Source organism: Amaranthus tricolor, chromosome 2 (genome assembly GCF_026212465.1).
Source record: "Amaranthus tricolor cultivar Red isolate AtriRed21 chromosome 2, ASM2621246v1, whole genome shotgun sequence".
NCBI lineage: Eukaryota > Viridiplantae > Streptophyta > Magnoliopsida > Caryophyllales > Amaranthaceae > Amaranthus > Amaranthus tricolor.
Window position 1 is genome coordinate 19636526 of NC_080048.1, and position 72089 is coordinate 19708614.

The 72089-nt window shown below is 33.4% G+C and overlaps 1 protein-coding gene across 1 annotated transcript; it reads left to right on the forward strand.

Moving 5' to 3' along the window:
- The first annotated feature begins 8584 nt into the window (after positions 1-8584).
- Positions 8585-10722, forward strand: LOC130805612 (uncharacterized). Its single transcript, XM_057670396.1, has 3 exons — positions 8585-8851; positions 9062-10630; positions 10699-10722. Exons 1-3 carry the CDS (start codon positions 8585-8587, stop codon positions 10720-10722), a joined length of 1860 nt encoding a protein of 619 aa, XP_057526379.1.
- The last annotated feature ends 61367 nt before the right edge of the window (positions 10723-72089 follow it).

The window sequence follows — 72089 nt, forward strand, 5'->3', positions numbered from 1 at the left end:
TCGTTCATTCATTATTGATAGATAATCCTTGTTCATTCTTCATCGTTCATTCTACAATGCTCATTGATCCTTGTTCATTCTTCATCGTTTAATGTTCATTGATGATTGATCCTTTTTATTCTTCATCGTTCATTCATTATTGATCATTGATCCTTGTTCATTCTTCATCGTTCATTTTTCAATGATCATTGATGCTTGTTCATTCTTCATCATTCATTCATTATTGATCATTGATCCTTGTTCATTCTTTATCGTTCATTCTTCATTGATCATTTATCCTTGTTCATTCTTCATCGTTCATTCTTAAATGATCATTGATCCTTGTTCATTCCTCATTGTTCATTCATTATTGATCATGGATCCTTTTTCATTCTTCATCGTTCATTTTTCAATGATCATTGATCCTTGTTCATTCATTATTGATCATTGATCCTTGTTCATTCTTCATCGTTCATTCTACAATGCTCATTGATCCTTGTTCATTCTTCATCGTTCATTGTTCATTGATCATTGATCCTTGTTCATTCTTCAATGATCATTGATCCTTGTTCATTCTTCATCGTTCATTCTTCAATGATCATTGATCCTTATTCATTTTTCATCGTTCATTCTTCAATAATCATTGATCCTTGTTCATTCTTCATCGTTCATTCATTATTGATCATTGATCCTTGTTCATTCTTCATCGTTCATTCTACAATGCTCATTGATCCTTGTTCATTCTTCATCGTTCATTGTTCATTGATCATTGATCCTTGTTCATTCTTCAATGATCATTGATCCTTGTTCATTCTTCATCGTTCATTCTTCAATGATCATTGATCCTTGTTCATTTTGCATCGTACATTCTTCAATAATCATTGATCCTTGTTCATTCTTCATCGTTCATTCATTATTGATCATTGATCCTTGTTCATTCTTCATCGTTCATTCTACAATGATCATTGATCCTTGTTCATTCTTCATCGTTCATTCTACAATGCTCATTGATTCTTGTTCATTTTTCATCGTTCATTGTTCATTGATCATTGATCCTTGTTCATGCTTCAATGATCATTGATCCTTGTTCATTCTTCATCGTTCATTCTTCAATGATCATTGATCCTTGTTCATTCTTCATCGTTCATTCTACAATGCTCATTGATCCTTGTTCATTCTTCATCGTTCATTGTTCATTGATCATTGATCCTTGTTCATTCTTCAATGATCATTGATCCTTGTTCATTCTTCATCGTTCATTCTTCAATGATCATTGATCCTTGTTCATTTTTCATCGTTCATTCTTCAATAATCATTGATCCTTGTTCATTCTTCATCGTTCATTCATTATTGATCATTGATCCTTGTTCATTCTTCATCGTTCATTCTACAATGCTCATTGATCCTTGTTCATTCTTCATCGTTCATTGTTCATTGATCATTGATCCTTGTTCATTCTTCAATGATCATTGATCCTTGTTCATTTTTCATCGTTCATTCTTCAATGATCATTGATCCTTGTTCATTTTTCATCGTGCATTCTTCAATAATCATTGATCCTTGTTCATTCTTCATCGTTCATTCATTATTAATCATTGATCCTTGTTCATTCTTCATCGTTCATTCTACAATGATCATTGATCCTTGTTCATTCTTCATCGTTCATTGTTCATTGATCATTGATCCTTGTTCATTCTTCATCGTTCATTCTACAATGCTCATTGATCCTTGTTCATTTTTCATCGTTCATTGTTCATTGATCATTGATCCTTGTTCATTCTTCAAAGTTCATTCTTCAATAATCATTGATCCTTGTTCATTCTTCATTGTTCATTCATTATTGATCATTGATCCTTGTTCATTCTTCATCGTTCATTCTACAATGCTCATTGATCCTTGTTCATTCTTCATCGTTCATTGTTCATTGATCATTGATCCTTGTTCATTCTTCAATGATCATTGATCCTTGTTCATTTTTCATCGTTCATTCTTCAATGATCATTGATCCTTGTTCATTTTTCATCGTACATTCTTCAATAATCATTGATCCTTGTTCATTCTTCATCGTTCATTCATTATTAATCATTGATCCTTGTTCATTCTTCATCGTTCATTCTACAATGATCATTGATCCTTGTTCATTCTTCATCGTTCATTGTTCATTGATCATTGATCCTTGTTCATTCTTCATCGTTCATTCTACAATGCTCATTGATCCTTGTTCATTCTTCAATGATCATTGATCCATGTTCATTTTTCATCGTTCATTCTTCAATAATCATTGATCCTTGTTCATTCTTCATCGTTCATTCATTATTGATGATTGATCCTTGTTCATTCTTCATCGTTCATTCTTCAATAATCATTGATCCTTGTTCATTCTTCATCGTTCATTCATTATTGATCATTGATCCTTGTTCATTCTTCATCGTTCATTCTACAATGATCATTGATCCTTGTTGATTCTTCATCGTTCGTTGTTCATTGATCATTGATCCTTGTTCATTCTTCATCGTTCATTCTACAATGCTCATTGATTCTTGTTCATTTTTCATCGTTCGTTGTTCATTGATCATTGATCCTTGTTCATTCTTCATCGTTCATTCATTATTGATAGATGATCCTTGTTCATTCTTCATTGTTCATTCTACAATGCTCATTGGTCCTTGTTCATTCTTCATCGTTTATTGTTCATTGATGATTGATCCTTGTTTATTCTTCATCGTTCATTCATTATTGATCATTGATCCTTGTTCATTCTTCATCGTTCATTCTTCAATGATCATTGATCGTTGTTCATTCTTCATCATTCATTCTACAATGCTCATTGATCCTTGTTCATTTTTAATCGTTCATTGTTCATTGATTATTGATCCTTGTTCATTCTTCATCGTTCATTCATTATTGATAGATGATCCTTGTTCATTCTTCATCGTTCATTCTACAATGCTCATTGATCCTTGTTCATTCTTCATCGTTTATTGTTCATTGATGATTGATCCTTATTTATTCTTCATCGTTCATTTATTATTGATCATTGATCCTTGTTCATTCTTCATCGTTCATTCTTAAATGATCATTGATCCTTGTTCATTCCTCATTGTTCATTCATTATTGATCATGGATCCTTTTTCATTCTTCATCGTTCATTTTTCAATGATCATTGATCCTTGTTCATTCATTATTGATCATTGATCCTTGTTCATTCTTCATCGTTCATTCTACAATGCTCATTGATCCTTGTTCATTCTTCATCGTTCATTGTTCATTGATCATTGATCCTTGTTCATTCTTCAATGATCATTGATCCTTGTTCATTCTTCATCGTTCATTCTTCAATGATCATTGATCCTTATTCATTTTTCATCGTTCATTCTTCAATAATCATTGATCCTTGTTCATTCTTCATCGTTCATTCATTATTGATCATTGATCCTTGTTCATTCTTCATCGTTCATTCTACAATGCTCATTGATCCTTGTTCATTCTTCATCGTTCATTGTTCATTGATCATTGATCCTTGTTCATTCTTCAATGATCATTGATCCTTGTTCATTCTTCATCGTTCATTCTTCAATGATCATTGATCCTTGTTCATTTTGCATCGTACATTCTTCAATAATCATTGATCCTTGTTCATTCTTCATCGTTCATTCATTATTGATCATTGATCCTTGTTCATTCTTCATCGTTCATTCTACAATGATCATTGATCCTTGTTCATTCTTCATCGTTCATTCTACAATGCTCATTGATTCTTGTTCATTTTTCATCGTTCATTGTTCATTGATCATTGATCCTTGTTCATGCTTCAATGATCATTGATCCTTGTTCATTCTTCATCGTTCATTCTTCAATGATCATTGATCCTTGTTCATTCTTCATCGTTCATTCTACAATGCTCATTGATCCTTGTTCATTCTTCATCGTTCATTGTTCATTGATCATTGATCCTTGTTCATTCTTCAATGATCATTGATCCTTGTTCATTCTTCATCGTTCATTCTTCAATGATCATTGATCCTTGTTCATTTTTCATCGTTCATTCTTCAATAATCATTGATCCTTGTTCATTCTTCATCGTTCATTCATTATTGATCATTGATCCTTGTTCATTCTTCATCGTTCATTCTACAATGCTCATTGATCCTTGTTCATTCTTCATCGTTCATTGTTCATTGATCATTGATCCTTGTTCATTCTTCAATGATCATTGATCCTTGTTCATTTTTCATCGTTCATTCTTCAATGATCATTGATCCTTGTTCATTTTTCATCGTACATTCTTCAATAATCATTGATCCTTGTTCATTCTTCATCGTTCATTCTACAATGCTCATTGATCCTTGTTCATTTTTCATCGTTCATTGTTCATTGATCATTGATCCTTGTTCATTCTTCAAAGTTCATTCTTCAATAATCATTGATCCTTGTTCATTCTTCATTGTTCATTCATTATTGATCATTGATCCTTGTTCATTCTTCATCGTTCATTCTACAATGCTCATTGATCCTTGTTCATTCTTCATCGTTCATTGTTCATTGATCATTGATCCTTGTTCATTCTTCAATGATCATTGATCCTTGTTCATTTTTCATCGTTTATTCTTCAATGATCATTGATCCTTGTTCATTTTTCATCGTACATTCTTCAATAATCATTGATCCTTGTTCATTCTTCATCGTTCATTCATTATTAATCATTGATCCTTGTTCATTCTTCATCGTTCATTCTACAATGATCATTGATCCTTGTTCATTCTTCATCGTTCATTGTTCATTGATCATTGATCCTTGTTCATTCTTCATCGTTCATTCTACAATGCTCATTGATCCTTGTTCATTCTTCAATGATCATTGATCCATGTTCATTTTTCATCGTTCATTCTTCAATAATCATTGATCCTTGTTCATTCTTCATCGTTCATTCATTATTGATGATTGATCCTTGTTCATTCTTCATCGTTCATTCTTCAATAATCATTGATCCTTGTTCAATCTTCATCGTTCATTCATTATTGATCATTGATCCTTGTTCATTCTTCATCGTTCATTCTACAATGATCATTGATCCTTGTTGATTCTTCATCGTTCGTTGTTCATTGATCATTGATCCTTGTTCATTCTTCATCGTTCATTCTACAATGCTCATTGATTCTTGTTCATTTTTCATCGTTCGTTGTTCATTGATCATTGATCCTTGTTCATTCTTCATCGTTCATTCATTATTGATAGATGATCCTTGTTCATTCTTCATTGTTCATTCTACAATGCTCATTGGTCCTTGTTCATTCTTCATCGTTTATTGTTCATTGATGATTGATCCTTGTTTATTCTTCATCGTTCATTCATTATTGATCATTGATCCTTGTTCATTCTTCATCGTTCATTCTTCAATGATCATTGATCGTTGTTCATTCTTCATCATTCATTCTACAATGCTCATTGATCCATGTTCATTTTTAATCGTTCATTGTTCATTGATTATTGATCCTTGTTCATTCTTCATCGTTCATTCATTATTGATAGATGATCCTTGTTCATTCTTCATCGTTCATTCTACAATGCTCATTGATCCTTGTTCATTCTTCATCGTTTATTGTTCATTGATGATTGATCCTTATTTATTCTTCATCGTTCATTTATTATTGATCATTGATCCTTGTTCATTCTTCATCGTTCATTCTTCAATGATCATTGATCCTTGTTCATTCTTCATCATTCATTCATTATTGATCATTGATCCTTGTTCATTATTCATCGTTCATTCTTCATTGATCATTTATCCTTGTTCATTTTTCATCGTTCATTTTTCAATAATCATTGATCCTTGTTCATTCTTCATCGTTCATTCATTATTGATCATTGATCCTTGTTCATTCTTCATCGTTCATTCTACAATGATCATTGATCCTTGTTCATTCTTCATCGTTCATTGTTCATTGATCATTGATCCTTGTTCATTCTTCATCGTTCATTCTACAATGCTCATTGATCCTTGTTCATTCTTCATCGTTCATTGTTCATTGATCATTGATCCTTGTTCATTCTTCAATGATCATTGATCCTTGTTCATTCTTCATCGTTCATTCTTCAATGATCATTGATCCTTGTTCATTTTTCATCGTACATTCTTCAATAGACATTGATCCTTGTTCATTCTTCATCGTTCATTCATTATTGATCATTGATCCTTGTTCATTCTTCATCGTTCATTCTACAATGATTATTGATCCTTGTTCATTCTTCATCATTCATTGTTCATTGATCATTGATCCTTGTTCATTCTTCATCGTTCATTCTACAATGCTCATTGATCCTTGTTCATTTTTCATCGTTCATTGTTCATTGATCATTGATCCTTGTTCATTCTTCATCGTTCATTCTACAATGCTCATTGGTCCTTTTTCATTCTTCATCGTTTATTGTTCATTGATGATTGATCCTTGTTTATTCTTCATCGTTCATTCATTATTGATCATTGATCCTTGTTCATTCTTCATCGTTCATTCTTCAGTGATCATTGATCCTTGTTCATTCTTCATCGTTCATTCTACAATGCTCATTGATCCTTGTTCATTTTTCATCGTTCATTGTTCATTGATCATTGATCCTTGTTCATTCTTCAAAGTTCATTCTTCAATAATCATTGATCCTTGTTCATTCTTCATTGTTCATTCATTATTGATCATTGATCCTTGTTCATTCTTCATCGTTCATTCTACAATGCTCATTGATCCTTGTTCATTCTTCATCGTTCATTGTTCATTGATCATTGATCCTTGTTCATTCTTCAATGATCATTGATCCTTGTTCATTTTTCATCGTTCATTCTTCAATGATCATTGATCCTTGTTCATTTTTCATCGTACATTCTTCAATAATCATTGATCCTTGTTCATTCTTCATCGTTCATTCATTATTAATCATTGATCCTTGTTCATTCTTCATCGTTCATTCTACAATGATCATTGATCCTTGTTCATTCTTCATCGTTCATTGTTCATTGATCATTGATCCTTGTTCATTCTACAATGCTCATTGATCCTTGTTCATTCTTCAATGATCATTGATCCATGTTCATTTTTCATCGTTCATTCTTCAATAATCATTGATCCTTGTTCATTCTTCATCGTTCATTCATTATTGATGATTGATCCTTGTTCATTCTTCATCGTTCATTCTTCAATAATCATTGATCCTTGTTCATTCTTCATCGTTCATTCATTATTGATCATTGATCCTTGTTCATTCTTCATCGTTCATTCTACAATGATCATTGATCCTTGTTGATTCTTCATCGTTCGTTGTTCATTGATCATTGATCCTTGTTCATTCTTCATCGTTCATTCTACAATGCTCATTGATTCTTGTTCATTTTTCATCGTTCGTTGTTCATTGATCATTGATCCTTGTTCATTCTTCATCGTTCATTCATTATTGATAGATGATCCTTGTTCATTCTTCATTGTTCATTCTACAATGCTCATTGGTCCTTGTTCATTCTTCATCGTTTATTGTTCATTGATGATTGATCCTTGTTTATTCTTCATCGTTCATTCATTATTGATCATTGATCCTTGTTCATTCTTCATCGTTCATTCTTCAATGATCATTGATCGTTGTTCATTCTTCATCATTCATTCTACAATGCTCATTGATCCTTGTTCATTTTTAATCGTTCATTGTTCATTGATCATTTGATGAGAATTCAGTCCACAACGTCCAAGATCATCAAGTTACGGTTCCTACAACACAAGCTACGGTCCATGCGTTACTTAGCCACGCAAATGTCAAGCAAATGGCTGCTAATTTCGTGGGATTCTCTTCAAAGAAATCCTTTATTACTTGCCTTAAATGGGAAGTTGAATAAATGGGAAGTTGAATAGATGAGAAGTTGAATAAATGGGAAGTTGAATACAAGCAGCAACCTGAATTCTAGCTTTAATGCTTAAATGGGAGTTTTTTTTTTATAGGAGAAATGCAAGAGTTTTTAGGAGAATATGGACGGTTCAAAGTAGCTTAATTAGCCTTAATTTGCTGTTTAAATAGCTATTAATAAAGGGTCATTATTAGCCTTAAATGCTTAACATTAAAAAGGCTTAATTCTAGCTTTTGTTTAATGCTTTGTTTTCTGATTTTTGTAAGAGGGAAAGTTAAAAGGTTCCTTGAAGGGAAAGTTAAAAGGTTGCTTGAGGGAAGTTAAAAGGTTCCTTGAAGGCTTGTAACACTTGCATTATTTTTAGTATAAAAGGAACTCATTGCCATGCATTTTAGGCAAGTGAGATTGAAAACAAAATTCTGATTTTCTTTGTGAATTTCTTTGTGCTTACTTTGTGTTGCACGCCCCCTTTTATTCTTATTACTTAGTGTTTGAGAGTAAAAGCTTTGAGAGTTTAAAATACTTAGTGAATTTTTGCTGCTCAAAGAAACCATCCAATCTAGAATAAGTTTCTAAGTTGCGTGGGTGTTCTCTTGTTTCGTTCCTTGTTAAGCTTGTTTTTAAGCTAATTCATACACTCTAAAACGGTCCCATTACACTTCCACATCAGTTGGTATCAGAGCCAAATCGTGTTGAACGAGATTACACTAGTTAAAACGCAGTATGGGTGATAATCAGTCCAATGCCGAAATGTTAAAAGTAATCGTGGATCAACTTCATGTAATGCACGATGGAATGAAGAGGCATGAAACAAGAATGGATGCCATTGGAGAGACGTTGCTTAGAGTGGGTAGAAGGGTAGAGGAATTAGAGAATTCTACTCCCACCCATGGCGAGTCCCATTTTCGTAACAATCAAGAAGATAGAAGTTTCAAACTAGACCTTCCTGAATTTGATGGTTCTAGTGATCCGGAGGTTTTTTATGATTGGGTACGAAGATTAGAGAATATTTTTGAGTATAAAAATTATGATGATGATAAGAGTTGTAAAATGGCGACTCTTAAATTGACAAAACTTGCTGGGCTTTGGTATGATAACCTCAAAGCCAAGAGAAGGAGAGAAGGGAAAGAAAAGATTGCATCTTGGGAAAAACTCAAGAAGAAAATGGAGCAACGTTGGGTCCCACGTGAATATGTGCAGGATCAATATGTCAAATTAACTCGCCTAAATCAAGGTGAGCGTAATATTGATGAATATGTACGTGAGTTTGAGAAGCTTAGCTTGGTGTGTGACATACAAGAGAAGGAACCACTCAAAATTGCGCGTTTCACAAAGGGGCTTTCTAAACCAATCTCTAATAAGGTGGATCTTCTACCTTATTCCACTTATGATGAGGTTGTGAAAGCTGCTAGGAAGGTTGAAGCACAAAACAAAGAGGAGAAGCCGAAGAATGCTCCAAGACCCCCTTTTAGAGCGTTCTCTTCCGCGGGAAAAGTTGATTCTTTTCCTAGCCCTTCTAAATCAACTGTTCCTACTAACCCTTCGAAAACTTATGGAGGAAAACCAGATTTCAAGCAAGATGCATCCAAAAGAACTTGTTACAAGTGTCATGAAAGAGGACATATTGCTAGTGAATGTCCAAAACGGAATACACTTACTATTCAAGAAGGAGAGTGGGTTTCCGAAGAAGAGGAAGAGGAGGAGGAATATGAGGAATATGGTGCTGAAGAAAATGACGCTCCATTATGTGGTGTTGTGAGAAGACTTCTACATTCCGAACCTCTCAAAGATATGCAACAACGAGAGAACCTTTTTCATACTAGATGCAAGGTTCAAGACAAGGTTTTTGATGTGATTGTTGATGGAGGATCATGCACGGATGTGGCCTCAACTGAACTTGTAAGTAAGCTTAAATTACCTACACGAAATCATGCTAAACCTTACAAGTTAAATTGGCTGGATAATGACACCGGTTTAAAGGTTAAGAAACAAGCACTAGTTTCATTCACTATAGGAAATTTTTATGATGAACGTTGGTGTGACGTTTTACCTATGAGTGCGTGTCATATTTTGCTTGGTAGACCATGGCAATTTGATAGAAAAGCTATTCATGATGGTGTTTCTAATGTCTATACGGTCACTACCAAATTAGGAAAGAAGATTAGGTTGTTACCTTTGCCCCCTAAGGTTGAACCTATGGTGGAAAAGAAACCAAACTTCCTTATGTCTAGGAAGGAGTTTGAGGAAGAATGCGTGATAGAAGGAGGAGGGTTTCTGCTTATTGTAAAGCCCATTGTTGATGATGTTTCTCATGTGGCTAACTCTATTCCGTTGAGAAACTTGCTTAAAGAATTTGCAGATGTGTTTCCCGATGATTTGCCTAAAGGGTTGCCTCCATTTCGTGGTATTGAACATGCAATTGATTTGGTACCGGGAGCCTCATTACCAAACAAGGCAGCCTATAGATGCAATCCCGAGCAAGCTAAGGAGTTGCAAAGACAAGTTGAAGAACTCATGGAAAAGGGCTATGTGCGTGAAAGCCTTAGTCCATGTGCGGTGCCTGCCCTTTTGGTGCCAAAGAAAGAAGGAACTTGGAGGATGTGTATTGATAGTCGTGCCATCAACAACATAACTATTAAATATAGATTTCCCATGCCAAGGCTACAAGACATGCTTGATGAATTAAGTGGAGCCACAGTTTTTAGCAAAATTGACTTGCGAAGTGGTTTTCATCAAATGAGAATTCGTGAAGGAGATGAATGGAAGACTGCTTTCAAGACAAAGCAAGGTCTATATGAATGGCTTGTCATGCCATTTGGACTTTGCAATGCTCCTAGTTCGTTCATGAGACTCATGAATGAGGTATTACGTCCCTTTCTAAATAAATTCATTGTTGTATATTTAGATGATATTCTAGTATATAGTAAAACTGAAAATGAGCATTTGATACATTTGAGAGTTTTACTTGAGGCATTGAGAGAGCATAAATTGTATGGAAAAATGGAAAAATGTACTTTCATGTGTAGTAGTATTTCTTTCCTAGGCTACATTGTTTCTAGTGAAGGAGTACAGGTTGATCCCGAGAAGGTGAAAGCTATCTCAACATGGAAGGTACCCAAAGATGTTCATGAGGTTAGAAGTTTTCATGGACTAGCTTCATTTTACCGAGTCTTCATCAAGAACTTTTCCACTCTTATGGCGCCTTTAACGGAGCTCTTGAAGAAAGGTGCATTTCAATGGAATGAAGCAGCCCACAAAGCCTTTGAAGACGTCAAAACCAAGTTATGCAACGCTCCAATACTTGCATTACCTGATTTTGACAAGTTGTTTGAAGTAGAATGTGATGCAAGTGGCGTAGGCATTGGTGCGGTTCTTGTTCAAGAAAGGCGTCCCATTTGTTATTTTAGTGAAAAGTTAAGTGGAGCTAAGTTGAATTATTCAAATTATGATCGTGAATTCTATGCCATTGTTAGAGCTTTGGATTATTGGTCTCATTACTTAAGGCCAAAGCCATTTGTTCTACATTCCGATCATGAAGCTTTGAAGTTCATTCATGGTCAACAAAAGCTCAACCATAGACATGCAAAGTGGGTGGAGTTCCTACAATCCTTCACTTTTAGTTCGAAGTACAAGGAAGGGAAGAAGAATGTGGTGGCGGATGCGTTGTCAAGGAGGAGTTACTTACTTGCTATGGTTCACACTCAAATATTAGGCTTTGAACACCTAAAGGCCTTATATGAAAGTGATGATGATTTTGCTACTGAATTTTCTAAGCCCACTAAAGGATACTTGGTTCATGATGGTTTCTTATTCAAGGGAAACAAGTTATGTATCCCTAAAAGTGGAGTGCGTGAGTTATTGGTGCGTGAAGTCCATGGAGGAGGTATTGCGGGTCATTTTGGAATTCATAAGACTATGGAGATACTTCAAGAACATTTCTATTGGCCACGAATGATCAAGGATGTAACACATGTGGTTGAAAGATGTTCTACTTGTCAAAAGTCCAAGAGTACCTTTCATAAGGGTCTCTACACTCCCTTGCCCGTTCCTAATGCTCCTTGGGAAGAGGTAAGTATGGACTTTATTGTGGGTCTTCCTAGGACTCAAAGAGGAAAAGATAGCATCATGGTGGTTGTTGATCGTTTTTCTAAAATGGCTCATTTCATTGCTTGTCACAAGACGGATGATGCATCTAAAGTTGCTGATTTGTACTTTCGAGAAATATTACGCCTACATGGAGTGCCAAGGACCATTGTTTCGGATAGGGACACTAAGTTCCTAAGTCATTTTTGGAGGACTCTTTGGAAGTTGGTAGGTACTAAACTTCTTTTTAGTACTTCTCATCATCCACAAACGGATGGTCAAACAGAGGTCACAAATCGCACTTTGGGATCCTTATTGCGTGGTCTAGTGAGTAGAACGCAAAAGGATTGGGATGTGAAGTTGGCTCATGCTGAGTTTGCCTACAATAGATCACCGTCATCTACTACTACTCGTGCTCCTTTTGAGGTGGTCTATGGGGTAAATCCTTTACTTCCTCTTGATCTTATTCCTTTGCCCAAGAAAGATCTAGTTCATGTTGATTCAAAGAAAAGATGGGAAGCTTTTAAAGAAACATGCGCTCAAGTCAAGAAAAAGATTGAAGCCATGAATACCGTTTACAAGGAAAGAGCTAATAAAAGAAGGAAACAGCCTACTTTTTCTCAAGGTGATTTGGTGTGGTTACATTTGCGCAAGGAACGTTTTCCTAACCTTAGGAAGAACAAGCTTATGCCTAGATCAGATGGCCCATTTCGTGTGGTTGAAAAGATTGGAGAAAGTGCTTACAAGCTTGAATTGCCAAGTGACTATGGTGGTGTTAGTGCAACTTTCAATGTGGGTGATTTGTCTCCATACCTTGAAGATGAGAGTTTGAGGGCAAACTTCTTTGAAGAGGGGGAGAATGATGAGAATTCAGTCCACAACGTCCAAGATCATCAAGTTACGGTTCCTACAACACAAGCTACGGTCCATGCGTTACTTAGCCACGCAAATGTCAAGCAAATGGCTGCTAATTTCGTGGGATTCTCTTCAAAGAAATCCTTTATTACTTGCCTTAAATGGGAAGTTGAATAAATGGGAAGTTGAATAGATGAGAAGTTGAATAAATGGGAAGTTGAATACAAGCAGCAACCTGAATTCTAGCTTTAATGCTTAAATGGGAGTTTTTTTTTTATAGGAGAAATGCAAGAGTTTTTAGGAGAATATGGACGGTTCAAAGTAGCTTAATTAGCCTTAATTTGCTGTTTAAATAGCTATTAATAAAGGGTCATTATTAGCCTTAAATGCTTAACATTAAAAAGGCTTAATTCTAGCTTTTGTTTAATGCTTTGTTTTCTGATTTTTGTAAGAGGGAAAGTTAAAAGGTTCCTTGAAGGGAAAGTTAAAAGGTTGCTTGAGGGAAGTTAAAAGGTTCCTTGAAGGCTTGTAACACTTGCATTATTTTTAGTATAAAAGGAACTCATTGCCATGCATTTTAGGCAAGTGAGATTGAAAACAAAATTCTGATTTTCTTTGTGAATTTCTTTGTGCTTACTTTGTGTTGCACGCCCCCTTTTATTCTTATTACTTAGTGTTTGAGAGTAAAAGCTTTGAGAGTTTAAAATACTTAGTGAATTTTTGCTGCTCAAAGAAACCATCCAATCTAGAATAAGTTTCTAAGTTGCGTGGGTGTTCTCTTGTTTCGTTCCTTGTTAAGCTTGTTTTTAAGCTAATTCATACACTCTAAAACGGTCCCATTACACTTCCACATCAGTTGGTATCAGAGCCAAATCGTGTTGAACGAGATTACACTAGTTAAAACGCAGTATGGGTGATAATCAGTCCAATGCCGAAATGTTAAAAGTAATCGTGGATCAACTTCATGTAATGCACGATGGAATGAAGAGGCATGAAACAAGAATGGATGCCATTGGAGAGACGTTGCTTAGAGTGGGTAGAAGGGTAGAGGAATTAGAGAATTCTACTCCCACCCATGGCGAGTCCCATTTTCGTAACAATCAAGAAGATAGAAGTTTCAAACTAGACCTTCCTGAATTTGATGGTTCTAGTGATCCGGAGGTTTTTTATGATTGGGTACGAAGATTAGAGAATATTTTTGAGTATAAAAATTATGATGATGATAAGAGTTGTAAAATGGCGACTCTTAAATTGACAAAACTTGCTGGGCTTTGGTATGATAACCTCAAAGCCAAGAGAAGGAGAGAAGGGAAAGAAAAGATTGCATCTTGGGAAAAACTCAAGAAGAAAATGGAGCAACGTTGGGTCCCACGTGAATATGTGCAGGATCAATATGTCAAATTAACTCGCCTAAATCAAGGTGAGCGTAATATTGATGAATATGTACGTGAGTTTGAGAAGCTTAGCTTGGTGTGTGACATACAAGAGAAGGAACCACTCAAAATTGCGCGTTTCACAAAGGGGCTTTCTAAACCAATCTCTAATAAGGTGGATCTTCTACCTTATTCCACTTATGATGAGGTTGTGAAAGCTGCTAGGAAGGTTGAAGCACAAAACAAAGAGGAGAAGCCGAAGAATGCTCCAAGACCCCCTTTTAGAGCGTTCTCTTCCGCGGGAAAAGTTGATTCTTTTCCTAGCCCTTCTAAATCAACTGTTCCTACTAACCCTTCGAAAACTTATGGAGGAAAACCAGATTTCAAGCAAGATGCATCCAAAAGAACTTGTTACAAGTGTCATGAAAGAGGACATATTGCTAGTGAATGTCCAAAACGGAATACACTTACTATTCAAGAAGGAGAGTGGGTTTCCGAAGAAGAGGAAGAGGAGGAGGAATATGAGGAATATGGTGCTGAAGAAAATGACGCTCCATTATGTGGTGTTGTGAGAAGACTTCTACATTCCGAACCTCTCAAAGATATGCAACAACGAGAGAACCTTTTTCATACTAGATGCAAGGTTCAAGACAAGGTTTTTGATGTGATTGTTGATGGAGGATCATGCACGGATGTGGCCTCAACTGAACTTGTAAGTAAGCTTAAATTACCTACACGAAATCATGCTAAACCTTACAAGTTAAATTGGCTGGATAATGACACCGGTTTAAAGGTTAAGAAACAAGCACTAGTTTCATTCACTATAGGAAATTTTTATGATGAACGTTGGTGTGACGTTTTACCTATGAGTGCGTGTCATATTTTGCTTGGTAGACCATGGCAATTTGATAGAAAAGCTATTCATGATGGTGTTTCTAATGTCTATACGGTCACTACCAAATTAGGAAAGAAGATTAGGTTGTTACCTTTGCCCCCTAAGGTTGAACCTATGGTGGAAAAGAAACCAAACTTCCTTATGTCTAGGAAGGAGTTTGAGGAAGAATGCGTGATAGAAGGAGGAGGGTTTCTGCTTATTGTAAAGCCCATTGTTGATGATGTTTCTCATGTGGCTAACTCTATTCCGTTGAGAAACTTGCTTAAAGAATTTGCAGATGTGTTTCCCGATGATTTGCCTAAAGGGTTGCCTCCATTTCGTGGTATTGAACATGCAATTGATTTGGTACCGGGAGCCTCATTACCAAACAAGGCAGCCTATAGATGCAATCCCGAGCAAGCTAAGGAGTTGCAAAGACAAGTTGAAGAACTCATGGAAAAGGGCTATGTGCGTGAAAGCCTTAGTCCATGTGCGGTGCCTGCCCTTTTGGTGCCAAAGAAAGAAGGAACTTGGAGGATGTGTATTGATAGTCGTGCCATCAACAACATAACTATTAAATATAGATTTCCCATGCCAAGGCTACAAGACATGCTTGATGAATTAAGTGGAGCCACAGTTTTTAGCAAAATTGACTTGCGAAGTGGTTATCATCAAATGAGAATTCGTGAAGGAGATGAATGGAAGACTGCTTTCAAGACAAAGCAAGGTCTATATGAATGGCTTGTCATGCCATTTGGACTTTGCAATGCTCCTAGTTCGTTCATGAGACTCATGAATGAGGTATTACGTCCCTTTCTAAATAAATTCATTGTTGTATATTTAGATGATATTCTAGTATATAGTAAAACTGAAAATGAGCATTTGATACATTTGAGAGTTTTACTTGAGGCATTGAGAGAGCATAAATTGTATGGAAAAATGGAAAAATGTACTTTCATGTGTAGTAGTATTTCTTTCCTAGGCTACATTGTTTCTAGTGAAGGAGTACAGGTTGATCCCGAGAAGGTGAAAGCTATCTCAACATGGAAGGTACCCAAAGATGTTCATGAGGTTAGAAGTTTTCATGGACTAGCTTCATTTTACCGAGTCTTCATCAAGAACTTTTCCACTCTTATGGCGCCTTTAACGGAGCTCTTGAAGAAAGGTGCATTTCAATGGAATGAAGCAGCCCACAAAGCCTTTGAAGACGTCAAAACCAAGTTATGCAACGCTCCAATACTTGCATTACCTGATTTTGACAAGTTGTTTGAAGTAGAATGTGATGCAAGTGGCGTAGGCATTGGTGCGGTTCTTGTTCAAGAAAGGCGTCCCATTTGTTATTTTAGTGAAAAGTTAAGTGGAGCTAAGTTGAATTATTCAAATTATGATCGTGAATTCTATGCCATTGTTAGAGCTTTGGATTATTGGTCTCATTACTTAAGGCCAAAGCCATTTGTTCTACATTCCGATCATGAAGCTTTGAAGTTCATTCATGGTCAACAAAAGCTCAACCATAGACATGCAAAGTGGGTGGAGTTCCTACAATCCTTCACTTTTAGTTCGAAGTACAAGGAAGGGAAGAAGAATGTGGTGGCGGATGCGTTGTCAAGGAGGAGTTACTTACTTGCTATGGTTCACACTCAAATATTAGGCTTTGAACACCTAAAGGCCTTATATGAAAGTGATGATGATTTTGCTACTGAATTTTCTAAGCCCACTAAAGGATACTTGGTTCATGATGGTTTCTTATTCAAGGGAAACAAGTTATGTATCCCTAAAAGTGGAGTGCGTGAGTTATTGGTGCGTGAAGTCCATGGAGGAGGTATTGCGGGTCATTTTGGAATTCATAAGACTATGGAGATACTTCAAGAACATTTCTATTGGCCACGAATGATCAAGGATGTAACACATGTGGTTGAAAGATGTTCTACTTGTCAAAAGTCCAAGAGTACCTTTCATAAGGGTCTCTACACTCCCTTGCCCGTTCCTAATGCTCCTTGGGAAGAGGTAAGTATGGACTTTATTGTGGGTCTTCCTAGGACTCAAAGAGGAAAAGATAGCATCATGGTGGTTGTTGATCGTTTTTCTAAAATGGCTCATTTCATTGCTTGTCACAAGACGGATGATGCATCTAAAGTTGCTGATTTGTACTTTCGAGAAATATTACGCCTACATGGAGTGCCAAGGACCATTGTTTCGGATAGGGACACTAAGTTCCTAAGTCATTTTTGGAGGACTCTTTGGAAGTTGGTAGGTACTAAACTTCTTTTTAGTACTTCTCATCATCCACAAACGGATGGTCAAACAGAGGTCACAAATCGCACTTTGGGATCCTTATTGCGTGGTCTAGTGAGTAGAACGCAAAAGGATTGGGATGTGAAGTTGGCTCATGCTGAGTTTGCCTACAATAGATCACCGTCATCTACTACTACTCGTGCTCCTTTTGAGGTGGTCTATGGGGTAAATCCTTTACTTCCTCTTGATCTTATTCCTTTGCCCAAGAAAGATCTAGTTCATGTTGATTCAAAGAAAAGATGGGAAGCTTTTCAAGAAACATGCGCTCAAGTCAAGAAAAAGATTGAAGCCATGAATACCGTTTACAAGGAAAGAGCTAATAAAAGAAGGAAACAGCCTACTTTTGCTCAAGGTGATTTGGTGTGGTTACATTTGCGCAAGGAACGTTTTCCTAACCTTAGGAAGAACAAGCTTATGCCTAGATCAGATGGCCCATTTCGTGTGGTTGAAAAGATTGGAGAAAGTGCTTACAAGCTTGAATTGCCAAGTGACTATGGTGGTGTTAGTGCAACTTTCAATGTGGGTGATTTGTCTCCATACCTTGAAGATGAGAGTTTGAGGGCAAACTTCTTTGAAGAGGGGGAGAATGATGAGAATTCAGTCCACAACGTCCAAGATCATCAAGTTACGGTTCCTACAACACAAGCTACGGTCCATGCGTTACTTAGCCACGCAAATGTCAAGCAAATGGCTGCTAATTTCGTGGGATTCTCTTCAAAGAAATCCTTTATTACTTGCCTTAAATGGGAAGTTGAATAAATGGGAAGTTGAATAGATGAGAAGTTGAATAAATGGGAAGTTGAATATAAGCAGCAACCTGAATTCTAGCTTTAATGCTTAAATGGGAGTTTTTTTTTTATAGGAGAAATGCAAGAGTTTTTAGGAGAATATGGACGGTTCAAAGTAGCTTAATTAGCCTTAATTTGCTGTTTAAATAGCTATTAATAAAGGGTCATTATTAGCCTTAAATGCTTAACATTAAAAAGGCTTAATTCTAGCTTTTGTTTAATGCTTTGTTTTCTGATTTTTGTAAGAGGGAAAGTTAAAAGGTTCCTTGAAGGGAAAGTTAAAAGGTTGCTTGAGGGAAGTTAAAAGGTTCCTTGAAGGCTTGTAACACTTGCATTATTTTTAGTATAAAAGGAACTCATTGCCATGCATTTTAGGCAAGTGAGATTGAAAACAAAATTCTGATTTTCTTTGTGAATTTCTTTGTGCTTACTTTGTGTTGCACGCCCCCTTTTATTCTTATTACTTAGTGTTTGAGAGTAAAAGCTTTGAGAGTTTAAAATACTTAGTGAATTTTTGCTGCTCAAAGAAACCATCCAATCTAGAATAAGTTTCTAAGTTGCGTGGGTGTTCTCTTGTTTCGTTCCTTGTTAAGCTTGTTTTTAAGCTAATTCATACACTCTAAAACGGTCCCATTACACTTCCACATCATCATTGATCCTTGTTCATTCTTCATCGTTCATTCATTATTGATAGATGATCCTTGTTCATTCTTCATCGTTCATTCTACAATGCTCATTGATCCTTGTTCATTCTTCATCGTTTATTGTTCATTGATGATTGATCCTTATTTATTCTTCATCGTTCATTTATTATTGATCATTGATCCTTGTTCATTCTTCATCGTTCATTCTTCAATGATCATTGATCCTTGTTCATTCTTCATCATTCATTCATTATTGATCATTGATCCTTGTTCATTATTCATCGTTCATTCTTCATTGATCATTTATCCTTGTTCATTTTTCATCGTTCATTTTTCAATAATCATTGATCCTTGTTCATTCTTCATCGTTCATTCATTATTGATCATTGATCCTTGTTCATTCTTCATCGTTCATTCTACAATGATCATTCATCCTTGTTCATTCTTCATCGTTCATTGTTCATTGATCATTGATCCTTGTTCATTCTTCATCGTTCATTCTACAATGCTCATTGATCCTTGTTCATTCTTCATCGTTCATTGTTCATTGATCATTGATCCTTGTTCATTCTTCAATGATCATTGATCCTTGTTCATTCTTCATCGTTCATTCTTCAATGATCATTGATCCTTGTTCATTTTTCATCGTTCATTCTTCAATAATCATTGATCCTTGTTCATTCTTCATCGTTCATTCATTATTGATCATTGATCCTTGTTCATTCTTCATCGTTCATTCTACAATGATGATTGATCCTTGTTCATTCTTCATCGTTCATTGTTCATTGATCATTGATCCTTGTTCATTCTTCATCGTTCATTCTACAATGCTCATTGATCCTTGTTCATTTTTCATCGTTCATTGTTCATTGATCATTGATCCTTGTTCATTCTTCATCGTTCATTCTACAATGCTCATTGGTCCTTTTTCATTCTTCATCGTTTATTGTTCATTGATGATTGATCCTTGTTTATTCTTCATCGTTCATTCATTATTGATCATTGATCCTTGTTCATTCTTCATCGTTCATTCTTCAGTGATCATTGATCCTTGTTCATTCTTCTTCGTTCATTCTACAATGCTCATTGATCCTTGTTCATTTTTCATCGTTCATTGTTCATTGATCATTGATCCTTGTTCATTCTTCATCGTTCATTCATTATTGATAGATGATCCTTGTTCATTCTGATGCAAAATCATCAAAGAGCAAGAATTCAACAAAGGAGCAAAACAGTGCTAGTGAATGTTTATCTACGCCAATTAACCATGAGATAAGAAAAACTAGCAAGGACACATTGGACATGACCAAAGGGGACCTACAAAGGCTCAAAGAAACTGAGGAAAGCCAAAACATCACAAAAACCCACATTGTGAACACAAACAGAACCACAGATTGCCAGAACAGAGCAACAGATGATTTTGATGACCAGCTGACCTTGTTGACGTTACTGAACTCAGACCAGGAGCACCTGGACCAAGAGGAAGGCGGGAACACCATCTCTCTACATGGACAAAGGAATAGAGGCCCTAGGGTTGTGCTAACAAACCACCAGGAAGACCCTAGGACAAGCTGAAGGAGGCCTGGTCAGAAGAACAAGGAAATCAGGATTTTAACTAAGTGTTGGTTTTTGTTTAAGTTTCTGTTTTGTTAGTTTGGACACATGTATTAGTAAAGCCTTGTAACGGCTAGCTTGAGATGTAGAAAATCTATAAATACCTAGGACACTCAAGTAATTGGATTTGGTACGTTTTGATATTGAGATAAAATCAGAGTTGAGTATTTTCAGACAAAGTGTTTGTTTTCTAAGTTTGTTTGCAAACTTGTTCCAAGGAGCGTTGATCTTTGGCCGGAGAATTCAAAGGTTTTCAGGCAATCCTTTGATCTCAGGGAATTATTCAAATACAAGGAACCATAATACTTGCCTTGCATAGCCCATAGAGTAGTGTAAAGGTTGGAACATCGTCCAGTGACCCACACGTCTGAAAATCAAGAAGCATATTCTTGGTTGTTCTAAGTGTTCTGGGCGTGTTTACGTTGATTAGTTTGGGATTATACGTGGATAATTGGGCGAGATATTGATCTTACGTTGCTCCCTGCATAACAAAGGCCATATTCATCCTTTGTTTTGCATCACATTCTTCATCGTTCATTCTACAATGCTCATTGATCCTTGTTCATTCTTCATCGTTTATTGTTCATTGATGATTGATCCTTGTTTATTCTTCATCGTTCATTCATTATTGATCATTGATCCTTGTTCATTCTTCATCGTTCATTCTTCAATGATCATTGATCCTTGTTCATTCTTCATCATTCATTCATTATTGATCATTGATCCTTGTTCATTCTTCATCGTTCCTTGTTCATTGATCATTGATCCTTGTTCATTCTTCATCGTTCATTCTACAATGCTCATTGATCCTTGTTCATTTTTCATCGTTCATTGTTCATTGATCATTGATCCTTGTTCATTCTTCATCGTTCATTCTACAATGCTCATTGGTCCTTTTTCATTCTTCATCGTTTATTGTTCATTGATGATTGATCCTTGTTTATTCTTCATCGTTCATTCATTATTGATCATTGATCCTTGTTCATTCTTCATCGTTCATTCTTCAATGATCATTGATCCTTGTTCATTCTTCTTCGTTCATTCTACAATGCTCATTGATCCTTGTTCATTTTTCATCGTTCATTGTTCATTGATCATTGATCCTTGTTCATTCTTCATCGTTCATTCATTATTGATAGATGATCCTTGTTCATTCTTCATCGTTCATTCTACAATGCTCATTGATCCTTGTTCATTCTTCATCGTTTATTGTTCATTGATGATTGATCCTTGTTTATTCTTCATCGTTCATTCATTATTGATCATTGATCCTTGTTCATTCTTCATCGTTCATTCTTCAATGATCATTGATCCTTGTTCATTCTTCATCATTCATTCACTATTGATGATTGATCCTTGTTCATTCTTCATCTTTCATTGATGATTGATCCTTGTTCATTCTTCATCGTTCATTCTTCAATGATCATTGATCCTTGTTCATTCTTCATCGTTCATTCTTTAATGATCATTGATCCTTGTTCATTCTTCATCGTTCATTCTACAATGATCATTGATCCTTGTTCATTCTTCATCGTTTATTGTTCATTGATGATTGGTCCTTGTTTATTCTTCATCATTCATTCATTATTGATCATTGATCCTTGTTCATTCTTCATCGTTCATTCTTCAATGATCATTGATCCTTGTTCATTCTTCATCGTTCATTCTACAATGCTCATTGATCCTTGTTCATTTTTAATCGTTCATTGTTCATTGATCATTGATCCTTGTTCATTCTTCATCGTTCATTCATTATTGATAGATGATCCTTGTTCATTCTTCATCGTTCATTCTACAATGCTCATTGATCCTTGTTCATTCTTCATCGTTTAATGTTCATTGATGATTGATCCTTGTTTATTCTTCATCGTTCATTCATTATTGATCATTGATCCTTGTTCATTCTTCATCGTTCTTTCATTATTGATCATTGATCCTTGTTCATTTTTCATCGTTCATTCTTCAATAATCATTGATCCTTGTTCATTCTTCATCGTTCATTCATTATTGATCATTGATCCTTGTTCATTCTTCATCGTTCATTCTACAATGCTCATTGATCCTTGTTCAATCTTCATCGTTTATTGTTCATTGATAATTGATCCTTGTTTATTCTTCATCGTTCATTCATTATTGATCATTGATCCTTGTTCATTCTTCATCGTTCATTCTTCAATGATCATTGATCGTTGTTCATTCTTCATCATTCATTCATTATTGATCATTGATCCTTGTTCATTCTTCATCGTTCATTCTTTATTGATCATTTATCCTTGTTGATTCTTCATCGTTCATTCTTAAATGATCATTGATCGTTGTTCATTCTTCATTGTTCATTAATTATTGATCATGGATCCTTTTTCATTCTTCATCGTTCATTTTTCAATGATCATTGATCCTTGTTCTTTCTTCATCGTTCATTCATTATTGATCATTGATCCTTGTTAATTCTTCATCGTTCATTCTACAATGCTCATTGATCCTTGTTCATTCTTCATCGTTCATTGTTCATTGATCATTGATCCTTGTTCATTCTTCAATGATCATTGATCCTTGGTCATTCTTCATCGTTCATTCTTCAATGATCATTGATCCTTGTTCATTTTTCATCGTTCATTCTTCAATAATCATTGATCCTTGTTCATTCTTCATCGTTCATTCATTATTGATCATTGATCCTTGTTCATTCTTCATCGTTCATTCTACAATGATCTTTGATCCTTGTTCATTGATCATTGATCCTTGTTTATTCTTCATCGTTAATTCTACAATGCTCATTGATTCTTGTTCATTTTTCATCGTTCGTTGTTCATTGATCATTGATCCTTGTTCATTCTTCATCGTTCATTCATTATTGATAGATGATCCTTGTTTATTCTTCTTTGTTCATTCATTATTGATCATTGATCCTTGTTCATTCTTCATCGTTCATTCATTATTGATAGATGATCCTTGTTTATTCTTCTTTGTTCATTCATTATTGATCATTGATCCTTGTTCATTCTTCATCGTTCATTCTTCAATGATCATTGATCCTTGTTCATTCTTCATCGTTCATTCTACAATGCTCATTGATCCTTGTTCATTTTTAATCGTTCATTGTTCATTGATCATTGATCCTTGTTCATTCTTCAATGATCATTGATCCTTGTTCATTCTTCATCGTTCATTCATTATTGATTGATGATCCTTGTTCATTCTTCATCGTTCATTCTACAATGCTCATTGATCCTTGTTCATTCTTCATCGTTTATTGTTCATTGATGATTGATCCTTGTTTATTCTTCATCGTTCATTCATTATTGATCTTTGATCCTTGTTCATTCTTCATCGTTAATTCTTCAATGATCATTGATCCTTGTTCATTCTTCATCATTCATTCATTATTGATCTTTGATCCTTGTTCATTCTTCATCGTTCATTCTTCATTGATCATTTATCCTTGTTCATTCTTCAACGTTCATTCTTAAATGATCATTGATCCTTGTTCATTCTTCATTGTTCATTCATTAATGATCATTGATCCTTGTTCATTCTTCATCGTTCATTCTACAATGCTCATTGATTCTTGTTCATTCTTCATCGTTCATTGTTCATTGATCATTGATCCTTGTTCATTCTTCAATGATCATTGATCCTTGTTCATTCTTCATCGTTCATTCTTCAATGATCATTGATCCTTGTTCATTCTTCATCGTTCATTCATTATTGATAGATGATCCTTGTTCATTCTTCATCGTTCATTCTTCAATGATCATTGATCCTTGTTCATTCGTCATCGTTCATTCTACAATGGTCATGGATCCTTGTTCATTCTTCATCGTTCATTGTTCATTGATCATTGATCCTTCTTCATTCTTCAATGATCATTGATCCTTGTTCATTCTTCATCGTTCATTCTTCAAGGATCATTGATCCTTGTTCATTCTTCCTCGTTCATTCATTATTGATAGATGATCCTTGTTCATTCTTCATCGTTCATTCTACAATGCTCATTGGTCCTTGTTCATTCTTCATCGTTTATTGTTCATTGATGATTGATCCATGTTTATTCTTCATCGTTCATTCATTATTGATCATTGATCCTTGTTCATTCTTCATCGTTCATTCTTCAATGATCATTGATCCTTGTTCATTCTTCATCGTTCATTCTACAATGCTCATTGATCCTTGTTCATTTTTCATCGTTCATTGTTCATTGATCATTGATCCTTGTTCATTCTTCATCGTTCGTTCATTATTGATAGATGATCCTTGTTCATTCTTCATCGTTCTTTCTACAATGCTTATTGATCCTTGTTCATTCTTCATCGTTTATTGTTCATTGATGATTGATCCTTGTTTATTCTTCATCGTTCATTCATTATTGATCATTGATCCTTGTTCATTCTTCATCGTTCATTCTTCAATGATCATTGATCCTTGTTCATTCTTTATCATTCATTCATTATTGATCATTGATCCTTGTTCATTCTTCATCGTTCATTCTTCATTGATCATTTATCCTTGTTCATTCTTCATCGTTCATTCTTAAATGATCATTGATCCTTGTTCATTCTTCATTGTTCATTCATTATTGATCATGGATCCTTTTTCATTCTTCATCGTTCATTTTTCAATGATCATTGATCCTTGTTCATTCTTCATCGTTGATTCATTATTGATCATTGATCCTTGTTCATTCTTCATCGTTCATTCTACAATGCTCATTGATCCTTGTTCATTCTTCATCCTTCATTGTTCATTGATCATTGATCCTTGTTCATTCTTCAATGATCATTGATCCTTGTTCATTCTTCATCATTCATTCTAAAATGCTCATTGATTCTTGTTCATTTTTCATCGTTCGTTGTTCATTGATCATTGATCCTTGTTCATTCTTCATCGTTCATTCATTATTGATAGATGATCCTTGTTCATTCTTCATCGTTCATTCTACAATGCTCATTGATCCTTGTTCATTCTTCATCGTTTATTGTTCATTGATGATTGATCCTTGTTTATTCTTCATCGTTCATTTATTATTGATCATTGATCCTTGTTCATTCTTCATCGTTCATTCTTCAATGATCTTTGATCCTTGTTCATTCTTCATCGTTCATTCTTCAATGATCATTGATCCTTGTTCATTTTTCATCGTTCATTCTTCAATAATCATTGATCCTTGTTCGTTCGTCATCGTTCATTGTTCATTGATCATTGATCCTTGTTCATTCGTCATCGTTCATTCTACAATGCTCATTGATCCTTGTTCATTCTTCATCGTTCATTGTTCATTGATCATTGATCCTTGTTCATTCTTCAATGATCATTGATCCTTGTTCATTCTTCATCGTTCATTCTTCAATGATCATTGATCCTTATTCATTTTTCATCGTTCATTCTTCAATAATCATTGATCCTTGTTCATTCTTCATCGTTCATTCATTATTGATCATTGATCCTTGTTCATTCTTCATCGTTCATTCTACAATGCTCATTGATCCTTGTTCTTTCTTCATCGTTCATTGTTCATTGATCATTGATCCTTGTTCATTCTTCAATGATCATTGATCCTTGTTCATTCTTCATCGTTCATTCTTCAATGATCATTGATCCTTGTTCATTTTTCATCGTACATTCTTCAATAATCATTGATCCTTGTTCATTCTTCATCGTTCATTCATTATTGATCATTGATCCTTGTTCATTCTTCATCGTTCATTCTACAATGATCATTGATCCTTGTTCATTCTTCATCGTTCATTCTACAATGCTCATTGATTCTTGTTCATTTTTCATCGTTCATTGTTCATTGATCATTGATCCTTGTTCATTCTTCAATGATCATTGATCCTTGTTCATTCTTCATCGTTCATTCTTCAATGATCATTGAACCTTGTTCATTCTTCATCGTTCATTCTACAATGCTCATTGATCCTTGTTCATTCTTCATCGTTCATTGTTCATTGATCATTGATCCTTGTTCATTCTTCAATGATCATTGATCCTTGTTCATTCTTCATTGTTCATTCTTCAATGATCATTGATCCTTGTTCATTTTTCATCGTTCATTCTTCAATAATCATTGATCCTTGTTCATTCTTCATCGTTCATTCATTATTGATCATTGATCCTTGTTCATTCTTCATCGTTCATTCTACAATGCTCATTGATCCTTGTTCATTCTTCATCGTTCATTGTTCATTGATCATTGATCCTTGTTCATTCTTCAATGATCATTGATCCTTGTTCATTCTTCATCATTAATTCTTCAATGATCATTGATCCTTGTTCATTTTTCATCGTACATTCTTCAATAATCATTGATCCTTGTTCATTCTTCATCGTTCATTCTACAATGCTCATTGATCCTTGTTCATTCTTCATCGTTCATTGTTCATTGATCATTGATCCTTGTTCATTCTTCAATGATCATTGATCCTTGTTCATTCTTCATCGTTCATTCTTCAATGATCATTGATCCTTGTTCATTTTTCATCGTTCATTGTTCATTGATCATTGATCCTTGTTCATTCTTCATCGTTCATTGTTCATTGATCATTGATCCTTGTTCATTCTTCAATGATCATTGATCCTTGTTCATTCTTCAATGATCATTGATCCTTGTTCATTCTTCAATGATCATTGATCCTTGTTCATTTTTCATCGTTCATTCTTCAATAATCATTGATCCTTGTTCATTCTTCATCGTTCATTGTTCATTGATCATTGATCCTTGTTCATTCTTCAATGATCATTGATCCTTGTTCATTCTTCATCGTTCATTCTTCAATGATCATTGATCCTTGTTCATTCTTCATCGTTCATTCATTATTGATAGATGATCCTTGTTCATTCTTCATCGTTCATTCTTCAATGATCATTGATCCTTGTTCATTCGTCATCGTTCATTCTACAATGCTCATTGATCCTTGTTCATTCTTCATCGTTCATTGTTCATTGATCATTGATCCTTGTTCATTCTTCAATGATCATTGATCCTTGTTCATTCTTCATCGTTCATTCTTCAATGATCATTGATCCTTGTTCATTCTTCATCGTTCATTCATTATTGATAGATGATCCTTGTTCATTCTTCATCTTTCATTCTACAATGCTCATTGGTCCTTGTTCATTCTTCATCGTTTATTGTTCATTGATGATTGATCCTTGTTTATTCTTGATCGTTCATTCATTATTGATCATTCTTCATCGTTCATTCTTCAATGATCATTGATCCTTATTCATTCTTCATCGTTCATTCTACAATGCTCATTGATTCTTGTTCATTTTTCATCGTTCGTTGTTCAATGATCATTTATCCTTGTTCATTCTTCATCATTCATTCATTATTGATCATTGATCCTTGTTCATTCTTCATCGTTCATTCTTTATTGATCATTTATCCTTGTTCATTCTTCATCGTTCATTCTTAAATGATCATTGATCCTTGTTCATTCTTCATTGTTCATTCATTATTGATTATGGATCCTTGTTCATTCTTCATCGTTTATTGTTCATTGATGATTGATCCTTGTTTATTCTTCATCGTTCATTTATTATTGATCATTGATCCTTGTTCACTCTTCATCGTTTATTCTTCAATGATCATTGATCCTTGTTCATTCTTCATTCTTCATTCATTATTGATCTTTGATCCTTGTTCATTCTTCATCGTTCATTCTTCATTGATCATTCATCCTTGTTCATTCTTCATCGTTCATTCTTAAATGATCATTGATCCTTGTTCATTCTTCATTGTTCATCCATTATTGATCATGGATCCTTTTTCATTCTTCATCGTTCATTTTTCAATGATCATTGATCCTTGTTCATTCTTCATCGTTCATTCATTATTGATCATTGATCCTTGTTCATTCTTCATCGTTCATTCATTATTGATAGATGATCCTTGTTCATTATTCATCGTTCATTCTACAATGCTTATTGATCCTTGTTCATTCTTTATCATTCATTCATTATTGATCATTGATCCTTGTTCATTCTTCATCGTTCATTCTACAATGCTCATTGATCCTTGTTCTTTCTTCATCGTTCATTGTTCATTGATCATTGATCCTTGTTCATTCTTCAATGATCATTGATCCTTGTTCATTCTTCATCGTTCATTCTTCAATGATCATTGATCCTTGTTCATTTTTCATCGTACATTCTTCAATAATCATTGATCCTTGTTCATTCTTCATCGTTCATTCATTATTGATCATTGATCCTTGTTCATTCTTCATCGTTCATTCTACAATGATCATTGATCCTTGTTCATTCTTCATCGTTCATTCTACAATGCTCATTGATTCTTGTTCATTTTTCATCGTTCATTGTTCATTGATCATTGATCCTTGTTCATTCTTCAATGATCATTGATCCTTGTTCATTCTTCATCGTTCATTCTTCAATGATCATTGAACCTTGTTCATTCTTCATCGTTCATTCTACAATGCTCATTGATCCTTGTTCATTCTTCATCGTTCATTGTTCATTGATCATTGATCCTTGTTCATTCTTCAATGATCATTGATCCTTGTTCATTCTTCATTGTTCATTCTTCAATGATCATTGATCCTTGTTCATTTTTCATCGTTAATTCTTCAATAATCATTGATCCTTGTTCATTCTTCATCGTTCATTCATTATTGATCATTGATCCTTGTTCATTCTTCATCGTTCATTCTACAATGCTCATTGATCCTTGTTCATTCTTCATCGTTCATTGTTCATTGATCATTGATCCTTGTTCATTCTTCAATGATCATTGATCCTTGTTCATTCTTCATCATTAATTCTTCAATGATCATTGATCCTTGTTCATTTTTCATCGTACATTCTTCAATAATCATTGATCCTTGTTCATTCTTCATCGTTCATTCTACAATGCTCATTGATCCTTGTTCATTCTTCATCGTTCATTGTTCATTGATCATTGATCCTTGTTCATTCTTCAATGATCATTGATCCTTGTTCATTCTTCATCGTTCATTCTTCAATGATCATTGATCCTTGTTCATTTTTCATCGTTCATTGTTCATTGATCATTGATCCTTGTTCATTCTTCATCGTTCATTGTTCATTGATCATTGATCCTTGTTCATTCTTCAATGATCATTGATCCTTGTTCATTCTTCAATGATCATTGATCCTTGTTCATTCTTCAATGATCATTGATCCTTGTTCATTTTTCATCGTTCATTCTTCAATAATCATTGATCCTTGTTCATTCTTCATCGTTCATTGTTCATTGATCATTGATCCTTGTTCATTCTTCAATGATCATTGATCCTTGTTCATTCTTCATCGTTCATTCTTCAATGATCATTGATCCTTGTTCATTCTTCATCGTTCATTCATTATTGATAGATGATCCTTGTTCATTCTTCATCGTTCATTCTTCAATGATCATTGATCCTTGTTCATTCGTCATCGTTCATTCTACAATGCTCATTGATCCTTGTTCATTCTTCATCGTTCATTGTTCATTGATCATTGATCCTTGTTCATTCTTCAATGATCATTGATCCTTGTTCATTCTTCATCGTTCATTCTTCAATGATCATTGATCCTTGTTCATTCTTCATCGTTCATTCATTATTGATAGATGATCCTTGTTCATTCTTCATCTTTCATTCTACAATGCTCATTGGTCCTTGTTCATTCTTCATCGTTTATTGTTCATTGATGATTGATCCTTGTTTATTCTTGATCGTTCATTCATTATTGATCATTCTTCATCGTTCATTCTTCAATGATCATTGATCCTTATTCATTCTTCATCGTTCATTCTACAATGCTCATTGATTCTTGTTCATTTTTCATCGTTCGTTGTTCAATGATCATTGATCCTTGTTCATTCTTCATCATTCATTCATTATTGATCATTGATCCTTGTTCATTCTTCATCGTTCATTCTTTATTGATCATTTATCCTTGTTCATTCTTCATCGTTCATTCTTAAATGATCATTGATCCTTGTTCATTCTTCATTGTTCATTCATTATTGATTATGGATCCTTGTTCATTCTTCATCGTTTATTGTTCATTGATGATTGATCCTTGTTTATTCTTCATCGTTCATTTATTATTGATCATTGATCCTTGTTCACTCTTCATCGTTTATTCTTCAATGATCATTGATCCTTGTTCATTCTTCATTCTTCATTCATTATTGATCTTTGATCCTTGTTCATTCTTCATCGTTCATTCTTCATTGATCATTCATCCTTGTTCATTCTTCATCGTTCATTCTTAAATGATCATTGATCCTTGTTCATTCTTCATTGTTCATCCATTATTGATCATGGATCCTTTTTCATTCTTCATCGTTCATTTTTCAATGATCATTGATCCTTGTTCATTCTTCATCGTTCATTCATTATTGATCATTGATCCTTGTTCATTCTTCATCGTTCATTCATTATTGATAGATGATCCTTGTTCATTATTCATCGTTCATTCTACAATGCTTATTGATCCTTGTTCATTCTTTATCATTCATTCATTATTGATCATTGATCCTTGTTCATTCTTCATCGTTCATTCTTCATTGATCATTTATCCTTGTTCATTCTTCATCGTTCATTCTTAAATGATCATTGATCCTTGTTCATTCTTCATTGTTTATTCATTATTGATCATGGATCCTTTTTCATTCTTCATCGTTCATTTTTCAATGATCATTGATCCTTGTTCATTCTTCATCGTTCATTCATTATTGATCATTGATCCTTGTTCATTCTTCATCGTTCATTCTACAATGCTCATTGATCCTTGTTCATTCTTCATCGTTCATTGTTCATTGATCATTGATCCTTGTTCATTCTTCAATGATCATTGATCCTTGTTCATTCTTCATCGTTCATTCTAAAATGCTCATTGATTCTTGTTCATTTTTCATCGTTCGTTGTTCATTGATCATTGATCCTTGTTCATTCTTCATCGTTCATTGATCATTGATAGATGATCCTTGTTCATTCTTCATCGTTCATTCTACAATGCTCATTGATCCTTGTTCATTCTTCATCGTTTATTGTTCATTGATGATTGATCCTTGTTTATTCTTCATCGTTCATTCATTATTGATCATTGATCCTTGTTCATTCTTCATCGTTCATTCTTCAATGATTATTGATCCTTGTTCATTCTTCATCATTCATTCATTATTGATCATTGATCCTTGTTCATTCTTCATCGTTCATTCTTCATTGATCATTTATCCTTGTTCATTCTTCATCGTTCATTCATTATTGATCATGGATCCTTTTTCATTCTTCATCGTTCATTTTTCAATTATCATTGATCCTTGTTCATTCTTCATCGTTCATTCTACAATGCTCATTGATCCTTGTTCATTCTTCATCGTTCATTGTTCATTGATCATTGATCCTTGTTCATTCTTCAATGATCATTGATCCTTGTTCATTCTTCATCGTTCATTCTTCAATGATCATTGATCCTTGTTCATTTTTCATCGTTCATTGTTCATTGATCATTGATCCTTGTTCATTCTTCATCGTTCATTGTTCATTGATCATTGATCCTTGTTCATTCTTCAATGATCATTGATCCTTGTTCATTTTTCATCGTTCATTCTTCAATAATCATTGATCCTTGTTCATTCTTCATCGTTCATTGTTCATTTATCATTGATCCTTGTTCATTCTTCAATGATCATTGATCCTTGTTCATTCTTAATCGTTCATTCTTCAATGATCATTGATCCTTGTTCATTCTTCATCGTTCATTCATTATTGATAGATGATCCTTGTTCATTCTTCATCGTTCATTCTTCAATGATCATTGATCCTTGTTCATTCGTCATCGTTCATTCTACAATGCTCATTGATCCTTGTTCATTCTTCATCGTTCATTGTTCATTGATCATTGATCCTTGTTCATTCTTCAATGATCATTGATCCTTGTTCATTCTTCATCGTTCATTCTTCAATGATCATTGATCCTTGTTCATTCTTCATCGTTCATTCATTATTGATAGATGATCCTTGTTCATTCTTCATCGTTCATTCTACAATGCTCATTGGTCCTTGTTCATTCTTCATCGTTTATTGTTCATTGATGATTGATCCTTGTTTATTCTTCATCGTTCATTCATTATTGATCATTGATCCTTGTTCATTCTTCATCGTTCATTCTTCAATGATCATTGATCCTTGTTCATTCTTCATCGTTCATTCTACAATGCTCATTGATTCTTGTTCATTTTTCATCGTTCGTTGTTCATTGATCATTGATCCTTGTTCATTCTTCATCGTTCATTCATTATTGATAGATGATCCTTGTTCATTCTTCATTGTTCATTCTACAATGCTCATTGGTCCTTGTTCATTCTTCATCGTTTATTGTTCATTGATGATTGATCCTTGTTTATTCTTCATCGTTCATTCATTATTGATCATTGATCCTTGTTCATTCTTCATCGTTCATTCTTCAATGATCATTGATCCTTGTTCATTCTTCATCGTTCATTCTACAATGCTCGTTGATCCTTGTTCATTTATCATCGTTCATTGTTCATTGATCATTGATCCTTATTCATTCTTCATCGTTCATTCATTATTGATAGATGATCCTTGTTCATTCTTCATCGTTCATTCTACAATGCTGATTGATCCTTGTTCATTCTTCATCGTTTATTGTTCATTGATGATTGATCCTTGTTTATTCTTCATCGTTCATTCATTATTGATCATTGATCCTTGTTCATTCTTCATTGTTCATTATTCAATGATCATTGATCCTTGTTCATTCTTCATCATTCATTCATTATTGATCATTGATCCTTGTTCATTCTTCTTCGTTCATTCTTAAATGATCATTGATCCTTGTTCATTCTTCATCATTCATTCATTATTGATCATGGATCCTTTTTCATTCTTCATCGTTCATTTTTCAATGATCATTGATCCTTGTTCATTCTTCATCGTTCATTCATTGTTGATCATTGATCCTTGTTCATTCTTCATCGTTTATTCTACAATGCTCATTGATCCTTGTTCATTCTTCATCGTTCATTGTTCATTGATCATTGATCCTTGTTCATTCTTCAATGATCATTGATCCTTGTTCATTCTTCATCGTTCATTCTTCAATGATCATTAATCCTTGTTCATTTTTCATCGTTCATTCTTCAATAATCATTGATCCTTGTTCATTCTTCATCGTTCATTCATTATTGATCATTGATCCTTGTTCATTCTTCATCGTTCATTCTACAATGATCATTGATCCTTGTTCATTCTTCATCGTTCATTGTTCATTGATCATTGATCCTTGCTCATTATTCATCGTTCATTCTACAATGCTCATTGATCCTTGTTCATTTTTCATCGTTCATTGTTCATTGATCATTGATCCTTGTTCATTCTTCATCGTTCATTCATTATTGATAGATGATCCTTGTTCATTCTTCATCGTTCATTCTACAATGCTCATTGGTCCTTGTTCATTCTTCATCGTTCATTGATTATTGATCATGGATCCTTTTTCATTCTTCATCGTTCATTTTTCAATGATCATTGACCCTTGTTCATTCTTCCTCGTTCATTCATTGTTGATCGTTGATCCTTGTTCATTCTTCATCGTTCATTGTTTATTGATCATTGAACCTTGTTCATTCTTCAATGATAATTGATCCTTGTTCATTCTTCATCGTTCATTCTTCAATGATCATTGATCCTTGTTCATTTTTCATCGTTCATTCTTCAATAATCATTGATCCTTGTTCATTCTTCATCGTTCATTCATTATTGATCATTGATCCTTGTTCATTCTTCATCGTTCATTCTACAATGATCATTGATCCTTGTTCATTCTTCATCGTTCATTGTTCATTGATCATTGATCCTTGTTCATTATTCATCGTTCATTCTACAATGCTCATTGATCCTTGTTCATTTTTCATCGTTCATTGTTCATTGATCATTGATCCTTGTTCATTCTTCATCATTCATTCATTATTGATAGATAATCCTTGTTCATTCTTCATCGTTCATTCTACAATGCTCATTGGTCCTTGTTCATTCTTCATCGTTTATTGTTCATTGATGATTGATCCTTGTTTATTCTTCATCGTTCATTCATTATTGATCATTGATCCTTGTTCATTCTTCATCGTTCATTCTTCAATGATCATTGATCCTTATTCATTCTTCATCGTTCATTCTACAATGCTCATTGATCCTTTTTCATTTTTCATCGTTCATTGTTCATTGATCATTGATCCTTGTTCATTCTTCATCGTTCATTCATTATTGATAGATGATCCTTGTTCATTCTTCATCGTTCATTCTACAATGCTCATTGATCCTTGTTCATTCTTCATCGTTCATTCTTCAATGATCATTGATCCTTGTTCATTCTTCATCGTTCATTCATTATTGATAGATGATCCTTGTTCATTCTTCATCGTTCATTCTTCAATGATCATTGATCCTTGTTCATTCGTCATCGTTCATTCTACAATGCTCATTGATCTTTGTTCATTCTTCATCGTTCATTGTTCATTGATCATTGATCCTTGTTCATTCTTCATCGTTCATTCTTCAATGATCATTGATCCTTGTTCATTCTTCATCGTTCATTCATTATTGATAGATGATCCTTGTTCATTCTTCATCGTTCATTCTACAATGCTCATTGGTCCTTGTTCATTCTTCATCGTTTATTGTTCATTGATGATTGATCCTTGTTTATTCTTCATCGTTCATTCATTATTGATCATTGATCCTTGTTCATTCTTCATCGTTCATTCTTCAATGATCATTGATCCTTGTTCATTCTTCATCTTTCATTCTTTATTGATCATTTATCCTTGTTCATTCTTCATCGTTCATTCTTAAATGATCATTGATCCTTGTTCATTCTTCATTGTTCATTCATTATTGATCATGGATCCTTATTCATTCTTCATCGTTCATTTTTCAATGATCATTGATCCTTGTTCATCGTTCATTCATTATTGATAGATGATCCTTGTTCATTCTTCATCGTTCATTCTACAATGCTCATTGGTCCTTGTTCATTCTTTATTGTTTATTGTTCATTGATGATTGATCCTTGTTTATTCTTCATCGTTCATTCATTATTGATCATTGATCCTTGTTCATTCTTCATCGTTCATTCTTCAACGATCATTGATCCTTGTTCATTTTTAATCGTTCATTGTTCATTGATCATTGATCCTTGTTCATTCTTCATCGTTCATTCATTATTGATAGATGATCCTTGTTCATTCTTCATCGTTCATTCTACAATGCTCATTGATCCTTGTTCATTCTTCATCGTTTATTGTTCATTGATGATTGATCCTTATTTATTCTTCATCGTTCATTTATTATTGATCATTGATCCTTGTTCATTCTTCATCGTTCATTCTTCAATGATCATTGATCCTTGTTCATTCTTCATCATTCATTCATTATTGATCATTGATCCTTGTTCATTATTCATCGTTCATTCTTCATTGATCATTTATCCTTGTTCATTTTTCATCGTTCATTTTTCAATAATCATTGATCGTTGTTCATTCTTCATCGTTCATTCATTATTGATCATTGATCCTTGTTCATTCTTCATCGTTCATTCTACAATGATCATTCATCCTTGTTCATTCTTCATCGTTCATTGTTCATTGATCATTGATCCTTGTTCATTCTTCATCGTTCATTCTACAATGCTCATTGATCCTTGTTCATTCTTCATCGTTCATTGTTCATTGATCATTGATCCTTGTTCATTCTTCAATGATCATTGATCCTTGTTCATTCTTCATCGTTCATTCTTCAATGATCATTGATCCTTGTTCATTTTTCATCGTTCATTCTTCAATAATCATTGATCCTTGTTCATTCTTCATCGTTCATTCATTATTGATCATTGATCCTTGTTCATTCTTCATCGTTCATTCTACAATGATCATTGATCCTTGTTCATTCTTCATCGTTCATTGTTCATTGATCATTGATCCTTGTTCATTATTCATCGTTCATTCTACAATGCTCATTGATCCTTGTTCATTTTTCATCGTTCATTGTTCATTGATCATTGATCCTTGTTCATTCTTCATCATTCATTCATTATTGATAGATAATCCTTGTTCATTCTTCATCGTTCATTCTACAATGCTCATTGGTCCTTGTTCATTCTTCATCGTTTATTGTTCATTGATGATTGATCCTTGTTTATTCTTCATCGTTCATTCATTATTGATCATTGATCCTTGTTCATTCTTCATCGTTCATTCTTCAATGATCATTGATCCTTATTCATTCTTCATCGTTCATTCTACAATGCTCATTGATCCTTTTTCATTTTTCATCGTTCATTGTTCATTGATCATTGATCCTTGTTCATTCTTCATCGTTCATTCATTATTGATAGATGATCCTTGTTCATTCTTCATCGTTCATTCTACAATGCTCATTGATCCTTGTTCATTCTTCATCGTTCATTCTTCAATGATCATTGATCCTTGTTCATTCTTCATCGTTCATTCATTATTGATAGTTGATCCTTGTTCATTCTTCATCGTTCATTCTTCAATGATCATTGATCCTTGTTCATTCGTCATCGTTCATTCTACAATGCTCATTGATCTTTGTTCATTCTTCATCGTTCATTGTTCATTGATCATTGATCCTTGTTCATTCTTCATCGTTCATTCTTCAATGATCATTGATCCTTGTTCATTCTTCATCGTTCATTCATTATTGATAGATGATCCTTGTTCATTCTTCATCGTTCATTCTACAATGCTCATTGGTCCTTGTTCATTCTTCATCGTTTATTGTTCATTGATGATTGATCCTTGTTTATTCTTCATCGTTCATTCATTATTGATCATTGATCCTTGTTCATTCTTCATCGTTCATTCTTCAATGATCATTGATCCTTGTTCATTCTTCATCGTTCATTCTTTATTGATCATTTATCCTTGTTCATTCTTCATCGTTCATTCTTAAATGATCATTGATCCTTGTTCATTCTTCATTGTTCATTCATTATTGATCATGGATCCTTATTCATTCTTCATCGTTCATTTTTCAATGATCATTGATCCTTGTTCATCGTTCATTCATTATTGATAGATGATCCTTGTTCATTCTTCATCGTTCATTCTACAATGCTCATTGGTCCTTGTTCATTCTTTATCGTTTATTGTTCATTGATGATTGATCCTTGTTTATTCTTCATCGTTCATTCATTATTGATCATTGATCCTTGTTCATTCTTCATCGTTCATTCTTCAACGATCATTGATCCTTGTTCATTTTTAATCGTTCATTGTTCATTGATCATTGATCCTTGTTCATTTTTAATCGTTCATTGTTCATTGATCATTGATCCTTGTTCATTCTTCATCGTTCATTCATTATTGATAGATGATCCTTGTTCATTCTTCATCGTTCATTCTACAATTCTCATTGATCCTTGTTCATTCTTCATCGTTTATTGTTCATTGATGATTGATCCTTGTTTATTCTTCATCGTTCATTCATTATTGATCATTGATCCTTGTTCATTCTTCATCTTTCATTCTTCAATGATCATTGATCCTTGTTCATTCTTCATTCTTCATTCATTATTGATCATTGATCCTTGTTCATTCTTCATCGTTCATTCTTCATTGATCATTCATCCTTGTTCATTCTTCATCGTTCATTCTTAAATGATCATTGATCCTTGTTCATTCTTCATCGTTCATTCTTCAATGATCATTGATCCTTGTTCATTCTTCATCGTTCATTCATTATTGATAGATGATCCTTGTTCATTCTTCATCGTTCATTCTTCAACGATCATTGATCCTTGTTCATTTTTAATCGTTCATTGTTCATTGATCATTGATCCTTGTTCATTTTTAATCGTTCATTGTTCATTGATCATTGATCCTTGTTCATTCTTCATCGTTCATTCATTATTGATAGATGATCCTTGTTCATTCTTCATCGTTCATTCTACAATTCTCATTGATCCTTGTTCATTCTTCATCGTTTATTGTTCATTGATGATTGATCCTTGTTTATTCTTCATCGTTCATTCATTATTGATCATTGATCCTTGTTCATTCTTCATCGTTCATTCTTCAATGATCATTGATCCTTATTCTTTCTTCATCGTTCATTCTACAATGCTCATTGATCCTTGTTCATTTTTCATCGTTCATTGTTCATTGATCATTGATCCTTGTTCATTCTTCATCGTTCATTCTTTATTGATAGATGATCCTTGTTCATTCTTCATCGTTCATTCTACAATGCTCATTGGTCCTTGTTCATTATTCATCGTTCATTGATTATTGATCATGGATCCTTTTTCATTCTTCATCGTTCATTTTTCAATGATCATTGACCCTTGTTCATTCTTCATCGTTCATTCATTGTTGATCGTTGATCCTTGTTCATTCTTCATCGTTCATTGTTCATTGATCATTGAACCTTGTTCATTCTTCAATGATAATTGATCCTTGTTCAATCTTCATCGTTCATTCTTCAATGATCATTGATCCTTGTTCATTTTTCATCGTTCATTCTTCAATAATCATTGATCCTTGTTCATTCTTCATCGTTCATTCATTATTGATCATTGATCCTTGTTCATTCTTCATCGTTCATTCTACAATGATCATTGATCCTTGTTCATTCTTCATCGTTCATTGTTCATTGATCATTGATCCTTGTTCATTATTCATCGTTCATTCTACAATGCTCATTGATCCTTGTTCATTTTTCATCGTTCATTGTTCATTGATCATTGATCCTTGTTCATTCTTCATCGTTCATTCATTATTGATAGATGATCCTTGTTCATTCTTCATCGTTCATTCTACAATGCTCATTGATCCTTGTTCATTCTTCATCGTTCATTCTTCAATGATCATTGATCCTTGTTCATTCTTCATCGTTCATTCATTATTGATAGATGATCCTTGTTCATTCTTCATCGTTCATTCTTCAATGATCATTGATCCTTGTTCATTCGTCATCGTTCATTCTACAATGCTCATTGATCTTTGTTCATTCTTCATCGTTCATTGTTCATTGATCATTGATCCTTGTTCATTCTTCAATGATCATTGATCCTTGTTCATTCTTCATCGTTCATTCTTCAATGATCATTGATCCTTGTTCATTCTTCATCGTTCATTCATTATTGATAGATGATCCTTGTTCATTCTTCATCGTTCATTCTACAATGCTCATTGGTCCTTGTTCATTCTTCATCGTTTATTGTTCATTGATGATTGATCCTTGTTTATTCTTCATCGTTCATTCATTATTGATCATTGATCCTTGTTCATTCTTCATCGTTCATTCTTCAATGATCATTGATCCTTGTTCATTCTTCATCGTTCATTCTTTATTGATCATTTATCCTTGTTCATTCTTCATCGTTCATTGATCCTTGTTCATTCTTCATTGTTCATTCATTATTGATCATGGATCCTTATTCATTCTTCATCGTTCATTTTTCAATGATCATTGATCCTTGTTCATTCTTCATCGTTCATTCATTATTGATAGATGATCCTTGTTCATTCTTCATCGTTCATTCTACAATGCTCATTGGTCCTTGTTCATTCTTTATCGTTTATTGTTCATTGATGATTGATCCTTGTTTATTCTTCATCGTTCATTCATTATTGATCATTGATCCTTGTTCATTCTTCATCGTTCATTCTTCAACGATCATTGATCCTTGTTCATTTTTAATCGTTCATTGTTCATTGATCATTGATCCTTGTTCATTTTTAATCGTTCATTGTTCATTGATCATTGATCCTTGTTCATTCTTCATCGTTCATTCATTATTGATAGATGATCCTTGTTCATTCTTCATCGTTCATTCTACAATTCTCATTGATCCTTGTTCATTCTTCATCGTTTATTGTTCATTGATGATTGATCCTTGTTTATTCTTCATCGTTCATTCATTATTGATCATTGATCCTTGTTCATTCTTCATCTTTCATTCTTCAATGATCATTGATCCTTGTTCATTCTTCATTCTTCATTCATTATTGATCATTGATCCTTGTTCATTCTTCATCGTTCATTCTTCATTGATCATTCATCCTTGTTCATTCTTCATCGTTTATTCTTAAATGATCATTGATCCTTGTTCATTCTTCATCGTTCATTCTTCAATGATCATTGATCCTTGTTCATTCTTCATCGTTCATTCATTATTGATAGATGATCCTTAATCATTCTTCATCGTTCATTCTTCAATGATCATTGATCCTTGTTCATTCGTCATCGTTCATTCTACAATGCTCATTGATCTTTGTTCCTTCTTCATCGTTCATTGTTCATTGATCATTGATCCTTGTTCATTCTTCAATGATCATTGATCCTTGTTCATTCTTCATCGTTCATTCTTCAATGATCATTGATCCTTGTTCATTCTTCATCGTTCATTCATTATTGATCATTGATCCTTGTTCATTCTTCATCGTTCATTCTACAATGATCATTGATCCTTGTTCATTCTTCATCGTTCATTGTTCATTGATCATTGATCCTTGTTCATTATTCATCGTTCATTCTACAATGCTCATTGATCCTTGTTCATTTTTCATCGTTCATTGTTCATTGATCATTGATCCTTGTTCATTCTTCATCGTTCATTCATTATTGATAGATGATCCTTGTTCATTCTTCATCGTTCATTCTACAATGCTCATTGGTCCTTGTTCATTCTTCATCGTTCATTCATTATTGATCATGGATCCTTTTTCATTCTTCATCGTTCATTTTTCAATGATCATTGACCCTTGTTCATTCTTCATCGTTCATTCATTGTTGATCGTTGATCCTTGTTCATTCTTCATCGTTCATTGTTCATTGATCATTGAACCTTGTTCATTCTTCAATGATAATTGATCCTTGTTCATTCTTCATCGTTCATTCTTCAATGATCATTGATCCTTGTTCATTTTTCATCGTTCATTCTTCAATAATCATTGATCCTTGTTCATTCTTCATCGTTCATTCATTATTGATCATTGATCCTTATTCATTCTTCATCGTTCATTCTACAATGATCATTGATCCTTGTTCATTCTTCATCGTTCATTGTTCATTGATCATTGATCCTTGTTCATTATTCATCGTTCATTCTACAATGCTCATTGATCCTTATTCAATTTTCATCGTTCATTGTTCATTGATCATTGATCCTTGTTCATTCTTCATCATTCATTCATTATTGATAGATGATCCTTGTTCATTCTTCATCGTTCATTCTACAATGCTCATTGGTCCTTGTTCATTCTTCATCGTTTATTGTTCATTGATGATTGATCCTTGTTTATTCTTCATCGTTCATTCATTATTGACCATTGATCCTTGTTCATTCTTCATCGTTCATTCTTAAATGATCATTGATCCTTGTTCATTCTTCATCGTTCATTCTACAATGCTCATTGATCCTTTTTCATTTTTCATCGTTCATTGTTCATTGATCATTGATACTTGTTCATTCTTCATCGTTCATTCATTATTGATAGATGATCCTTGTTCATTCTTCATCGTTCATTCTACAATGCTCATTGATCCTTGTTCATTCTTCATCGTTCATTCTTCAATGATCATTGATCCTTGTTCATTCTTCATCGTTCATTCATTATTGATAGATGATCCTTGTTCATTCTTCATCGTTCATTCTTCAATGATCATTGATCCTTGTTCATTCGACATCGTTCATTCTACAATGCTCATTGATCTTTGTTCATTCTTCATCGTTCATTGTTCATTGATCATTGATCCTTGTTCATTCTTCAATGATCATTGATCCTTGTTCATTCTTCATCGTTTATTCTTCAATGATCATTGATCCTTGTTCATTCTTCATCGTTCATTCATTATTGATAGATGATCCTTGTTCATTCTTCATCGTTCATTCTACAATGCTCATTGGTCCTTGTTCATTCTTCATCGTTTATTGTTCATTGATGATTGATCCTTGTTTATTCTTCATCGTTCATTCATTATTGATAGATGATCCTTGTTCATTCTTCATCGTTCATTCTACAATTCTCATTGATCCTTGTTCATTCTTCATCGTTTATTGTTCATTGATGATTGATCCTTGTTTATTCTTCATCGTTCATTCATTATTGATCATTGATCCTTGTTCATTCTTCATCTTTCATTCTTCAATGATCATTGATCCTTGTTCATTCTTCATTCTTCATTCATTATTGATCATTGATCCTTGTTCATTCTTCATCGTTCATTCTTCATTGATCATTCATCCTTGTTCATTCTTCATCGTTCATTCTTAAATGATCATTGATCCTTGTTCATTCTTCATCGTTCATTCTTCAATGATCATTGATCCTTGATCATTCTTCATCGTTCATTCATTATTGATAGATGATCCTTGTTCATTCTTCATCGTTCATTCTTCAATGATCATTGATCCTTGTTCATTCGTCATCGTTCATTCTACAATGCTCATTGATCTTTGTTCATTCTTCATCGTTCATTGTTCATTGATCATTGATCCTTGTTCATTCTTCAATGATCATTGATCCTTGTTCATTCTTCATCGTTCATTCTTCAATGATCATTGATCCTTGTTCATTCTTAATCGTTCATTCATTATTGATAGATGATCCTTGTTCATTCTTCATCGTTCATTCTACAATGCTCATTGGTCCTTGTTCATTCTTCATCGTTTATTGTTCATTGATGATTGATCCTTGTTTATTCTTCATCGTTCATTCATTATTGATCATTGATCCTTGTTCATTCTTCATCGTTCATTCTTCAATGATCATTGATCCTTGTTCATTCTTCATCGTTCATTCTTTATTGATCATTTATCCTTGTTCATTCTTCATCGTTCATTCTTAAATGATCATTGATCCTTGTTCATTCTTCATTGTTCATTCATTATTGATCATGGATCCTTATTCATTCTTCATCGTTCATTTTTCAATGATCATTGATCCTTGTTCATTCTTCATCGTTCATTCATTATTGATAGATGATCCTTGTTCATTCTTCATCGTTCATTCTACAATGCTCATTGGTCCTTGTTCATTCTTTATCGTTTATTGTTCATTGATGATTGATCCTTGTTTATTCTTCATCGTTCATTCATTATTGATCATTGATCCTTGTTCATTCTTCATCGTTCATTCTTCAACGATCATTGATCCTTGTTCATTTTTAATCGTTCATTGTTCATTGATCATTGATCCTTGTTCATTTTTAAACGTTCATTGTTCATTGATCATTGATCCTTGTTCATTCTTCATCGTTCATTCATTATTGATAGATGATCCTTGTTCATTCTTCATCGTTCATTCTACAATTCTCATTGATCCTTGTTCATTCTTCATCGTTTATTGTTCATTGATGATTGATCCTTGTTTATTCTTCATCGTTCATTCATTATTGATCATTGATCCTTGTTCATTCTTCATCGTTCATTCTTCAATGATCATTGATCCTTGTTCATTCTTCATCGTTCATTCTTTATTGATCATTTATCCTTGTTCATTCTTCATCGTTCATTCTTAAATGATCATTGATCCTTGTTCATTCTTCATTGTTCATTCATTATTGATCATGGATCCTTATTCATTCTTCATCGTTCATTTTTCAATGATCATTGATCCTTGTTCATTCTTCATCGTTCATTCATTATTGATAGATGATCCTTGTTCATTCTTCATCGTTCATTCTACAATGCTCATTGGTCCTTGTTCATTCTTTATCGTTTATTGTTCATTGATGATTGATCCTTGTTTATTCTTCATCGTTCATTCATTATTGATCATTGATCCTTGTTCATTCTTCATCGTTCATTCTTCAACGATCATTGATCCTTGTTCATTTTCAATCGTTCATTGTTCATTGATCATTGATCCTTGTTCATTTTTAATCGTTCATTGTTCATTGATCATTGATCCTTGTTCATTCTTCATCGTTCATTCATTATTGATAGATGATCCTTGTTCATTCTTCATCGTTCATTCTACAATTCTCATTGATCCTTGTTCATTCTTCATCGTTTATTGTTCATTGATGATTGATCCTTGTTTATTCTTCATCGTTCATTCATTATTGATCATTGATCCTTGTTCATTCTTCATCTTTCATTCTTCAATGATCATTGATCCTTGTTCATTCTTCATTCTTCATTCATTATTGATCATTGATCCTTGTTCATTCTTCATCGTTCATTCTTCATTGATCATTCATCCTTGTTCATTCTTCATCGTTCATTCTTAAATGATCATTGATCCTTGTTCATTCTTCATCGTTCATTCTTCAATGATCATTGATCCTTGATCATTCTTCATCGTTCATTCATTATTGATAGATGATCCTTGTTCATTCTTCATCGTTCATTCTTCAATGATCATTGATCCTTGTTCATTCGTCATCGTTCATTCTACAATGCTCATTGATCTTTGTTCATTCTTCATCGTTCATTGTTCATTGATCATTGATCCTTGTTCATTCTTCAATGATCATTGATCCTTGTTCATTCTTCATCGTTCATTCTTCAATGATCATTGATCCTTGTTCATTCTTCATCGTTCATTCATTATTGATAGATGATCCTTGTTCATTCTTCATCGTTCATTCTACAATGCTCATTGGTCCTTGTTCATTCTTCATCGTTTATTGTTCATTGATGATTGATCCTTGTTTATTCTTCATCGTTCATTCATTATTGATCATTGATCCTTGTTCATTCTTCATCGTTCATTCTTCAATGATCATTGATCCTTGTTCATTCTTCATCGTTCATTCTTTATTGATCATTTATCCTTGTTCATTCTTCATCGTTCATTCTTAAATGATCATTGATCCTTGTTCATTCTTCATTGTTCATTCATTATTGATCATGGATCCTTATTCATTCTTCATCGTTCATTTTTCAATGATCATTGATCCTTGTTCATTCTTCATCGTTCATTCATTATTGATAGATGATCCTTGTTCATTCTTCATCGTTCATTCTACAATGCTCATTGGTCCTTGTTCATTCTTTATCGTTTATTGTTCATTGATGACTGATCCTTGTTTATTCTTCATCGTTCATTCATTATTGATCATTGATCCTTGTTCATTCTTCATCGTTCATTCTTCAACGATCATTGATCCTTGTTCATTTTTAATCGTTCATTGTTCATTGATCATTGATCCTTGTTCATTTTTAAACGTTCATTGTTCATTGATCATTGATCCTTGTTCATTCTTCATCGTTCATTCATTATTGATAGATGATCCTTGTTCATTCTTCATCGTTCATTCTACAATTCTCATTGATCCTTGTTCATTCTTCATCGTTTATTGTTCATTGATGATTGATCCTTGTTTATTCTTCATCGTTCATTCATTATTGATCATTGATCCTTGTTCATTCTTCATCTTTCATTCTTCAATGATCATTGATCCTTGTTCATTCTTCATTCTTCATTCATTATTGATCATTGATCCTTGTTCATTCTTCATCGTTCATTCTTCATTGATCATTCATCCTTGTTCATTCTTCATCGTTCATTCTTAAATGATCATTGATCCTTGTTCATTCTTCATCGTTCATTCTTCAATGATCATTGATCCTTGTTCATTCTTCATCGTTCATTCATTATTGATAGATGATCCTTGTTCATTCTTCATCGTTCATTCTACAATGCTCATTGATCCTTGTTCATTCTTCATCGTTCATTCTTCAATGATCATTGATCCTTGTTCATTCTTCATCGTTCATTCATTATTGATAGATGATCCTTGTTCATTCTTCATCGTTCATTCTTCAATGATCATTGATCCTTGTTCATTCGTCATCGTTCATTCTACAATGCTCATTGATCTTTGTTCATTCTTCATCGTTCATTGTTCATTGATCATTGATCCTTGTTCATTCTTCAATGATCATTGATCCTTGTTCAGTCTTCATCGTTAATTCTTCAATGATCATTGATCCTTGTTCATTCTTCATCGTTCATTCATTATTGATAGATGATCCTTGTTTATTCTTCATCGTTCATTCTACAATGCTCATTGGTCCTTGTTCATTCTTCATCGTTTATTGTTCATTGATGATTGATCCTTGTTTATTCTTCATCGTTCATTCATTATTGATCATTGATCCTTGTTCATTCTTCATCGTTCATTCTTCAATGATCATTGATCCTTGTTCATTCTTCATCGTTCATTCTTTATTGATCATTTATCCTTGTTCATTCTTCATCGTTCATTCTTAAATGATCATTGATCCTTGTTCATTCTTCATTGTTCATTCATTATTGATCATGGATCCTTATTCATTCTTCATCGTTCATTTTTCAATGATCATTGATCCTTGTTCATTCTTCATCGTTCATTCATTATTGATAGATGATCCTTGTTGATTCTTCATCGTTCATTCTATAATGCTCATTGGTCCTTGTTAATTCTTTATCGTTTATTGTTCATTGATGATTGATCCTTGTTTATTCTTCGTCGTTCATTCATTATTGATCATTGATCCTTGTTCATTCTTCATCGTTCATTCTTCAACGATCATTGATCCTTGTTCATTTTTAATCGTTCATTGTTCATTGATCATTGATCCTTGTTCATTTTTAATCGTTCATTGTTCATTGATCATTGATCCTTGTTCATTCTTCATCGTTCATTCATTATTGATAGATGATCCTTGTTCATTCTTCATCGTTCGTTCTACAATTCTCATTGATCCTTGTTCATTCTTCATCGTTTATTGTTCATTGATGATTGATCCTTGTTTATTCTTCATCGTTCATTCATTATTGATCATTGATCCTTGTTCATTCTTCATCTTTCATTCTTCAATGATCATTGATCCTTGTTCATTCTTCATTCTTCATTCATTATTGATCATTGATCCTTGTTCATTCTTCATCGTTCATTCTTCATTGATCATTCATCCTTGTTCATTCTTCATCGTTCATTCTTAAATGATCATTGATCCTTGTTCATTCTTCATTGTTCATTCATTATTGATCATGGATCCTTTTTCATTCTTCATCGTTCATTTTTCAATGATCATTGATCCTTGTTCATTCTTCATCGTTCATTCATTATTGATCATTGATCCTTGTTCATTCTTCATCGTTCATTCATTATTGATAGATGATCCTTGTTCATTCTTCATCGTTCATTCTTCAATGATCATTGATCCTTGTTCATTCGTCATCGTTCATTCTACAATGCTCATTGATCTTTGTTCATTCTTCATCGTTCATTGTTCATTGATCATTGATCCTTGTTCATTCTTCAATGATCATTGATCCTTGTTCAGTCTTCATCGTTAATTCTTCAATGATCATTGATCCTTGTTCATTCTTCATCGTTCATTCATTATTGATAGATGATCCTTGTTTATTCTTCATCGTTCATTCTACAATGCTCATTGGTCCTTGTTCATTCTTCATCGTTTATTGTTCATTGATGATTGATCCTTGTTTATTCTTCATCGTTCATTCATTATTGATCATTTATCCTTGTTCATTCTTCATCGTTCATTCTTCAATGATCATTGATCCTTGTTCATTCTTCATCGTTCATTCTTTATTGATCATTTATCCTTGTTCATTCTTCATCGTTCATTCTTAAATGATCATTGATCCTTGTTCATTCTTCATTGTTCATTCATTATTGATCATGGATCCTTATTCATTCTTCATCGTTCATTTTTCAATGATCATTGATCCTTGTTCATTCTTCATCGTTCATTCATTATTGATAGATGATCCTTGTTGATTCTTCATCGTTCATTCTATAATGCTCATTGGTCCTTGTTAATTCTTTATCGTTTATTGTTCATTGATGATTGATCCTTGTTTATTCTTCGTCGTTCATTCATTATTGATCATTGATCCTTGTTCATTCTTCATCGTTCATTCTTCAACGATCATTGATCCTTGTTCATTTTTAATCGTTCATTGTTCATTGATCATTGATCCTTGTTCATTTTTAATCGTTCATTGTTCATTGATCATTGATCCTTGTTCATTCTTCATCGTTCATTCATTATTGATAGATGATCCTTGTTCATTCTTCATCGTTCGTTCTACAATTCTCATTGATCCTTGTTCATTCTTCATCGTTTATTGTTCATTGATGATTGATCCTTGTTTATTCTTCATCGTTCATTCATTATTGATCATTGATCCTTGTTCATTCTTCATCTTTCATTCTTCAATGATCATTGATCCTTGTTCATTCTTCATTCTTCATTCATTATTGATCATTGATCCTTGTTCATTCTTCATCGTTCATTCTTCATTGATCATTCATCCTTGTTCATTCTTCATCGTTCATTCTTAAATGATCGTTGATCCTTGTTCATTCATTATTGATCATGGATCCTTTTTCATTCTTCATCGTTCATTTTTCAATGATCATTGATCCTTGTTCATTCTTCATCGTTCATTCATTATTGATCATTGATCCTTGTTCATTCTTCATCGTTCATTCATTATTGATAGATGATCCTTGTTCATTCTTCATCGTTCATTCTTCAATGATCATTGATCCTTGTTCATTCGTCATCGTTCATTCTACAATGCTCATTGATCTTTGTTCATTCTTCATCGTTCATTGTTCATTGATCATTGATCCTTGTTCATTCTTCAATGATCATTGATCCTTGTTCAGTCTTCATCGTTAATTCTTCAATGATCATTGATCCTTGTTCATTCTTCATCGTTCATTCATTATTGATAGATGATCCTTGTTTATTCTTCATCGTTCATTCTACAATGCTCATTGGTCCTTGTTCATTCTTCATCGTTTATTGTTCATTGATGATTGATCCTTGTTTATTCTTCATCGTTCATTCATTATTGATCATTGATCCTTGTTCATTCTTCATCGTTCATTCTTCAATGATCATTGATCCTTGTTCATTCTTCATCGTTCATTCTTTATTGATCATTTATCCTTGTTCATTTCTTCATCGTTCATTCTTAAATGATCATTGATCCTTGTTCATTCTTCATTGTTCATTCATTATTGATCATGGATCCTTATTCATTCTTCATCGTTCATTTTTCAATGATCATTGATCCTTGTTCATTCTTCATCGTTCATTCATTATTGATAGATGATCCTTGTTGATTCTTCATCGTTCATTCTATAATGCTCATTGGTCCTTGTTAATTCTTTATCGTTTATTGTTCATTGATGATTGATCCTTGTTTATTCTTCGTCGTTCATTCATTATTGATCATTGATCCTTGTTCATTCTTCATCGTTCATTCTTCAACGATCATTGATCCTTGTTCATTTTTAATCGTTCATTGTTCATTGATCATTGATCCTTGTTCATTTTTAATCGTTCATTGTTCATTGATCATTGATCCTTGTTCATTCTTCATCGTTCATTCATTATTGATAGATGATCCTTGTTCATTCTTCATCGTTCGTTCTACAATTCTCATTGATCCTTGTTCATTCTTCATCGTTTATTGTTCATTGATGATTGATCCTTGTTTATTCTTCATCGTTCATTCATTATTGATCATTGATCCTTGTTCATTCTTCATCTTTCATTCTTCAATGATCATTGATCCTTGTTCATTCTTCATTCTTCATTCATTATTGATCATTGATCCTTGTTCATTCTTCATCGTTCATTCTTCATTGATCATTCATCCTTGTTCATTCTTCATCGTTCATTCTTAAATGATCGTTGATCCTTGTTCATTCTTCATTGTTCATTCATTATTGATCATGGATCCTTTTTCATTCTTCATCGTTCATTTTTCAATGATCATTGATCCTTGTTCATTCTTCATCGTTCATTCATTATTGATCATTGATCCTTGTTCATTCTTCATCGTTCATTCATTATTGATAGATGATCCTTGTTCATTCTTCATCGTTCATTCTTCAATGATCATTGATCCTTGTTCATTCGTCATCGTTCATTCTACAATGCTCATTGATCTTTGTTCATTCTTCATCGTTCATTGTTCATTGATCATTGATCCTTGTTCATTCTTCAATGATCATTGATCCTTGTTCAGTCTTCATCGTTAATTCTTCAATGATCATTGATCCTTGTTCATTCTTCATCGTTCATTCATTATTGATAGATGATCCTTGTTTATTCTTCATCGTTCATTCTACAATGCTCATTGGTCCTTGTTCATTCTTCATCGTTTATTGTTCATTGATGATTGATCCTTGTTTATTCTTCATCGTTCATTCATTATTGATCATTGATCCTTGTTCATTCTTCATCGTTCATTCTTCAATGATCATTGATCCTTGTTCATTCTTCATCGTTCATTCTTTATTGATCATTTATCCTTGTTCATTTCTTCATCGTTCATTCTTAAATGATCATTGATCCTTGTTCATTCTTCATTGTTCATTCATTATTGATCATGGATCCTTATTCATTCTTCATCGTTCATTTTTCAATGATCATTGATCCTTGTTCATTCTTCATCGTTCATTCATTATTGATAGATGATCCTTGTTGATTCTTCATCGTTCATTCTATAATGCTCATTGGTCCTTGTTAATTCTTTATCGTTTATTGTTCATTGATGATTGATCCTTGTTTATTCTTCGTCGTTCATTCATTATTGATCATTGATCCTTGTTCATTCTTCATCGTTCATTCTTCAACGATCATTGATCCTTGTTCATTTTTAATCGTTCATTGTTCATTGATCATTGATCCTTGTTCATTTTTAATCGTTCATTGTTCATTGATCATTGATCCTTGTTCATTCTTCATCGTTCATTCATTATTGATAGATGATCCTTGTTCATTCTTCATCGTTCGTTCTACAATTCTCATTGATCCTTGTTCATTCTTCATCGTTTATTGTTCATTGATGATTGATCCTTGTTTATTCTTCATCGTTCATTCATTATTGATCATTGATCCTTGTTCATTCTTCATCTTTCATTCTTCAATGATCATTGATCCTTGTTCATTCTTCATTCTTCATTCATTATTGATCATTGATCCTTGTTCATTCTTCATCGTTCATTCTTCATTGATCATTCATCCTTGTTCATTCTTCATCGTTCATTCTTAAATGATCGTTGATCCTTGTTCATTCTTCATTGTTCATTCATTATTGATCATGGATCCTTTTTCATTCTTCATCGTTCATTTTTCAATGATCATTGATCCTTGTTCATTCTTCATCGTTCATTCATTATTGATCATTGATCCTTGTTCATTCTTCATCGTTCATTCATTATTGATAGATGATCCTTGTTCATTCTTCATCGTTCATTCTTCAATGATCATTGATCCTTGTTCATTCGTCATCGTTCATTCTACAATGCTCATTGATCTTTGTTCATTCTTCATCGTTCATTGTTCATTGATCATTGATCCTTGTTCATTCTTCAATGATCATTGATCCTTGTTCAGTCTTCATCGTTAATTCTTCAATGATCATTGATCCTTGTTCATTCTTCATCGTTCATTCATTATTGATAGATGATCCTTGTTTATTCTTCATCGTTCATTCTACAATGCTCATTGGTCCTTGTTCATTCTTCATCGTTTATTGTTCATTGATGATTGATCCTTGTTTATTCTTCATCGTTCATTCATTATTGATCATTGATCCTTGTTCATTCTTCATCGTTCATTCTTCAATGATCATTGATCCTTGTTCATTCTTCATCGTTCATTCTTTATTGATCATTTATCCTTGTTCATTTCTTCATCGTTCATTCTTAAATGATCATTGATCCTTGTTCATTCTTCATTGTTCATTCATTATTGATCATGGATCCTTATTCATTCTTCATCGTTCATTTTTCAATGATCATTGATCCTTGTTCATTCTTCATCGTTCATTCATTATTGATAGATGATCCTTGTTGATTCTTCATCGTTCATTCTATAATGCTCATTGGTCCTTGTTAATTCTTTATCGTTTATTGTTCATTGATGATTGATCCTTGTTTATTCTTCGTCGTTCATTCATTATTGATCATTGATCCTTGTTCATTCTTCATCGTTCATTCTTCAACGATCATTGATCCTTGTTCATTTTTAATCGTTCATTGTTCATTGATCATTGATCCTTGTTCATTTTTAATCGTTCATTGTTCATTGATCATTGATCCTTGTTCATTCTTCATCGTTCATTCATTATTGATAGATGATCCTTGTTCATTCTTCATCGTTCGTTCTACAATTCTCATTGATCCTTGTTCATTCTTCATCGTTTATTGTTCATTGATGATTGATCCTTGTTTATTTTTCATCGTTCATTCATTATTGATCATTGATCCTTGTTCATTCTTCATCTTTCATTCTTCAATGATCATTGATCCTTGTTCATTCTTCATTCTTCATTCATTATTGATCATTGATCCTTGTTCATTCTTCATCGTTCATTCTTCATTGATCATTCATCCTTGTTCATTCTTCATCGTTCATTCTTAAATGATCATTGATCCTTGTTCATTCTTCATTGTTCATTCATTATTGATCATGGATCCTTTTTCATTCTTCATCGTTCATTTTTCAATGATCATTGATCCTTGTTCATTCTTCATCGTTCATTCATTATTGATCATTGATCCTTGTTCATTCTTCATCGTTCATTCTACAATGCTCATTGATTCATGTTCATTCTTCATCGTTCATTGTTCATTGATCATTAATCCTTGTTCATTCTTCAATGATCATTGATCCTTGTTCATTCTTCATCGTTCATTCTAAAATGCTCATTGATTCTTGTTCATTTTTCATCGTTCGTTGTTCATTGATCATAGATCCTTGTTCATTCTTCATCGTTCATTCATCATTGATAGATGATCCTTGTTCATTCTTCATCGTTCATTCTACAATGCTCATTGATCCTTGTTCATTCTTCATCGTTTATTGTTCATTGATGATTGATCCTTGTTTATTCTTCATCGTTCGTTCATTATTGATCATTGATCCTTGTTCATTCTTCATCGTTCATTCTTCAATTATTATTGATCCTTGTTCATTCTTCATCCTTCATTCATTATTGATCATTGATCCTTGTTCATTCTTCATCGTTCATTCTTCATTGATCATTTATCCTTTTTCATTCTTCATCGTTCATTCTTAAATGATCATTGATCCTTGTTCATTCCTCATTGTTCATTCATTATTGATCATGGATCCTTTTTCATTCTTCATCGTTCATTTTTCAATGATCATTGATCCTTGTTCATTCTTCGTCGTTCATTGTTCATTGATCATTGATCCTTGTTCATTCTTCAATGATCATTGATCCTTGTTCATTCTTCGTCGTTCATTCTTCAATGATCATTGATCCTTGTTCATTTTTCATCGTACATTCTTCAATAATCATTGATCCTTGTTCATTCTTCATCGTTCAATTATTATTGATCATTGATCCTTGTTCATTCTTCATCGTTCATTCTACAATGCTCATTGGTCCTTGTTCATTCTTCATCGTTTATTGTTCATTGATGATTGATCCTTGTTTATTCTTCATCGTTCATTCATTATTGATCATTGATCCTTGTTCATTCTTCATCGTTCATTCTTCAATGATCATTGATCCTTGTTCATTCTTCATCGTTCATTCTTTATTGATCATTTATCCTTGTTCATTCTTCATCGTTCATTCTTAAATGATCATTGATCCTTGTTCATTCTTCATTGTTCATTCATTATTGATCATGGATCCTTATTCATTCTTCATCGTTCATTTTTCAATGATCATTGATCCTTGTTCATTCTTCATCGTTCATTCATTATTGATAGATGATCCTTGTTCCATCTTCATCGTTCATTCTACAATGGTCATTGGTCCTTGTTCATTCTTTATCGTTTATTGTTCATTGATGATTGATCCTTGTTTATTCTTCATCGTTCATTCATTATTGATCATTGATCCTTGTTCATTCTTCATCGTTCATTCTTCAACGATCATTGATCCTTGTTCATTTTTAATCGTTCATTGTTCATTGATCATTGATCCTTGTTCATTTTTAATCGTTCATTGTTCATTGATCATTGATCCTTGTTCATTCTTCATCGTTCATTCATTATTGATAGATGATCCTTGTTCATTCTTCATCGTTCATTCTACAATTCTCATTGATCCTTGTTCATTCTTCATCGTTTATTGTTCATTGATGATTGATCCTTGTTTATTCTTCATCGTTCATTCATTATTGATCATTGATCCTTGTTCATTCTTCATCTTTCATTCTTCAATGATCATTGATCCTTGTTCATTCTTCATTCTTCATTCATTATTGATCATTGATCCTTGTTCATTCTTCATCGTTCATTCTTCATTGATCATTCATCCTTGTTCATTCTTCATCGTTCATTCTTAAATGATCATTGATCCTTGTTCATTCTTCATTGTTCATTCATTATTGATCATGGATCCTTTTTCATTCTTCATCGTTCATTTTTCAATGATCATTGATTCTTGTTCATTTTTCATCGTTCGTTGGTCATTGATCATTGATCCTTGTTCATTCTTCATCGTTCATTCATTATTGATAGATGATCCTTGTTCATTCCTCATCGTTCATTCTACAATGCTCATTGGTCCTTGTTCATTCTTTATCGTTTATTATTCATTGATGATTGATCCTTGTTTATTCTTCATCGTTCATTCATTATTGATCATTGATCCTTGTTCATTCTTCATCGTTCATTCTTCAACGATCATTGATTCTTGTTCATTTTTAATCGTTCATTGTTCATTGATCATTGATCCTTGTTCATTTTTAATCGTTCATTGTTCATTGATCATTGATCCTTGTTCATTCTTCATCGTTCATTCATTATTGATAGATGATCCTTGTTCATTCTTCATCGTTCATTCTACAATTCTCATTGATCCTTGTTCATTCTTCATCGTTTATTGTTCATTGATGATTGATCCTTGTTTATTCTTCATCGTTCATTCATTATTGATTATTGATCCTTGTTCATTCTTCATCTTTCATTCTTCAATGATCATTGATCCTTGTTCATTCTTCATTCTTCATTCATAATTGATCATTAATCCTTGTTCATTCTTCAATAATCATTGATCCTTGTTCATTCTTCATCGTTCAATTATTATTGATCATTGATCCTTGTTCATTCTTCATCGTTCATTCTTCAATGATCATTGATCCTTGTTCATTCTTCATCATTCATTCATTATTGATCATTTGATCCTTGTTCATTCTTCATCGTTCATTCTTCATTGATCATTTATCCTTGTTCATTCTTCATCGTTCATTCTTAAATGATCATTGATCCTTGTTCATTCTTCATCGTTCATTCTTCAATGATCATTGATCCTTGTTCATTCTTCATCGTTCATTCATTATTGATAGATGATCCTTGTTCATTCTTCATCGTTCATTCTACAATGCTCATTGGTCCTTGTTCATTCTTCATCGTTTATTGTTCATTGATGATTGATCCTTGTTTATTCTTCATCGTTCATTCATTATTGATCATTGATCCTTGTTCATTCTTCATCGTTCATTCTTCAATGATCATTGATCCTTGTTCATTCTTCATCGTTCATTCTACAATGCTCATTGATTCTTGTTCATTTTTCATCGTTCGTTGTTCATTGATCATTGATCCTTGTTCATTCTTCATCGTTCATTCATTATTGATAGATGATCCTTGTTCATTCTTCATCGTTCATTCTACAATGCTTATTGGTCCTTGTTCATTCTTTATCGTTTATTATTCATTGATGATTGATCCTTGTTTATTCTTCATCGTTCATTCATTATTGATCATTGATCCTTGTTCATTCTTCATCGTTCATTCTTCAACGATCATTGATTCTTGTTCATTTTTAATCGTTCATTGTTCATTGATCATTGATCCTTGTTCATTTTTAATCGTTCATTGTTCATTGATCATTGATCCTTGTTCATTCTTCATCGTTCATTCATTATTGATAGATGATCCTTGTTCATTCTTCATCGTTCATTCTACAATTCTCATTGATCCTTGTTCATTCTTCATCGTTTATTGTTCATTGATGATTGATCCTTGTTTATTCTTCATCGTTCATTCATTATTGATTATTGATCCTTGTTCATTCTTCATCTTTCATTCTTCAATGATCATTGATCCTTGTTCATTCTTCATTCTTCATTCATAATTGATCATTAATCCTTGTTCATTCTTCAATAATCATTGATCCTTGTTCATTCTTCATCGTTCAATTATTATTGATCATTGATCCTTGTTCATTCTTCATCGTTCATTCTTCAATGATCATTGATCCTTGTTCATTCTTCATCATTCATTCATTATTGATCATTTGATCCTTGTTCATTCTTCATCGTTCATTCTTCATTGATCATTTATCCTTGTTCATTCTTCATCGTTCATTCTTAAATGATCATTGATCCTTGTTCATTCTTCATCGTTCATTCTTCAATGATCATTGATCCTTGTTCATTCTTCATCGTTCATTCATTATTGATAGATGATCCTTGTTCATTCTTCATCGTTCATTCTACAATGCTCATTGGTCCTTGTTCATTCTTCATCGTTTATTGTTCATTGATGATTGATCCTTGTTTATTCTTCATCGTTCATTCATTATTGATCATTGATCCTTGTTCATTCTTCATCGTTCATTCTTCAATGATCATTGATCCTTGTTCATTCTTCATCGTTCATTCTACAATGCTCATTGATTCTTGTTCATTTTTCATCGTTCGTTGTTCATTGATCATTGATCCTTGTTCATTCTTCATCGTTCATTCATTATTGATAGATGATCCTTGTTCATTCTTCATCGTTCATTCTACAATGCTCATTGGTCCTTGTTCATTCTTTATCGTTTATTATTCATTGATGATTGATCCTTGTTTATTCTTCATCGTTCATTCATTATTGATCATTGATCCTTGTTCATTCTTCATCGTTCATTCTTCAACGATCATTGATTCTTGTTCATTTTTAATCATTCATTGTTCATTGATCATTGATCCTTGTTCATTTTTAATCGTTCATTGTTCATTGATCATTGATCCTTGTTCATTCTTCATCGTTCATTCATTATTGATAGATGATCTGATATAGATTGGTATGCCTCAAAACAAAACCAAGCTATAAGCACACGTAGTTTGCTGTTTTCGTTTAATGAATTTGTTTTTGTGATTTTTTTGTGGTTTTATAACAAGGGAAAAATGAAATGTATGTGCTGATTTTCAAACTGAAAATGGCTTGCCAAAGGTTGTTTCGATACAGATACACCACGAAACAAATCTAAGGGCTCCTAAGAACACATTCAAACTTTAGCCAAAAGAATGAAAAGCATAGGAACTTCAAATTACTTAAACTAATCCAAGTTAAAGTAAATTGCAAATAAGAACAAAGAAAATTGCTCAATTGGAAGTTTGTATTGAAAGTGTTGAATATCATCAGAAACAAGCTAAGCCTTATTTATACTTATAAGGAGATAAGCCAGCAAGAAAAAAAAAATAGCAAAGAATCCACTTGCAACGGCTACAAATCAGCCATACACCCACTTGCAACAGCTACAAATCAGCTATACACCCACTTGCAACAGCTACAAATCAGCTATTATTTGCAATATGTTTGACTAATCTTCAAATGATATTTTGGGGCTGACAAGTAGATAAGATCTTCATGATATATCCCTCACAATCTTCAAGAAATAATGCTGAAAATTTCAGCTGCAAGTAGTGTCTCAACGTCTTAATTTTGCTAAATATATTTTTTTAATCATCCACTTGCTTAACTTTCATATTTATATTCTTCATATTTCCTTGGTTTATTTGCTTGATATTTTCAGCTGCTTGCTTGCGTTTCAATCGCATAATATTCGACCCATGAGCAAAATTAAATACTAAACTCAAATAAAAGAAAAGTACAACTCGACTAACTAAGCATGAGAAATGATTAAGCTTGATCCTAAACCTGGCTTAAATCATTTCGAAGAAAACAAAAGACCCAAATACTCGAAATAAAATAAACGACTTAAATAATAAAACGACCCAAAAAAAAAAAAAAAAAAAAAAAAAAAAAGAAGACTTAGTTTATGACTACGAAATTAAAGGATTTCAGTTTTGGACCTTGAATTTTAGCGTCTTCCATTTGATGCATCATTATATTGATCTTGGCTAGCTCAGCAGAACTAGATGTAGGTGATCCTACATCATCCTCCCCTTCTTTGGAAAAGCTTGACCTCAAGCTTGGTAACATGTCCTCCTCATGAAATGTAATCAAATCTGCAACATTGAAAGTAGAAGACACACCATAGCTACTAGGTAGCTCTAGTTTGTAAGCATTGTCATTTACTTTTTCCAAAATTTCGAACGGTCCATCAATTCTAGCACTTAACTTTGATTTCCTTTGTGTGGGAAACCTATCCTTTCTCAAGTAAATCCATACTAAGTCACCTTCTTTGAAAATCACTTCTTTTCTCTTTTGATCCACTCTTTCCTTAACCCTCTCATTCATTTTCTCAATCTTTTCCACAACTTGTTTATGCAACTTTTGGATCTCATTAGCTCTAGACTCGGCATCATGACTAAACTTCAAAGGTGTAGGAAAAGGCGTAAGATCTATAGGGGTTAAAGGATTAAGGCCATAAACTATAAAGAAAGGAGAAAAACCGGTGGTCTTGCTAGGAACTCGATTATAAGCAAATTCAGCATGTGGTAGCAATTGTTCCCATTGTTTAGGATTCTTAGTAATGAGGGCACGCAACAAGGTTCCTAAGGTCCTATTGGTTACTTCGGTTTGTCCATCAGTCTGAGGGTGGCTAGAACTACTAAAGTTAAGCTTGGTTCCCATCTTTTTCCACAAAGTAAGCCAAAAATGACTAAGAAACTTTGAGTCTCTATCACTTACCATACTTCTTGCTATCCCATGTAGTCTTACTATTTCTTTAAAATAAAGATTAGCAATGTTAACAGCATCATGTGTAGTATGACAAGGAATGAAATGGGCCATCTTAGAAAACCTATCAACAACAACCATAATGGAATCCTTATTGTTAGAGGTTCTAGGTAGTCCGGTTATGAAGTCTAAGCTCACATCTTCCCATGGATTTTGTGGTGTAGGAAGAGGTTGGTAAAGACCTTGAGACGTTTTGTGGGCTTTGGCTTTTAGGCATTGCACACACCTCTTAATAATATGAATGACATCTTTAGCAAGTTTCGGCCAAAAGAAGGTCTCACTCACTAGAGCTATGGTCTTTTCTTCCCCAAAATGTCCTCCAAGTCCTCCCTCATGATATTCCTTAATTAAGGTCTCCCTAACACTATGTCTGGGCACACATAATTGATTACCTCGAAAGAGATATCCTTGAAAGAGGTAAAAAAGTCCTTGAGGTTTGTTATGACATTTTTCAAATATTTCTCCAAAATCAACATCATCAATATAACATTCTTTTAACAATTCCATCCCAACAACCTTAGTATTCAAAGTACTCAAAAGCAAGTATCTCCTAGATAAAGCATCAGCTCCGGTGTTTAATTTACCCGCTTTGTGTTTAATGGTGAAATGAAAGGTTTGTAGGAACTCGACCCACTTAGCATGTCTAGATTGAAGTTTGTGTTGGCTTTGAATGAATTTTAAGGCCTCATGGTCAGAATGTAACACAAATTCTTTTGCAATCAAATAATGTCTCCAATGTTCTAAACATCTAATAATAGCATAAAACTCTTTATCATAAGTAGAATACTTCCTTTTAGCATCATTGAGTTTTTCACTAAAGTAAGCAAGGGGTTTGTTGTTTTGAGTAAGAACACCTCCAATACCTACCCCAGATGCGTCACATTCTACTTCAAAGATATCCTCAAAATTAGGCAAAGCTAGAACAGGTGCGGTGGTAAGTTTGTCTTTGATGGTGTCAAAGGCTGCTTGTGCTTTGGAATTCCATTCTATGGTCTTATGTTTTGTGAGTTCGGTGATAGGGGCCATGATTGAACTAAAGTTTGGGACAAACCTCCTATAAAAAGAAGCTAAACCATGAAATGATCTTACTTGGTGAATGGTGGTAGGAACAGGCCAGTCTCTAATAGCTTCAACTTTCTTTTCATCCGCTTTTATCCCCTCAATTGACACAATAAACCCAAGAAATTTTACTGATTCCGAAAAGAATTGACACTTTTCCAAATTACCATACAATTTTTCTTTAGCCAATACACTAAAAACTTGATGCAAATGTTTAATATGCTCGTCTTCACTTTGACTATACACCAAGATATCATCAAAATAAACCACAACAAATTGACCCAAGAAAGGCTTTAAAGTTTGGTTCATAAGTCTCATAAAGGTAGAAGGTGCATTAGACAACCCAAAGGGCATGACTAACCATTCATAAAGTCCTTCTTTAGTTTTAAATGCGGTTTTCCATTCATCCCCTTCATAAATTCTAACTTGGTGATATCCACTCCTAAGGTCGATTTTAGAAAAAACTTTCGAACCATATAAATCATCTAACAAGTCATTGAGTCTAGGTATTGGAAATCTATACTTGATGGTGATTCTATTAATGGCTCTACTGTCCACGCACATCCTCATTTCTCCATTTTTCTTAGGCACAAGTAAGGTAGGGACGGCACAAGGACTTATGGACTCTCTAATCAAACCTTTAGCTAACAATTCATCAACTTGTCTCCTAATTTCTTCGGTCTCTTTAGGATTAGTTCTATAGGCTGGTTTGTTAGGTAATATGGAACCGGAAATGAAATCAATCTTATGTTGTATGTCCCTTTTGGGTGGAAGTCCATTAGGTATCTCAATAGGAAAAACATGCGCAAATTCATCAAGTAAAGGCACAAGCAAAGGGTGATCATGCAAAACAGATTCGGTTTCATCATTTAGCAATAACAATTCTTTTCGTTCCACAAATTCATGTTGTTCACTTTTAAGTATAGGAATCAAAGAATGAAAATTTGTTAAAGTTGCTTGTAATTTAGAATTATGGCCAGGTGCATATGGAGCTAACGTGATCTTTTTCTTATTTAAAACAAAAGTATGTGTATTTTTAAAGCCATCATGCATAACTTTTCTATCATATTGCCAAGGTCTTCCTAATAAAACATGACATGCATCCATAGGTATAACATCACATAAAAGACTCTCCTTATAACTATTGCCTATTGAAAACGATAGTAAAACTTGAGAGTTTACAGGAATACCTTTGTTTTGATTCAACCATTGAATCATGTATGGCTCGGGGTGTGGAGTGGCGGTGAGATTAAGCTTGTCCACCATGGTCTTTGAAGCGACATTAGTGCAACTTCCTCCATCAATGATAAGCGAACAGATCTTACCTTTAACCGTACATTTTGTGTGGAATATTGCTTCCCTTTGTGGGTTTGGATCTTTGGCTTTGACCCCACTAAGAGCTCTTCGCATAACCAATAATTCTCCTTCATCTGGATATATCATTTCCTCATCAAGTTCAGCATTGTCACAGAAATCCTCCTCGTTTTCCTCTTGATGATCATCAAATTCAACCAAGTTCACCATTTTTCGGTTTGGGCATTCGGATGAGATATGTCCTAAGCCTTGACACTTAAAACATCTCCTAGGTGTGAATGAATTGGTGTTTGCTTTGGGTGTATTGGGTACGCTTACGGGCTGCTTTAAATGATTATTTTGCAAAGCTTTTGAATCTTGCGAATGGACTTTAGAATAGGGATGGGGAGTGTTCTTTTGGTAGGAATTGAAATTGGTCGTTCTTGCTGAAGTGAAACGTGAGGTTTCCTTCATTTTAGTTCTTTGTTGTTTTTCCACTTTATGTGCAAGGTTAATTAAATCATCAAGGCAAGCATAAGGTTGTAATTCAACAATGTTTCTGATTTTTGAATCTAAACCATTTAAAAATCTTACCAAAGTTTGATGATCATCCTCCTTAAGGTCGCACCTCATTATCATTGTCTCGAACTCTCGACCATACTCTTCTACACTCCTGCCATCTTGTTGTAGATGTTGAAGTTTGGTGAAATTCTCTTGCATGTAGTATGAAGGCAGAAACTTTTCCTTCATTTGCTTCTTCATCTTTTCCCATGATCTAATCTTGTCTTTCCCTTCTCTTTCTCGTTTTGCACATTTGCTAGCCCACCAAGTAGAAGCATATTTGCGCAATTTTAATGCTACTATCTTTACCTTCTTTTCTTCATCCGTATTCTTGTAATCAAATACTCTTTCAACGGTTCTTACCCATTCAAGGAACTCATCTCCATCTAATCTTCCTTCAAATTCTGGAATGTCGACTCTAAGATCATCTCCACGGCTTGTTTGCCTACTAACTTTAGGACTTTCAGACTCATAATCCCCACCTTCCCTTAAGGTGCGTTTTAGGTCTAGATACTCTTTAAGTTGGGTTTGTAGGTATTTAATGGTGGCATTTTGCTCTTCAACAATTCTGCTCAAATCACTAGTTTCTCCTTCACCACTTTGAAACATGGTGTTATGCTTTGTGAATGAACGAAATTAAGGCTCGGAGCGTAGCCTTGGCTCTGATACCAAGATGATATAGATTGGTATGCCTCAAAACAAAACCAAGCTATAAGCACACGTAGTTTGCTGTTTTCGTTTAATGAATTTGTTTTTGTGATTTTTTTGTGGTTTTATAACAAGGGAAAAATGAAATGTATGTGCTGATTTTCAAACTGAAAATGGCTTGCCAAAGGTTGTTTCGATACAGATACACCACGAAACAAATCTAAGGGCTCCTAAGAACACATTCAAACTTTAGCCAAAAGAATGAAAAGCATAGGAACTTCAAATTACTTAAACTAATCCAAGTTAAAGTAAATTGCAAATAAGAACAAAGAAAATTGCTCAATTGGAAGTTTGTATTGAAAGTGTTGAATATCATCAGAAACAAGCTAAGCCTTATTTATACTTATAAGGAGATAAGCCAGCAAGAAAAAAAAAATAGCAAAGAATCCACTTGCAACGGCTACAAATCAGCCATACACCCACTTGCAACAGCTACAAATCAGCTATACACCCACTTGCAACAGCTACAAATCAGCTATTATTTGCAATATGTTTGACTAATCTTCAAATGATATTTTGGGGCTGACAAGTAGATAAGATCTTCATGATATATCCCTCACAATCTTCAAGAAATAATGCTGAAAATTTCAGCTACAAGTAGTGTCTCAACGTCTTAATTTTGCTAAATATATTTTTTTAATCATCCACTTGCTTAACTTTCATATTTATATTCTTCATATTTCCTTGGTTTATTTGCTTGATATTTTCAGCTGCTTGCTTGCGTTTCAATCGCATAATATTCGACCCATGAGCAAAATTAAATACTAAACTCAAATAAAAGAAAAGTACAACTCGACTAACTAAGCATGAGAAATGATTAAGCTTGATCCTAAACCTGGCTTAAATCATTTCGAAGAAAACAAAAGACCCAAATACTCGAAATAAAATAAACGACTTAAATAATAAAACGACCCAAAAAAAAAAAAAAAAAAAAAAAAAAAAAGAAGACTTAGTTTATGACTACGAAATTAAAGGATTTCAGTTTTGGACCTTGAATTTTAGCGTCTTCCATTTGATGCATCATTATATTGATCTTGGCTAGCTCAGCAGAACTAGATGTAGGTGATCCTACATCATGATCCTTGTTCATTCTTCATCGTTCATTCTACAATTCTCATTGATCCTTGTTCATTCTTCATCGTTTATTGTTCATTGATGATTGATCCTTGTTTATTCTTCATCGTTCATTCATTATTGATTATTGATCCTTGTTCATTCTTCATCTTTCATTCTTCAATGATCATTGATCCTTGTTCATTCTTCATTCTTCATTCATAATTGATCATTAATCCTTGTTCATTCTTCATTGATCATTCATCCTTGTTCATTCTTCATCGTTCATTCTTAAATGATTATTGATCCTTGTTCATTCTTCATTGTTCATTCATTATTGATCATGGATCCTTTTTCATTCTTCATCGTTCATTTTTCAATGATCATTGATCCTTGTTCATTCTTCATCGTTCATTCATTATTGATCATTGATCCTTGTTCATTCTTCATCGTTCATTCATTATTGATAGATGATCCTTGTTTATTCTTCATCGTTCATTGTACAATGCTTATTGATCCTTGTTCATTCTTCATCGTTTATTATTCATTGATGATTGATCCTTGTTTATTCTTCATCGTTCATTCATTATTGATCATTGATCCTTGTTCATTCTTCATCGTTCATTCTTTAATGATCATTGATCCTTCTTCATTCTTTATCATTCATTCATTATTGATCATTGATCCTTGTTCATTCTTCATCGTTCATTCTAAAATGCTCATTGATTCTGGTTCATTTTTCATCGTTCGTTGTTCATTGATCATTGATCCTTGTTCATTCTTCATCGTTCATTCTACAATGCTCATTGATCCTTGTTAATTCTTCATCGTTTATTGTTCATTGATGATTGATCCTTGTTTATTCTTCATCGTTCATTCATTATTGATCATTGATCCTTGTTCATTCTTCATCGTTCATTCTTCAATTATTATTGATCCTTGTTCATTCTTCATCATTCATTCATTATTGATCATTGATCCTTGTTCATTCTTCATCGTTCATTCTTCATTGATCATTTATCCTTGTTCATTCTTCATCGTTCATTCTTAAATGATCATTGATCCTTGTTCATTCCTCATTGTTCATTCATTATTGATCATGGATCCTTTTTCATTCTTCATCGTTCATTTTTCAAAGATCATTGATCCTTGTTCATTCTTCATCGTTCATTGTTCATTGATCATTGATCCTTGTTCATTCTTCAATGATCATTGATCCTTGTTCAGTCTTCATCGTTCATTCTTCAATGATCATTGATCCTTGTTCATTTTTCATCGTACATTCTTCAATAATCATTGATCCTTGTTCATTCTTCATCGTTCAATTATTATTGATCATTGATCCTTGTTCATTCTTCATCGTTCATTCTTCAATGATCATTGATCCTTGTTCATTCTTCATCATTCATTCATTATTGATCATTTGATCCTTGTTCATTCTTCATCGTTCATTCTTCATTGATCATTTATCCTTGTTCATTCTTCATCGTTCATTCTTAAATGATCATTGATCCTTGTTCATTCTTCATCGTTCATTCTTCAATGATCATTGATCCTTGTTCATTCTTCATCGTTCATTCATTATTGATAGATGATCCTTGTTCATTCTTCATCGTTCATTCTACAATGCTCATTGGTCCTTGTTCATTCTTCATCGTTTATTGTTCATTGATGATTGATCCTTGTTTATTCTTCATCGTTCATTCATTATTGATCATTGATCCTTGTTCATTCTTCATCGTTCATTCTTCAATGATCATTGATCCTTGTTCATTCTTCATCGTTCATTCTACAATGCTCATTGATTCTTGTTCATTTTTCATCGTTCGTTGTTCATTGATCATTGATCCTTGTTCATTCTTCATCGTTCATTCATTATTGATAGATGATCCTTGTTCATTCTTCATTGTTCATTCTACAATGCTCATTGGTCCTTGTTCATTCTTCATCGTTTATTGTTCATTGATGATTGATCCTTGTTTATTCTTCATCGTTCATTCATTATTGATCATTGATCCTTGTTCATTCTTCATCGTTCATTCTTCAATGATCATTGATCCTTGTTCATTCTTCATCGTTCATTCTACAATGCTCGTTGATCCTTGTTCATTTATCATCGTTCATTGTTCATTGATCATTGATCCTTATTCATTCTTCATCGTTCATTCATTATTGATAGATGATCCTTGTTCATTCTTCATCGTTCATTCTACAATGCTCATTGATCCTTGTTCATTCTTCATCGTTTATTGTTCATTGATGATTGATCCTTGTTTATTCTTCATCGTTCATTCATTATTGATCATTGATCCTTGTTCATCTTCATCGTTCATTCTTCAATGATCATTGATCCTTGTTCATTCTTCATCATTCATTCATTATTGATCATTGATCCTTGTTCATTATTCATCGTTCATTCTTCATTGATCATTTATCCTTGTTCATTCTTCATCGTTCATTCTTAAATGATCATTGATCCTTGTTCATTCTTCATCGTTCATTCATTATTGATCATGGATCCTTTTTCATTCTTCATCGTTCATTTTTCAATGATCATTGATCCTTGTTCATTCTTCGTCGTTCATTCATTGTTGATCATTGATCCTTGTTCATTTGTTCATCGTTCATTCATTGTTGATCATTGATCCTTGTTCATTCTTCCTCGTTCATTGTTCATTGATCATTGATCCTTGTTCATTCTTCAATGATCATTGATCCTTGTTCATTCTTCATCGTTCATTCTTCAATGATCATTGATCCTTGTTCATTTTTCATCGTTCATTCTTCAATAATCATTGATCCTTGTTCATTCTTCATCGTTCATTCATTATTGATCATTGATCCTTGTTCATTCTTCATCGTTCATTCTACAATGATCATTGATCCTTGTTCATTCTTCATCGTTCATTGTTCATTGATCATTGATCCTTGTTCATTCTTCAATGATCATTGATCCTTGTTCATTCTTCATCGTTCATTCTTCAATGATCATTGATCCTTGTTCATTTTTCATTGTTCATTCTTCAATATTCATTGATCCTTGTTCATTCTTCATCGTTCATTCATTAATTATCATTGATCCTTGTTCATTCTTCATCGTTCATTCTACAATGATCATTGATCCTTGTTCATTCTTCATCGTTCATTGTTCATTGATCATTGATCCTTGTTCATTATTCATCGTTCATTCTACAATGCTCATTGATCCTTGTTCATTTTTCATCGTTCATTGTTCATTGATCATTGATCCTTGTTCATTCTTCATCGTTCATTCATTATTGATAGATGATCCTTGTTCATTCTTCATCGTTCATTCTACAATGCTCATTGGTCCTTGTTCATTCTTCATCGTTTATTGTTCATTGATGATTGATCCTTGTTTATTCTTCATCGTTCATTCATTATTGATCATTGATCCTTGTTCATTCTTCATCGTTCATTCTTCAATGATCATTGATCCTTGTTCATTCTTCATCGTTCATTCTACAATGCTCATTGATCCTTGTTCATTTTTCATCGTTCATTGTTCATTGATCATTGATCTTTGTTCATTCTTCATCGTTCATTCATTATTGATAGATGATCCTTGTTCATTCTTCATTGTTCATTCTTCATTGTTCATTCTACAATGCTCATTGATCCTTGTTCATTCTTCATCGTTTATTGTTCATTGATGATTGATCATTGTTTATTCTTCATCGTTCATTCATTATTGATCATTGATCCTTGTTCATTCTTCATCGTTCATTCTTCAATGATCATTGATCCTTGTTCATACTTCATCGTTCATTCTTGATATAGGTTGGCTATGTTTTGAACAAGGACCAAACTACATGCACACATATGTTTTGAGGTTTCGAAATTCAGCAATTAAGGCTGAAAGTTTAGGTTGTATTGTAAATTGTTTTTTTTTTTTGTGATTTTGTGGGTTTTGTAATAAGAAGAACTAAGAAAAGATATGTTGAATTGAACAACTTGAAAATGGCTGATCCAAGGATTAATTTGATACAGATTCACCACAAATTAAAACCAAGGGCTCCTAAGAACACATTCAAACTTTAAGCCAAAAGAATGAAAAGCATAGGAACTTCAACTATTTAAAACCAATCCAAGTTAAAGTAAATTGCAAAGAGAGAACAAAGGAATTTGCTCAAAGGTTGTTTTGTATTCAGAATGTAAAAATCAGGTTGTGAATTACAAGAGTGCATACATCCTATTTATACTAAAGCATTCAGCAATGAGTACAAACTTTGAAAATGAAAGTACAACCAAAATGGCAATAAAATGCAACAGCTAGAAAAAGAACAAGGAGATTTTTGCTGATTTTTTTTGTTGTCTCTAACAGCTAGTTTTGTTGTCTCTAACAGCTAATTTTTCTTTGGGATTTGCAAATCAGCTCTTCTATCTTCTTGGGATTATTTGTGGCTGATTTGTAAGAGATATTATCATAAAAATCCCACTCAATCTTCATAACATATGGCTGTTGTAAATCAGCTAGTTTTGAAGAATGCAACGGCTCAATTTGGAGAATCTGATTGGTTGTTTTGATCCATGCATTTTAATTTTGTAAAAAACGTCCCATGAGCAAAATAAATATTAGACTCAATAAAATAAAAATTACAACTCGACTAACTAAACATGAGACATGATTAAGCTTGATCCTAAACCTGGCTTAATCATCTCTAAGACTTTGTTTCATTATAAAAATGAAAATACAAAATAAAGATTCAAATTAAAGAAGACTTAGTTCATGTTTACAAAATTAAAAGACTTGACATTTAAACCTTGAATTTGAGCATCTTCCATATGATGAATCATGGTATTGATCCAGGTTAGCTCATGAGAACTAGATGTAGGTGATCCTACATCATCCTCCCCTTCTTTGGAGAAGCTTGACCTCAAGCTTGGTAACGTATCCTCTTCATGGAATGGAATTAAATCTGCAACATTAAATGTAGAGGACACACCATAGCTACTAGGTAGCTCTAGCTTGTAAGCATTGTCATTTACTTTCTCCAAAATTTCAAAAGGTCCATCAATTCTAGCACTTAATTTTGATTTTCTTTGGATGGGAAACCTATCCTTTCTCAAGTAAATCCATACTAAGTCACCTTCTTTGAAAATCACCTCTTTTCTCTTTTGATCCACTCTTTCTTTAACCTTCTCATTCATTTTCTCAATCCTTTCCACAACTTGCTTATGCACCTTTTGAATTTCATTAGCTCTCAACTCGGCATCGTGACTGAACTTCAATGGTGTAGGAAAAGGCGTAAGGTCTATAGGGGTTAATGGGTTAAGGCCATAAACCACAAAGAAAGGAGAAAACCCTGTGGTCTTGCTAGGAACGCGATTATAAGCAAATTCAGCATGTGGTAGCAATTGTTCCCATTGTTTAGGATTCTTAGTAATGAGAGCACGCAACAAGGTTCCTAAGGTCCTATTGGTTACTTCGGTTTGACCATCAGTTTGGGGGTGGCTAGAACTACTAAAGTTAAGCTTTGTTCCCATTTTTCTCCACAAAGTAAGCCAAAAATGACTAAGAAACTTTGAATCTCTATCACTCACTATGCTTCTTGCTATCCCGTGTAGTCTTACTATCTCCTTAAAGTAAAGGTTAGCAATATTAACGGCATCATGAGTAGTATGACAAGCAATGAAGTGAGCCATCTTAGAAAACCTATCAACAACAACCATGATGGAATCCTTATTGTTAGAGGTTCTAGGAAGTCCAGTGATGAAATCTAAACTCACATCCTCCCATGGGTTTTGTGGCGTAGGAAGAGGTTGGTAAAGACCTTGAGATGTTTTGTGGGCTTTGGCTTTTAAACATTGCACACATCTCTTGATAACATGAATGGCATCCTTAGCAAGCTTGGGCCAATAGAAGGTCTCACTTACTAAAGCTATGGTCTTCTCTTCTCCAAAATGTCCTCCAAGTCCTCCTTCATGATACTCCTTAATCAAAGTCTCCCTAACACTATGTCTAGGCACACACAATTGGTTTCCTCGAAAAAGATATCCTTGGAAGATGTAAAAAAGTCCTTGAGGCTTATTATGGCATTTTTCGAAAACTCCTCCAAAATCAACATCATCAATATAGCATTCCTTTAACAATTCCATTCCCACAACCTTAGTATTCAAAGTACTCAAAAGCAAGTATCTCCTAGATAAAGCATCAGCTCCGGTGTTTAGTTTACCCGCTTTGTGTTTAATGGTGAAATGAAAGGTTTGTAGGAACTCGACCCACTTAGCATGTCTAGATTGAAGTTTGTGTTGGCCTTGAATGAACTTTAAGGCCTCATGGTCAGAATGTAACACAAATTCTTTGGCAATCAAGTAGTGTCTCCAATGCTCTAAACATCTAATGATAGCAAAAAACTCCTTATCATAAGTTGAGTATTTCCTCTTAGCATCATTGAGCTTCTCACTAAAGTAAGCAAGGGGTTTGTTGTTTTGAGTAAGGACACCTCCAATACCTACCCCAGATGCATCACACTCTACTTCAAAAATATCATCAAAATTAGGTAAAGCTAGAACAGGTGCGGTGGTAAGTTTGTTTTTGATGGTGTCAAAGGCTGCTTGTGCTTTGGAATTCCACTCAAAAGTCTTAAGTTTTGTGAGTTCGGTGATAGGGGCCATGATTGAGCTAAAGTTTGGGACAAACCTCCTATAAAAAGAAGCTAAACCATGAAATGATCTAACTTGGTGAATGGTGGTAGGGATAGGCCAGTCTCTAATAGCTTCAACTTTCTTTACATCCGCTTTTATCCCCTCAATTGACACAATAAATCCAAGAAACTTAACTGACTCCGAAAAGAATTGACATTTCTCCAAGTTACCATATAACTTCTCCTTAGCTAGCACACTAAACACTTGACGTAAATGATCAACATGTTCATCTTCACTTTGACTATACACCAAAATATCATCAAAATAAACCACTACAAAGTGACCTAAGAAAGGCTTCAAGGTTTGGTTCATAAGTCTCATAAAGGTAGAAGGTGCATTAGATAAACCAAAGGGCATAACTAACCATTCATAAAGTCCTTCCTTAGTCTTAAATGCGGTTTTCCACTCATCCCCCTCATGGATTCTAACTTGCTGATATCCACTCCTAAGGTCAATCTTAGAGAAAACTTTAGAACCATATAGATCATCTAACAAATCATTAAGTCTAGGTATGGGAAATCTATACTTGATAGTGATTCTATTGATGGCTCTACTATCCACACACATCCTCATTTCTCCATTCTTTTTAGGCACAAGTAAAGTAGGAACGGCACAAGGACTTATGGATTCTCTAATCAAACCTTTAGCTAACAAATCATCCACACATATCCTTGTTCATTCTTCATCGTTCATTCATTATTGATAGATGATCCTTTTTCATTCTTCATCGTTCATTCTACAATGCTCATTGGTCCTTGTTCAATCTTCATCGTTTATTGTTCATTGATGATTGATCCTTGTTTATTCTTCATCGTTCATTCTTCAATGATCATTGATCCTTGTTCATTCTTCATCGTTAATTCTTCAATGATCATTGATCCTTGTTCATTCTTCATCATTCATTCATTATTGATCATTGATCCTTGTTCATTCTTCATCGTTCATTCTTCATTGATCATTTATCCTTGTTCATTCTTCATCGTTCATTCTTAAATGATCATTGATCCTTGTTCATTCTTCATTGTTCATTCATTAATGATCATGGATCCTTTTTCATTCTTCATCGTTCATTTTTCAATGATCATTGATCCTTGTTCATTCTTAATCGTTCATTCATTATTGATCATTGATCCTTGTTCATTCTTCATCGTTCATTCTACAATGCTCATTGATCCTTGTTCATTCTTCATCGTTCATTGTTCATTGATCATTGATCCTTGTTAATTCTTCATTGATCATTGATCCTTGTTCATTCTTCATCATTCATTCATTATTGATCATTGATCCTTGTTCATTCTTCATCGTTCATTGTTCATTGATCATTGATCCTTGTTCATGCTTCATCGTTCATTCTTCAATGATCATTGATCCTTGTTCATTCTTCATCGTTCATTCTTTAATGATCATTGATCCTTGTTCATTCTTCATCGTTCATTCTACAATGAT

Bases quoted from the DNA above. Each gene is read 5' to 3' on its own strand.
- LOC130805612 (XM_057670396.1), top strand. From the start codon at position 8,585: ATGGGTGATAATCAGTCCAATGCCGAAATGTTAAAAGTAATCGTGGAT. The intron at 8,852-9,061 runs GTACGAAGATTA...GAATATGTGCAG, and splicing joins CGGAGGTTTTTTATGATTGG to GATCAATATGTCAAATTAAC. The intron at 10,631-10,698 runs GCTTTCAAGACA...CAATGCTCCTAG, and splicing joins AAGGAGATGAATGGAAGACT to TTCGTTCATGAGACTCATGA.